We start from the raw sequence: 72089 nt of genomic DNA, 5'->3' as shown, positions 1-72089 counted from the left end.
GTCCACTAGAGAATAGAAAAGGTACAAAAGGCAAAGGACTCAGGAAAACAAGGAAATTAGTCGAAGAGCCAGAAACAAGTATGCACAGATACGGATGGAGGCCCAGCGACAGTACGAAAAGGACATATCATCAAAACTGCTGTATAGCCACATTAGGAGAAAGACAACAGTCAAAGACCAGGTGAACAGGCTGAGGAAAGAAGGTGGGGGAACTCACAAGACACCATCAAGAGGTATGTGAGGAGCTCAACACGAGATTTAAGGAAGCATTTACAGTGGAGATAGGAATGAATCTGGGAAGACAGGAAAGAGGGGGACACCAACAAGGAATACACCAGCAAGTGTTGGATGAGATAAACACAACTGAGGAGGAGGAGAAGCTGCCAAGTGACTTTGATACCTCAAAGGCAATGGGACTGGACAACATCTCCCCGTGGGTCCTTAGGGAGGGAGCAGAAATGCTGTGTGTGCCACTAACCACTATCTTCAACACATCTCTTGAAACTGGACAACTACCTGAAGTATGGAAGACGGCAAATGTAGTTCCCATTTTTAAAAAAGGAGACAGAAAAGAGGTACTAAACTATAGACCAGTGTCACTGAAGTGTAATACATGGAGAAAATTATCAAGAGAGTGGTGGAGCAGTTGGAACGGAACAAGAGTATAAATGACAACCAGCACGGATTCATGAAAGACAAATCCCGTGTCACAAACCTTCTGGAGTTTTATCATAAAGTAACAGAAGTAAGACACGAGAGAGAGGGGTGGGTTGATTGCATTTTCTTGGACTGCAAGAAGACCTTTAACACAGTTCCTCACAAGAGAAACTGTGCAGAAACGAGAGGATCAGGTGTATATAACAGGAAGGGCACTTCAATGGATCAGAGAATATCTGACAGGGAGGCAACAACGAGTCATGGGTACATGATGAGGTATCACAGTGGGTACCTGTGACGAGCGGGGTCCCACAGGGGTCGGTCCTAGGACCAGTTATATTTTTGGTATATGTGAATGACATGATGGAAGGGATAGACTCAGAAATGTCCCTGCTCGCAGATGATGTGAAGTTAATGAGGAGAATTAAATCAGATGAGATTTCAGGAAGTATTTCCAGTGGATGCAGAAGGGGCACTGGGAAGACAAAACAGAGGGGTACATCAACAAGAGATATACGAACAAGTGTTGGATAAAATACACACAACCGAGGAGGAGGTGAAGAAGCTCCTAAGTGACTTTGATACCTCAAAGGAGGTGGGACCGGACAACATCTCTCCATGGGTTCTTAGAGAGGGAGCAGAGACACTCTGTGTGCCACTGACCACAATCTTCAACACATCCCTCGAAACTGGGCAACTACCTGAGGTATGGAAGACGGCAAATGTAGTCCCCATCTTTAAGAAAGAAGACAGAAACGAAGCACTAAACTATAGACCAGTGTCATTGACGTGTATAATATGCAAAGTCATGGAGAAGTTTATCAAGAGAGTGGTGGAGCACCTGGAACGGAACAAGGTTATAAACGAAAGCCAGCACAGATTCATGGAAGGCAAATCCTGTGTCACAAACCTACTGGAGTTTTATGACAAGGTAACTGAAGTAAGACATGAGGGAGAGGGGTGGGTTGATTGCTTTTCTTGGACTGCAAGAAGGCCTTCGACATAGTTCCTCACAGGAGATTAGTACAGAAGCTAGAGGATGTGGCACGTATAACAGGTAGGGCACTGCAATGGATCAGAGAATACCTAACAGGGAGGCAACAGCGAGTCATGGTACATGATGAGGTATCACAGTGTGTGCCTTTGACGAGCGGGGTCCCACAGGGGTCAGCCCTGGGACGAGTGCTATTCTTGGTATATGTGAATGACATGACTTAGAAGTGTCCCTTTTTGCAGATGATGTTAAGTTAATGAGGAGAATTAAATCAGATGCAGATCAGGCAGGACTTCAAAGAGACCTGGACAGGCTGGATGTGTGATCCAGCAACTGGCTCCTAGAATTTAACCCTGTCAAATGCAAAGTCATTAAGATCGGGGAAGGGCAAAGAAAACCGCAGACAGAGTATGGGCTAGGTGGCCAAAGAGTGCAAACCTCGCTCAAAGAGAAAGATCTTGGGGTGAGTATAACACCGAGCATGTCTCCGGAAGCACACATCAACCAGATAACTGTTGCAGCATATGGGCGCCTGGCAAACCTGAGAATAGCGTTCCGATGCCTAAGTAAGGAATCTTTCAAGACACTGTACACCGTGTACGTCAGGCTCATACTGGAGTTTGCAGCACCAGTTTGGAACCAACATGGGGTCAAGGACGTTAAAGAATTAAAGTAAGTGCAAAGGATTGCGACAAGGTTAGTTCCAGAGCTAAGGGGAATGCCCTACTAAGGAAGGTTAAGGGAAATCGGCCTGACGACACTGGAGGACAGGAGGGTTAGGGTGGAAATGATAACCACATACAAAATATTGCGTGGAATAGACAAGGTGGACAGAGACAGGATGTTTCAGAGATGGGGCACAGAAACAAGAGGTCACACTTGGAAGTTGAAGACTCAGATGAGTCAAAGGGATGTTAGGAAGTTTTTCTTCAGTCATAGAGTTGTCAGGCAGTGGAATAGCCTAGAAAGTGATGTAGTGGAGACGGGAGCCATGCATAGTTTCAAGACGAGGCTTGATAAAGCTCATGGAGCGGGGAGAGAGAGGACCCAGTAGCAATCAGTGAAGAGGCGGGGCTAGGAGCTTTGACTGGACCCCTGCAACCACAAATAGGTGAGTACACACGCGCACACGCACACACACACACACACACACACACACACACACACACACACACACACACACACACACACACACACACACACACACACACACACACACACACACACAAAGACTCACAAGAAACTCTTAGTAACAGGTATTTCAGGCAGTGAACATCACCCGGTACTTTTTACTGACCCCCTGCTGCCTAAAGTAATTCCCCTCCCCCTGCTGCCTAGAGTAATTCCCCTCCCTCTGCTGCCTAGAGTAATTCCCCTCCCCCTGCTGCCAAGAGTCATTCCCCTCCCACTGCTGCCTAGAGTAATTCCCCTCCCCCCGCTGCCTAGAGTCATTCCCCTCCCCTGCTGCCTAGAGTCATTCTCCTCCCTCTGCTGCCTAGAGTCATTCCCCTCCCCCTGCTGCCTAGAGTCATTCCCTTCCCCCAGCTGCCTAGAGTCATTCACCTCCCCTGCTGCTTAGAGTCATTCCCCTCCCCTGCTGACTAGAGTCATTCCCCTCCCCTGCTGCCTAGAGTCATTCCCCTCCCCTGCTTCCTAGAGTTATTCCCCTCCCCCTGCTGCCTAGAATCATTCCCCTCCTCCTGCTGCCTAGAGTCATTCCCCTCCCCCTGCTGCCAAAGTCACTCCCCTCCCACTGCTGCCTAGAGTCATTCCCCTCCCCTGTTGCCTAGAGTCATTCCCCTCCCCTGCTGCCTAGAGTCATTCCCCTCCCCCTGCTGCCTAGAGTCATTCCCCTCCTGCTGCTGCCTAGAGTCATTCCCCTCCCCATGCTGTCTAGAATCATTCCCCTCCCCCTGCTGCCTAGAGTCATTCCCCTCCCCTGCTGCCTAGAGTCATTCCCCTCCCCTGCTTCCTAGAGTCATTCGCCTCCCCCTGCTGCCTAGAGTCATTCCCCTCCCCGGCTGCCGAGTGTCATTCCCCTCCCCTGCTTCTTAGAGTCATTCCCCTCCCCCTGCTGCCTAGAGTCATTCCCCTCCTCCTGCTGCCGAGAGTCATTCCCCTCCCCCTGCTGCCTAGAGTCATTCCCCTCCCCCTGCTGCCTAGAGTCATTCCCCTCCCCTGCTGCCTAGAGTCATTCCCCTCCCCTGCTGCCTAGAGTCATTCCCCTCCCCCTGCTGCCTAGAGTCATTCCCCTCCTCCTGCTGCCTAGAGTCATTCCCCTCCCCCTGCTGCCTAGAATCATTCCCCTCCCCCTGCTGCCTAGAGTCATTCCCCTCCCCTGCTGCCTAGAGTCATTCCCCTCCCCTGCTGCCTAGAGTCATTCGCCTCCCCCTGCTGCCTAGAGTCATTCCCCTCCTCCTGCTGCCTAGAGTCATTCCCCTCCCCCTGCTGCCTAGAGTCATTCCCCTCCCCCTGGTGCCTAGAGTCATTCCCCTCCCCTGCTGCCTAGAGTCATTCCCCTCCCCTGCTGCCTAGAGTCATTTCCCTCCCTCTGTTGCCTAGAGTCATTCCCCTCCCCCTGCTGCCTAGAGTCCTTCCCCTACCCCTGCTGTCTAGAGTCATTTCCCTCCCCCTGGTGCCTAGAGTCATTCCCCTCCCCCTGGTGCCTAGAGTCATTCCACTCCCCTGCTGCCTAGAGTCATTCCCCTCCCCCTGCTGCCTAAGTCATTCCCCTCCCTCTGCTGCCTAGAGTCATTCCCCTCCCTGCTGCCTAGGGTCATTCCCCTCCCCCTGCTGCCTAGGGCCATTCTCCTCCCCCTGCTGCCTAGAGTCATTCCCCTCCCTCTGCTGCCTATAGTCATTCCCCTCTCCCTGCTGCCTAGAGTCATTCCCCTCCCCCTGCTGCCTAGGGACATTCCCCTCTCCCTGCTGCCTAGAGTCATTCCCCTCCCTCTGCTGCCTAAGTCATTCCCCTCCCCCTGCTGCCTAGAGTCATTCCCTTATCCTGCTGCCTAGAGTCACTCCCCTCCCCCTGTTGCCTAGAGTCATTCCCCTCCCCCTGCTGCCTAGAGTCATTCCCCTCCCCCTGCTGCCTAGAGTCATTCCCCTCCCCCTGCTGCCTAGAGTCATTCCCCTCCCCTGTTGCCTAGAGTTATTCCCCTCCCCCTGCTGCCTAGTCATTCCCCTCCCCCTGCTTCCTAGAGTCATTCCTCTCCCTTGCTGCCTAGAGCCATTCCCCTCCCCCTGCTGCCTAGAGTCATTCCCCTCCCCCTGCTGCCTAGAGTCATTCCCCTCCCCCTGCTGCCTAGAGTCATTCCCCTCCCCTGTTGCCTAGAGTTATTCCCCTCCCCTGTTGCCTAGAGTCATTCCCCTCCCCCTGCTTCCTAGAGTCATTCCCCTCCCTCTGCTGCCTAGAGTCATTCCCCTCCCCCTGCTTCCTAGAGTCATTCCCCTCCCTCTGCTGCCTAGAGTCATTCCCCTCCCCCTGCTGCCTAGAGTCATTCCCCTCCCCCTGCTGCCTAGAGTCATTCCCCTTCCCTGTTGCCTAGAGTTATTCCCCTCCCCCTGCTGCCTAGAGTCATTCCCCTCCCCATGCTTCCTTGAGTCATTCCCCTCCCCCTGCTGCCTAGAGACATTCCCTTCCCCCTGCTTCCTAGAGTCATTCCCCTCCCTCTGCTGCCTAGAGTGATTCCCCTCCCCCTGCTGCCTGGAGTCATTTCCCTCCCCCTGCTGCCTAGAGTCATTCCCCTCCCCTGTTGCCGAGAGTTATTCCCCTCCCCCTGCTACATAGAGTCATTCCCCTCCCCCTGCTTCCTAGAGTCATTCCCCTCCCTTGCTGCCTAGAGTCATTCCCCTCCCCCTGCTGCCTAGAGTCATTCTCCTCCCCCTGCTGCCTTGAGTCATTCCCCTCCCCCTGTTGCCTAGAGTTATTCCCCCCTACTGCCTAAAGTCATTCCCCTCCCCCTGCTGCTTAGAATCATTCCCCTCCCCATCTGCCTCGAGTCATCCCCCTCTCCTGCTGCCTAGAGTCATTCCCCTCCCCCTGCTGCCTAGAGTCATTCCCCTCACCCTGCTGCCTAGAGTCATTCCCCTCACCCTGCTGCCTAGAGTCATTCCTCTTCCCCTGCTGCCTAGAGTCATTCCCCTCACCCTGGCGCCTAGAGTCATTCCCCTCACCCTGCTGCCTAGAGTCATTTCCCTCACCCTGCTGCCTAGAGTCATTCCCTTCACCCTGCTGCCTAGAGTCATACCCCTCCCCCTTCTGCCCAGAGTCATTTCCCTCCCCCTGCTGCCTAGAGTCATTCCCCTCCCCCTGTTACCTAGAGTCTTTCCTCTCCCCTGCTGCCTAGAGTCATTTCCCTGCCCATGCTGCATAGAGTCATTCCCCTCCTCTAAATTCCCCTACTATCTAGAGTCATACCCCTCCCCCTGCTGTTCACTCACCCTGTGTTCACTCACCCTGCGTTCACTCACCCTGCGTTCACTCACCCTGCGTCCACTCACCCTACGTCCACTCACCCCGCGTTCACTCACCGTGCGTTCACTCACCCTGCGTCCACTCACCCTGCGTCCACTCACCCTGCGTTTACTCACCCTGCGTCCACTCATCCTGCGTTCACTCACTTTGCGTTCACTCACTCTGCGTCCACTCACCCTGCATCCACTCACCCTGCGTTCACTCACCCTGCGTCCACTCTGCGTTCACTCACCCTGCGTCCACTCTGCGTCCAGTCACCCTGTGTTCACTCATCCTGCGTCCACTCACCCTGTGTTCCCTCACCCTGCGCTCACTCACCCTGCATCCACTCACCCTGCGTCCACTCACCCTGTGTTCATTCACCCTGCGTTCACTCACCCTGCGTTCACTCTGCGTTCACTCACGCTGCGTCCACTCACACTGCGTTCACTCACCCTTTGTCCACTCACCCTGCATCCACTCACCTTGCTTCCACTCACCCTCCGTTCACTCACCCTTCGTCCAGTCACCCTGCATTCACTCACCTTGCGTCCATTCACCCTGCGTCCACTCTTCCTATGCGACCTTGTTTCAGTGATACAGTGTAAGGCAGATGTCTCCATGAATTTCATTTCATATTTACACTAACAGTTCTTGTCTAGCTGTGTAATAATGTTCCTCTTATAGCATTCTCCCGTGTGTTGGTTGGGCCATCATGAGAAGTGGTAACCCACAAGTAATAGTAACTCCAGAACTGCCGGAACATAAATTTTATAGCTGCCCCGGTTGAACCTATAATATTTGACGATATACTGACTGTCATACTGAAGTCTGGCAGCTCAGGTTGACACATGTCAACACTGTGTATGTGGCCCATCCTGTGTGATGGAATGTGACAGTGAAGCACCATCCTGTGTGATGGAATGTGACAGTGAAGCACCATCCTGTGTGATGGAATGTGAAAGTGAAGCAAGCACCATCCTGTGTGATGGAATGTGACAGTGAAGCACCATCCTGTGTGATGGACTATGACAGTGAAGCACCATCCTGTGTGATGGAGTATGACAGTGAAACACCATCCTGTGACAGTGAAGCACAGTGAAACACCATCCTGTGTGATGGAATATGACAGTGAAGCACCGTCCTGTGTGATGGAATATGACAGTGAAACACCATCCTGTGTGATGGAATATGACAGTGAAGCACCATCCTGTGTGATGGAATGTGACAGTGAAGTACCCTCCTGTGTGATGGACTATGACAGTGAAGCACCATCCTGTGTGATGGAGTATGACAGTGAAACACCATCCTGTGTGATGGAATATGACAGTGAAACACCATCCTGTGTGATGGAATATGACAGTGAAGCACCATCCTGTGTGATGGAATATGACAGTGAAGCACCATCCTGTGTGATGGAATATGACAGTGAAGCACCATCCTGTGTGATGGAATATGACAGTGAAACACCATCCTGTGTGATGGAATATGACAGTGAAGCACCATCCTGTGTGATGGAATATGACAGTGAAGCACCATCCTGTGTGATGGAATATGACAGTGAAACACCATCCTGTGTGATGGAATATGACAGTGAAGCACCATCCTGTGTGATGGAATATGACAGTGAAACACCATCCTGTGTGATGGAATATGACAGTGAAGCACCATCCTGTGTGATGGAATATGACAGTGAAACACCATCCTGTGTGATGGAATATGACAGTGAAACACCATCCTGTGTGATGGAATATGACAGTGAAGCACCATCCTGTGTGATGGAATATGACAGTGAAGCACCATCCTGTGTGATGGAATATGACAGTGAAGCACCATCCTGTGTGATGGAATATGACAGTGAAGCACCATCCTGTGTGATGGAATATGACAGTGAAGCACCATCCTGTGTGATGGAATGATGAAGCAGTGAAGACAGTGAATCACCATCCTGTGTGATGGAATATGACAGTGAAACACCATCCTGTGTGATGGAATATGACAGTGAAGCACCGTCCTGTGTGATGGAATATGACAGTGAAACACCATCCTGCGTGATGGAATGTGACAGTGAAACACCATCCTGTGTGATGGAATATGACAGTGAAGAACCGTCCTGTGTGATGGAATATGACAGTGAAGCACCATCCTGCGTGATGGAATGTGACAGTGAATACCATCCTGTGTGATGGAATATGACAGTGAATACCATCCTGTGTGATGGAATGTGACAGTGAAGCACCATCCTGTGTGATGGAATGTGACAGTGAAGCACCATCCTGTGTGATGGAATATGACAGTGAAGCACCGTCCTGTGTGATGGAATATGGCAGTGAATACCATCCTGTGTGATGGAATGTGACAGTGAAGCACCATCCTGTGTGATGGAATGTGACAGTGAAGCACCATCCTGTGTGATGGAATATGACAGTGAAGCACCATCCTGTGTGATGGAATGTGACAGTGAAGCACCATCCTGTGTGATGGAATGTGACAGTGAAGCACCATCCTGTGTGATGGAATATGACAGTGAAGCACCATCCTGTGTGATGGAATATGACAGTGAAGCACCATCCTGTGTGATGGAATGTGACAGTGAAGCACCATCCTGTGTGATGGAATGTGACAGTGAAGCACCATCCTGTGTGATGGAATATGACAGTGAAGCACCATCCTGTGTGATGGAATATGACAGTGAAGCACCATCCTGTGTGATGGAATATGTGACAGTGAAGCACCATCAGTGAAGCACCATCCTGTGTGATGGAATATGACAGTGAAGCACCGTCCTGTGTGATGGAATATGACAGTGAATACCATCCTGTGTGATGGAATGTGACAGTGAAGCACCATCCTGTGTGATGGAATGTGACAGTGAAGCACCATCCTGTGTGATGGAATATGACAGTGAAGCACCATCCTGTGTGATGGAATATGACAGTGAAGCACCATCCTGTGTGATGGAATATGACAGTGAAGCACCATCCTGTGTGATGGAATATGACAGTGAAGCACCATCCTGTGTGATGGAATGTGACAGTGAAGCACCATCCTGTGTGATGGAATATGACAGTTAAACACCATCCTGTGTGATGGAATATGACAGTGAAGCACCATCCTGTGTGATGGAATATGACAGTGAAACACCATCCTGTGTGATGGAATATGACAGTGAAGCACCATCCTGTGTGATGGAATATGACAGTGAAACACCATCCTGTGTGATGGAATATGACAGTGAAGCACCATCCTGTGTGATGGAATATGACAGTGAAGCACCATCCTGTGTGATGGAATATGACAATGAAGCACCATCCTGTGTGATGGAATATGACAGTAAAGCACCATCCTGTGTGATGGAATATGACAGTGAATACCATCCTACGTGATGGAATGTGACAGTGAAGCACCATCCTGTGTGATGGAATGTGACAGTGAAGCACCATCCTGTGTGATGGAATATGACAGTGAAGCACCATCCTGTGTGATGGAATATGACAGTGAAACACCATCCTGTGTGATGGAATATGACAGTGAAGCACCATCCTGTGTGATGGAATATGACAGTGAAGCACCATCCTGCGTGATGGAATGTGACAGTGAAGCACCATCCTGTGTGATGGAATATGACAGTGAAGCACCATCCTGTGTGATGGAATATGACAATGAAGCACCATCCTGTGTGATGGAATATGACAGTAAAGCACCATCCTGTGTGATGGAATGTGACAGTGAAGCACCATTCTGTGTGATGGAATACGACAGTTAAACACCATCCTGTGTAATGGAATATGACAGTGAAGCACCATCCTGTGTAATGGAATATGACAGTGAAGCACCATCCTGTGTGATGGAATATGACAATGAAGCACCATCCTGTGTGATGGAATATGACAGTAAAGCACCATCCTGTGTGATGGAATGTGACAGTGAAGCACCATTCTGTGTGATGGAATATGACAGTGAAACACCATCCTGTGTGATGGAATATGACAGTGAAGCACCATCCTGTGTGATGGAATATGACAGTGAAGCACCATCCTGTGTGATGGAATATGACAATGAAGCACTATCCTGTGTGATGGAATATGACAGTGAAGCACCATCCTGTGTGATGGAATATGACAGTGAATACCATCCTACGTGATGGAATGTGACAGTGAAGCACCATCCTTTGTGATGGAATGTGACAGTGAAGCACCATCCTGTGTGATGGAATGTGACAGTGAAGCACAATACTGTGTGATGGAATGTGACAGTGAAGCACCATCCTGTGTGATGGAATATGACAGTGAATACCGTCCATCCTACGTGATGGAATGTGACAGTGAAGCACCATCCTGTGTGATGGAATGTGACAGTGAAGCACCATCCTGTGTGATGGAATATGACAGTGAAACACCATCCTGTGTGATGGAATGTGACAGTGAAGCACCATCCTGTGTGATGGAATGTGCCAGTGAATCACCATCATGTGTGATGGAATATGACAGTGAAGCACCATCATGTGTGATGGAATGTGACAGTGAACCACCATCCTGTGTGATGGAATGTGACAGTGAAGCACCATCATGTGTGATGGAATGTGATAATGAAGCATCATCCTGTGTGATGCAGTGTGACAGTGAAGCACCATCCTGTGTGATGCAGTGTGACAGTGAAGCACCATCTTGTGTGATGCAGTGTGACAGTGAAGCACCATCTTGTGTGATGCAGTGTGACAGTGAAGCACCATCTTGTGTGATGCAGTGTGACAGTGAAGCACCATCTTGTGTGATGCAGTGTGACAGTGAAGCACCATCTTGTGTGATGCAGTGTGATAGTGAAGCACCATCCTGTGTGATGCAGTGTGACAGTGAAGCACCATCCTGTGTGATGCAGTGTGACAGTGAAGCACCATCTTGTGTGATGCAGTGTGACAGTGAAGCACCATCTTGTGTGATGCAGTGTGACAGTGAAGCACCATCTTGTGTGATGCAGTGTGACAGTGAAGCACCATCCTGTGTGATGCAGTGTGACAGTGAAGCACCATCCTGTGTGATGCAGTGTGACAGTGAAGCACCATCTTGTGTGATACAGTGTGACAGTGAAGCACCATCCTGTGTGATGCAGTGTGACAATGAAGCACTATCTTGTGTGATGCAGTGTGACTGTGAAGCACCATCCTGTGTGATGCAGTGTGACAGTGAAGCACCATGTTGTGTGGTGCAGTGTGACAGTGAAGCACCATCCTGTGTGATGGAATGTGCCAGTGAAGCACCATCATGTGTGATGGAATGTGACAGTGAAGCACCATCATGTGTGATGGAATGTGACAGTGAACCACCATCCTGTGTGATGGAATGTGACAGTGAAGCACTATCATGTGTGATGGAATGTGATAATGAAGCACCATCCTGTGTGATGCAATGTGACAGTGAAGCACCATCCTGTGTGATGCAGTGTGACAGTAAAGCACCATCTTGTGTGATGCAGTGTGACAGTGAAGCACCATCTTGTGTGATGCAGTGTGACAGTGAAGCACCATCTTGTGTGATGCAGTGTGATAGTGAAGCACCATCCTGTGTGATGCAGTGTGACAGTGAAGCACCATCCTGTGTGATACAGTGTGACAGTGAAGCACCATCCTGTGTGATGCAGTGTGACAATGAAGCACTATCTTGTGTGATGCAGTGTGACAGTGAAGCACCATCTTGTGTGATGCAGTGTGACAGTGAAGCACCATCTTGTGTGATGCAGTGTGACAGTGAAGCACCGTCTTGTGTGATGCAGTGTGACAGTGAAGCACCATCCTGTGTGATGCAGTGTGACAGTGAAGCACCATCTTGTGTGATGCAGTGTGACAGTGAAGCACCATCCTGTGTGATGCAGTGTGACAGTGAAGCACCATCCTGTGTGATGCAGTGTGACAGTGAAGCACCATCTTGTGTGATGCAGTGTGACAGTGAAGCACCGTCTTGTGTGATGCAGTGTGACAGTGAAGCACCGTCTTGTGTGATGCAGTGCGACAGTGAAGCACCATCCTGTGTGATGCAGTGTGACAGTGAAGCACCATGTTGTGTGATGCAGTGTGACAGTGAAGCACCATCCTGTGTGATGCAGTGTGACAGTGAAGCACCATCTTGTGTGATGCAGTGTGACAGTGAAGCACCGTCTTGTGTGATGCAGTGTGACAGTGAAGCACCATCCTGTGTGATGCAGTGTGACAGTGAAGCACCATCTTGTGTGATACAGTGTGACAGTGAAGCACCATCTTGTGTGATGCAGTGTGACAGTGAAGCACCATCCTGTGTGATGCAGTGTGACAGTGAAGCACCATCCTGTGTGATGCAGTGTGACAGTGAAGCACCATCTTGTGTGATGCAGTGTGACAGTGAAGCACCGTCTTGTGTAATGCAGTGTGACAGTGAAGCACCATCCTGTGTGATGCAGTGTGACAGTGAAGCACAATCTTGTGTGATACAGTGTGACAGTGAAGCACCATCCTGTGTGATGCAGTGTGACAATGAAGCACTATCTTGTGTGATGCAGTGTGACAGTGAAGCACCATCCTGTGTGATGCAGTGTGACAGTGAAGCACCATGTTGTGTGATGCAGTCTGACAGTGAAGCACCATCTTGTGTGATGCAGTCTGACAGTGAAGCACCATCTTGTGTGATGCAGTGTGACAGTGAAGCACCGTCTTGTGTGATGCAGTGTGACAGTGAAGCACCATCCTGTGTGATGCAGTGTGACAGTGAAGCACCATCTTGTGTGATGCAGTGTGACAGTGAAGCACCATCCTGTGTGATGCAGTGTGACAGTGAAGCACCATCCTGTGTGATGCAGTGTGACAGTGAAGCACCATCCTGTGTGATGCAGTGTGACAGTGAAGCACCATCCTGTGTGATGCAGTGTGACAGTGAAGCACCATCCTGTGTGATGCAGTGTGACAGTGAAGCACCATCCTGTGTGATGCAGTGTGACAGTGTAACAGTCTGGAAGAATGGCAGTGCACTGCTGATGTACCAAAAATATATTTGTAAATCAATTTCTCTCCGTATCTCGCTTTCTATCATTTCCTCTTCTTATCGATTCCCCTCTTTTAATTTTCACCTCCTCTTCCTCCTCCTCCTCCTCCTCCTCACCATCCCTCCCACTTTCCCTTCACCAACCTCCCTCCCTTCCCCATTCCTCCCCGACCACTTACCTCCCCTACCTTCAGATGAAAATGAGCACTGGTTACATTCTCTCCCCTCACCCCTCTCTCACCCCTCCCTCACCCCTCCCTCACCACTCCCCTCACCCCTCTCTGAGCAGTTTAGGCGAAGTAATCGTTAATTTTGGACGAGGTGGACCTTACATCCGCCTCAGATATTAAAAAAGACGTGTACTTACTTAGATATAATTATGGTGGGTCGAATCACGGCTCCTGGCCGGTTTTCAACTGCAACCAGTGAGATATTCTTTGAATGCTGCAACAACGATTGCCATTATTATTATTATTATTGTTAGTGTTTGGTCCGAGGGAAAGGAGAGCAGCTTCAATTCATTGGATCAAAAGTCCTTCACCGGGATTAGGGAACTATCTTGAAGTAGTTCAACGTGTGTTACAACGCTTCTGATTGTGTTACAACGCTTCTGATTGTGTTACAACGCTTCTGATTGTGTTACAACGCTTCTGATTGTGTCACAACGCTTCTGATTGTGTCACAACGCTTCTGATTGTGTTACAACGCTTCTGATTGTGTTACAACGCTTCTGATTGTGTCACAACGCTTCTGATTGTGTCACAACGCTTCTGATTGTGTTACAACGCTTCTGATTGTGTCACAACGCTTCTGATTGTGTTACAACGCTTCTGATTGTGTCACAACGCTTCTGATTGTGTTACAACGCTTCTGATTGTGTTACAACGCTTCTGATTGTGTTACAACTCTTCTGATTGTGTTACAACGCTTCTTAATGTGTTACAACGCTTCTGATTGTTTTACAACGCTTCTGATTGTGTTACAACGCTTCTGATTGTGTTACAATGCTTCTGATTGTGTTACAACGCCTTTAATTGTTTTAAAACGCTTCCGATCGTGTTACAACAACTCTTCTGATTGTGTTACAACGCATCTGATTGTGTTACAACACTTCTGATTGTGTTACAATGCTTCTGATTGTGTTACAACGCTTCTAATTGTGTTACAACGCTTCTGACTGTGTTACTACACTTTTGATTGTGTTACAACGCTTCTGATTATATTACAACGCTTCCGATCGTGTTACAACAACTCTTCTGATGGTTTACAACGCTTCTGATTGTGTTACAACGCTTCTGATTGTGTTACAACGCTTCTAATTGCGTTACAACGCTTCTGATTGTGTTACAAAGCTTCTGACTGTGTTACTACGCTTTTGATTGTGTTACAACGCTTCTGATTGTATTACAACGCTTCCGATCGTGTTACAACAACTCTTCTGATTGTGTTACAACGCTTCTGATTGTCTTACAATGCTTTTGATTGTGTTGCAATGCTTCTGATTGTGTTACAACGCTTCTGATTGTGTTACAACGCTTCTGATTGTGTTACAACAGTTCTGATTGTGTTAAAACGCTTCTTGATTGTGTTACAACGCTCCTGATTGTGTTACAACAGTTCTGATTGTGTTAAAACGCTTCTTGATTGTGTTACAACGCTCCTGATTGTGTTACAACAGTTCTGATTGTGTTAAAACGCTTCTTGATTGTGTTACAACGCTCCTGATTGTGTTACAACGCTACTGATTGTGTTACAACGCTTCTGATGGTGTTACAATGGTTCTGATTGTGGTACAACGCTCCTGATTGTGTTACACTGTTTCTGATTATGTTACAACGCTTCTGATTGTGGTGCAACGTTCCTGATTGTGTTATAACGCTTCTGATTGTGGTACAACGCTCCTTATTGTGTTACAGTGTTTCTGATTGTGTTACAACGCTTCAGATTGTTTTGCAACGCTTCTGATTGTGATACAACGCTTCTGATTGTGTTACACCTCTTCTGATTATGTTACAACGCTTTTGATTGTGTTACAACGCTTCTGTTTGTGGTACAAGACTTCTGACTGTGTTACAACGCTTCTGATTGTGTCACAACGCTTTTGATTGTGATGCAAGACGTCTGATTATGTTACAAAACCTCTGATTGTCCTACAAGATTTCTGATTGTGTTGCAGCGCATCTGGTTGTGTTACATGACTTATGATTGTGTTACAGTGCTTCGGATTGTGTTACAAAGCTTCTGATTGTGTCACAAAACTTCTGATTGTGTTACAAGACTTCTGATTGTTTCAAGACTTCTGATTTTTTACAAGGCTTCTGAATGTTACAATACTTCTGATTGTGTTACAATGCTTCTGATTGTGTTACAAAACTTCTGATTGTGTTACAGAGCTTCTGATTGTGTTACAAAACTTCTGATTGTGTTACAAAACTTCTGATTGTTATAAGACTTCTGATTGTGTTACAAAACTTCTGAATGTGTTATAAGACTTCTGATTGTGTTACAAGACCTGCAACTTTGTTAGAACGCTTCTGATTATGTTACAACGCTTCTGATTGTGTTACAACGCTTCTGATTGTGTTACAATGCTTCTGCTTGCATTTAAAATAAGCCTGGTCTGAATATTCTGTATGGAGGACACTCAGACATGTTCAGTGTGACACACAGAGATGTTCAGCGTGACAGACATGTTCTGTGTGACACACAGACATGTTCAGTTTGACACACAGACATGTTCAGTGTGGCACACAGACATGTTCAGTGTGACACACAGACATGTTCAGTGTGACACACAGACATGTTCAGTGTGACACACAGACATGTTCAGTTTGACACACAGACATGTTCAGTGTGGCACACAGACATGTTCAGTGTGACACACCGACATGTTCAGTGTGACTCAGATATGTTCAGTGTGACACACAGATATGTTCAGCGTGACAAACAAACATGTTCAGTGTGACAGACATGTTCAGTGAGACACACAGACATGTTCAGCGTGACATACAGACATGTTCAGTGTGACAGACATATTCAGTGCGACACACAGACATGTTCAGTGTGACAGACATGTTCAGCATGACACACAGATATGTTCAGCGTGACACACAGACATGTTCAGCGTGACACACAGACATGTTCAGTGTGACACACAGACATGTTCAGTGTGACAGACATGTTCAGCATGACACACAGATATGTTCAGCGTGACACACAGACATGTTCAGTGTGACAGACATGTTCAGTGTGACACACAGACATGTTTAGCGTGACACACAGACATGTTCAGTGTGACAGACATGTTCAGCATGACACACAGATATGTTCAGCGTGACACACAGACATGTTCAGCGTGACACACAGACATGTTCAGTGTGACATACAGACATGTTCAGTGTGACAGACATATTCAGTGCGACACACAGACATGTTCAGTGTGACAGACATGTTCAGCGTGACACACAGACATGTTCAGTGTGACACAGACATGTTCAGTGTGACACACAGACATGTTCACTGACATATTCAGTGTGACTCAGACATATTCAGTGTGACACACAGACATGTTCAGTGTGACACACAGACATGTTCAGCGTGACATACAGACATGTTCAGTGTGACAGACATATTCAGTGCGACACACAGACATGTTCAGTGTGACACACAGATATGTTCAGTGTGACACACAGACATGTTCAGTGTGACACACAGACATGTTCAGCGTGACACACAGATATGTTTAGCGTGACACACAGACATGTTCAGTGTGACAGACATGTTCAGTGTGACACACAGACATGTTCAGTGTGACACACAGACATGTTCAGTGTGACACACAGACATGTTCAGTGTGACACTCAGACATGTTCAGTGTGACACTCAGACATGTTCAGTGTGACACACAGACATGTTCAGTGTGACAGACATGTTCAGTGTGACACACAGACATGTTCAGTGTGACACTCAGACATGTTCAGTGTGACACTCAGACATGTTCAGTGTGACACTCAGACATGTTCAGTGTGACACTCAGACATGTTCAGTGTGACACTCAGACATGTTCAGTGTGACACACAGACATGTTCAGTGTGACACACAGACATGTTCAGTGTGACACTCAGACATGTTCAGCGTGACAAACCGACATGTTCAGTGTGACACTCAGACATGTTCAGTGTGACACTCAGACATGTTCAGTGTGACTCTCAGACATGTTCAGTGTGACACTCGGACATGTTCAGTGTGACACACAGACATGTTCAGTGTGACACTCAGACATGTTCAGTGTGACACTCAGACATGTTCAGTGTGACACTCAGACATGTTCAGTGTGACACACAGACATGTTCAGTGTGACACACAGACATGTTCAGTGTGACACTCAGACATGTTCAGTGTGACTCACTGACATGTTCAGTGTGACACACAGACATGTTCAGTGTGACACTCAGACATGTTCAGCGTGACACACCGACATGTTCAGTGTGACACTCAGACATGTTCAGTGTGACACACCGACATGTTCAGTGTGACACTCAGACATGTTCAGTGTGACACTCAGACATGTTCAGCGTGACACACCGACATGTTCAGTGTGACACTCAAACATGTTCAGTGTGACTCACTGACATGTTCAGTGTGACACACAGACATGTTCAGTGTGACACACAGACATGTTCAGCGTGACACACAGACATGTTCAGTGTGACTCACTGACATGTTCAGCGTGACTCAGACATGTTCAGCGTGACACTCAGACATGTTCAATGTGTCGTCATTAAATATCTGTGCCCATAGAGTCAAATATTTTCGTACAAGCAGAGCCTAAAAAACGGGAAATGTATGAAATTAGAGTTGAGATGTATGTAACATGAGGGGAAATGTATGAAATATGAGATGTGTAAGAGGACATGTAAGTAGAGGAAATGTGTGACATATGAGGGGAAATGTATGAAATACCAAGTAAAATGTGGGAATTTTGAGTGTAAATGTATGTAGAGGCGTAGCTTGTAGATCAGTAATAACAAGATGACACAGTTTACCTGGAGAGAGTTCCGGGGGTCAACGCCCCCGCGGCCCGGTCTGTGACCAGGCCTGATACACTGATTATAGCAAATGATGTTTAGAGAAGTCTTGCTTTCTACCCCTTACTAAACCATCCTTCACCCGCTATGATAAACAGTTCCTGCTGCTCAGGACCTCGTGCAGCAGCCAGCGACACCTGTCCGTCACAGATGGTGGTAAGCGCGTTCTTTGCGGTAATCGCGTTATTCGTGGTAATCGCGTTCTTTGTGGTAAGTAGGTTCTTTGCGGAAAGCGGGTTCTTTGACGTAATCGTTTTTTTTTTTGCGGTAAGCAACGTGTACTAGGCAGTACAATAGGTCACAGATTTACGGTTACCAAATCATGAATATAGGCATTTACGATCGAAGCACTTGGAATTAATTAATGAGTTACGGACGTCGACCTGCAGATACGAACACGGTGAACTTTAAGCAGATTTTTCGTCAAGAATCTCTCGCCACCAAATACATTCGTATTTCGGATATAAGCATTCTACACGCCTATGAAATTAATACGATTTTGTTTAAGCTGAGTAAAAAAAAGTTTTTTGCCTCTCGATTATGTTTATTTTTTTTTTTTTACTAAGCCCGAAAACCTGATCTCCGTTGATCCTTTTTTTTCGACTTGTGGAAAGTTTTTGTTTGGTAGAGAACTGTCGAGTTTCCCCATCGTTTTTTTTTCATGACTTGCATTGATTTTCTGTGTATATGTTGATGTTAGAGTTGAGTTAGAGTTGATGTTGATGTTAGAGTTGAGTTAGAGCAAAGGAAGGGGTAGCAGTAATGTTGAATGATCAGTTATGGAAGGAGAAAAGAGAATATGAATGTGTAAATTCAAGAATTATGTGCATTAAAGTAAAGGTTGGATGTGAGAAGTGGGTCATAATAAGCGTGTATGCACCTGGAGAAGAGAGGAATGCAGAGGAGAGAGAGAGATTTTGGGAGATGTTAAGTGAATGTATAGGAACCTTTGAACCAAGTGAGAGAGTAATTGTGGTAGGGGACCTGAATGCTAAAGTAGGAGAAACTTTTAGAGAGGGTGTGGTAGGTAAGTTTGGGGTGCCAGGTGTAAATGATAATGGGAACCCTTTGGTTGAACTTTGTATAGAAAGGGGTTTAGTTATAGGTAATACATATTTTAAGAAAAAGAGGATAAATAAGTATACAAGATATGATGTAGGGCGAAATGACAGTAGTTTGTTGGATTATGTATTGGTAGATAAAAGACTGCTGAGTAGACTTCAGGATGTACATGTTTATAGAGGGGCCACAGATATATCAGATCACTTTCTAGTTGTAGCTACACTGAGAGTAAAAGGTAGATGGGATACAAGGAGAATAGAAGCATTAGGGAAGAGAGAGGTGAAGGTTTATAAACTAAAAGAGGAGGCAGTTAGGGTAAGATATAAACAGCTATTGGAGGATAGATGGGCTAATGAGAGCATAGGCAATGGGGTCGAGGAGGTATGGGGTAGGTTTAAAAATGTAGTGTTAGAGTGTTCAGCAGAAGTTTGTGGTTACAGGAAAGTGGGTGCAGGAGGGAAGAGGAGCGATTGGTGGAATGATGATGTGAAGAGAGTAGTAAGGGAGAAAAAGTTAGCTTATGAGAAGTTTTTACAAAGTAGAAGTGATGCAAGGAGGGAAGTGTATATGGAGAAAAAGAGAGAGGTTAAGAGAGTGGTGAAGCAGTGTAAAAAGAGAGCAAATGAGAGAGTGGGTGAGATGTTATCAACAAATTTTGTTGAAAATAAGAAAAAGTTTTGGAGTGAGATTAACAAGTTAAGAAAGACTAGAGAACAAATGGATTTGTCAGTTAAAAATAGGAGAGGAGAGTTATTAAATGGAGAGTTAGAGGTATTGGGAAGATGGAGGGAATATTTTGAGGAATTGTTAAATGTTGATGAAGATAGGGAAGCTGTGATTTCGTGTATAGGGCAAGGAGGAACAACATCTTGTAGGAGTGAGGAAGAGCCAGTTGTGAGTGTGGGGGAGTAGGTAAAATGAAAGGGGGTAAGGCAGCCGGGATTGATGGGATAAAGATAGAAATGTTAAAAGCAGGTGGGGATGTAGTTTTGGAGTGGTTGGTGCAATTATTTAATAAATGTATGGAAGAGGGTAAGGTACCTAGGGATTGGCAGAGAGCATGCATAGTTCCTTTGTATAAAGGCAAAGGGGATAAAAGAGAGTGCAAAAATTATAGGGGGATAAGTCTGTTGAGTATACCTGGTAAAGTGTATGGTAGAGCTATTATTGAAAGAATTAAGAGTAAGACGGAGAATAGGATAGCAGATGAACAAGGAGGCTTTAGGAAAGGTAGGGGGTGTGTGGACCAGGTGTTTACAGTGAAATATATAAGTGAACAGTATTTAGATAAGGCTAAAGAGGTCTTTGTGGCATTTATGGATTTGGAAAAGGCGTATGACAGGGTGGATAGGGGGGCAATGTGGCAGATGTTGCAGGTGTATGGTGTAGGAGGTAGGTTACTGAAAGCAGTGAAGAGTTTTTACGAGGATAGTGAGGCTCAAGTTAGAGTATGTAGGAAAGAGGGAAATTATTTCCCAGTAAAAGTAGGCCTTAGACAAGGATGTGTGATGTCACCGTGGTTGTTTAATATATTTATAGATGGGGTTGTAAGAGAAGTAAATGTGAGGGTCTTGGCAAGAGGCGTGGAGTTAAAAGATAAAGAATCACACATAAAGTGGGAGTTGTCACAGTTGCTCTTTGCTGATGACACTGTGCTCTTGGGAGATTCTGAAGAGAAGTTGCAGAGATTGGTGGATGAATTTGGTAGGGTGTGCAAAAGAAGAAAATTGAAAGTGAATACAGGAAAGAGTAAGGTTATGAGGATAACAAAAAGATTAGGTGATGAAAGATTGGATATCAGATTGGAGGGAGAGAGTATGGAGGAGGTGAATGTATTCAGATATCTGGGAGTGGACGTGTCAGCGGATGGGTCTATGAAAGATGAGGTGAATCATAGAATTGATGAGGGGAAAAGGGTGAGTGGTGCACTTAGGAGTCTGTGGAGACAAAGAACTTTGTCCTTGGAGGCAAAGAGAGGAATGTATGAGAGTATAGTTTTACCAACGCTCTTATATGGGTGTGAAGCATGGGTGATGAATGTTGCAGCGAGGAGAAGGCTGGAGGCAGTGGAGATGTCATGTCTGAGAGCAATGTGTGGTGTGAATATAATGCAGAGAATTCGTAGTTTGGAAGTTAGGAGGAGGTGCGGGATTACCAAAACTGTTGTCCAGAGGGCTGAGGAAGGGTTGTTGAGGTGGTTCGGACATGTGGAGAGAATGGAGCGAAACAGAATAACTTCAAGAGTGTATCAGTCTGTAGTGGAAGGAAGGCGGGGTAGGGGGCGGCCTAGGAAAGTTTGGAGGGAGGGCTAAAGGAGGTTTTGTGTGCGAGGGGCTTGGACTTCCAGCAGGCATGCGTGAGCATGTTTGATAGGAGTGAATGGAGACAAATGGTTTTTAATACTTGACGTGCTGTTGGAGTGTGAGCAAAGTAACATTTATGAAGGGGTTCAGGGAAACCGGCAGGCCGGACTTGGAGATGGGAAGTACAGTGTCTCTACTTCCCATCGGCAGGAGGGGTGCTAATGTTGCAGTTTAAAAACTGTAGTGTAAAGCACCCTTCTGGCAAGACAGTGATGGAGTGAATGATGGTGAAAGTTTTTCTTTTTCGGGCCACCCTGCCTTGGTGGGAATCGGCCAGTGTGATAAAAAAAAAAAAATGTTGATGTTATGTTGGAAACACACGCAGGTTTGGTAGCAGTAGTTGTGATGTTGATATTTGTGGTTGCAGGGGTCGAGTCATAGCTCCTGGTCCCACCTCTTCACTGGTCGCTACTAGGTCCTCTCTCTCTCTGCTCCATGAGCATTCTTCTTATGTGTATGGTTCATACGTGTGTGTACTTCTAGTTGAAGTCCGAGCTGTGATATGGTCACTCTCTGCCGTCCACTACGTATGGATCCTGCCTCCACTACATCGCTTCCCAAAGTATTCCACTTACTGACTACTCTGTGGCTGAAGAAATACTTCCTAACATCCCTGTGATTCATCTGTGTCTTCAGCTTCCAACTGTGTCCCCTTGTTACTGTGTCCAATCTCTGGAACATCCTGTCTTTGTCCACCTTGTCAATTCCTCTCAGTATTTTGTATGTCGTTATCATGTCCCCCCTATCTCTCCTGTCCTCCAGTGTGTGTGTGTGTGTGTGTGTGTGTGTGAGTGTTTGGTAGCAGTAGTTGTGAAATACCAATGAATTATAAATATACAGTCAACTCTCTTATAAAACTCCTCTGGAGTTACCTGGAGTTTACCTGGAGAGAGTTCCGGGGGTCAACGCCCCCGCGGCCCGGTCTGTGACCAGGCCTCCTGGTGGATCAGAGCCTGAGCAACCAGGCTGTTACTGCTGGCTGCACGCAAACCAACGTACGAGCCACAGCCCGGCTGGTCAGGAACCGACTTTAGGTGCTTGTCAAGTGCCAGCTTGAAGACTGCCAGGGGTCTGTTGGTAATCCCCTTTATGTGTGCTGGGAGGCAGTTGAACAGTCTCGGGCCCATGACACTTATTGTATGGTCTCTTAACGTGCTAGTGACACCTCTATAGAGTGTGTTTTTGTAAATGCAATTGTGAAAAAGTACATCTAGAATTAAATAGCGAGTATTGTGAAGGCTTTTACACACACTATTCAACCTAATTTACAACAACAAAATATGCACTATATAGCAGAGATTTATGAGAGGTGACTACACCATACAACACACAATAAAAACGAAGGTACAGTTAAGAAACAAAAGCAACGAACATAAACACTTAATACAAACAAATACTCTCCTACCAAGTTAAAACACCAACATCAACTCAACTTGGGAAGAGATCAACCGTACATTTAATAGTTACTTTTATCTCTTGGGTAGCAGCTCAGCCACGTCCAGTGTGAGGTCAGTGGTTGACGTGCGGGAGCTCAGCTTACACTGTAACCTCCTCTACCACACTACTGCCTGGGCACTTATTACCCTGACTGCTGCTTCCCACACCACATGCCCAGACACCCAACACTCTCACTGTAACAGTTAAGGTGCGGAGCATGTGTTAGCAGTGTTGTCTCAAACATGATGGGAGAGGCAGTGTGGGAGGGAGGTAATGTGAGAGAGGGAGTCTGGGAGGGAGGTAATGTGAGAGAGGGAGTCTGGGAGGGAGGTAATGTGAGAGAGGGAGTCTGGGAGGGAGGTAATGTGAGAGAGGGAGTCTGGGAGGGAGGTAATGTGAGAAAGGGAGTCTGAGAGGGAGGTAATGTGAGAGAGGGAGTCTGGGAGGGAGGTAATGTGAGAGAGGGAGTCTGGGAGGGAGGTAATGTGAGAAAGGGAGTCTGGGAGGGAGGTAATGTGAGAGAGGGAGTGTGGGAGGGAGGTAATGTGAGAGAGGGAGTCTGGGAGGGAGGTAATGTGAGAGAGGGAGTCTGGGAGGGAGGTAATGTGAGAGAGGGAGTCTGGGAGGGAGGTAATGTGAGAGAGGGAGTAGAGGGAGTCTGGGAGGGAGGTAATGTGAGAGAGGGAGTGTGAGAGAGGGAGGCTGGGAGGGAGGTAATGTGAGAGAGGGAGTCTGGGAGGGAGGTAATGTGAGAGAGGGAGTCTGGGAGGGAGGTAATGTGAGAGAGGGAGTCTGGGAGGGAGGTAATGTGAGAGAGGGAGTCTGGGAGGGAGGTAATGTGAGAGAGGGAGTCTGGGAGGGAGGTAATGTGAGAGAGGGAGTCTGGGAGGGAGGTAATGTGAGAGAGGGAGTCTGGGAGGGAGGTAATGTGAGAGAGGGAGTCTGGGAGGGAGGTAATGTGAGAGAGGGAGTCTGGGAGGGAGGTAATGTGAGAGAGGGAGTCTGGGAGGGAGGTAATGTGAGAGAGGGAGTCTGGGAGGGAGGTAATGTGAGAGAGGGAGTCTGGGAGGGAGGTAATGTGAGAGAGGGAGTCTGGGAGGGAGGTAATGTGAGAGAGGGAGTCTGGGAGGGAGGTAATGTGAGAGAGGGAGTCTGGGAGGGAGGTAATGTGAGAGAGGGAGTCTGGGAGGGAGGTAATGTGAGAGAGGGAGTCTGGGAGGGAGGTAATGTGAGAGAGGGAGTCTGGGAGGGAGGTAATGTGAGAGAGGGAGTCTGGGAGGGAGGTAATGTGAGAGAGGGAGTCTGGGAGGGAGGTAATGTGAGAGAGGGAGTCTGGGAGGGAGGTAATGTGAGAGAGGGAGTCTGGGAGGGAGGTAATGTGAGAGAGGGAGTCTGGGAGGGAGGTAATGTGAGAGAGGGAGTCTGGGAGGGAGGTAATGTGAGAGAGGGAGTCTGGGAGGGAGGTAATGTGAGAGAGGGAGTCTGGGAGGGAGGTAATGTGAGAGAGGGAGTCTGGGAGGGAGGTAATGTGAGAGAGGGAGTCTGGGAGGGAGGTAATGTGAGAGAGGGAGTCTGGGAGGGAGGTAATGTGAGAGAGGGAGTCTGGGAGGGAGGTAATGTGAGAGAGGGAGTCTGGGAGGGAGGTAATGTGAGAGAGGGAGTCTGGGAGGGAGGTAATGTGAGAGAGGGAGTCTGGGAGGGAGGTAATGTGAGAGAGGGAGTCTGGGAGGGAGGTAATGTGAGAGAGGGAGTCTGGGAGGGAGGTAATGTGAGAGAGGGAGTCTGGGAGGGAGGTAATGTGAGAGAGGGAGTCTGGGAGGGAGGTAATGTGAGAGAGGGAGTCTGGGAGGGAGGTAATGTGAGAGAGTCAGTCTTGGAGGGAGGTAATGTGAGAGAGGGAGTCTGGGAGGGAGGTAATGTGAGAGAGGGAGTCTGGGAGGGAGGTAATGTGAGAGAGGGAGTCTGGGAGGGAGGTAATGTGAGAGAGGGAGTCTGGGAGGGAGGTAATGTGAGAGAGGGAGTCTGGGAGGGAGGTAATGTGAGAGAGGGAGTCTGGGAGGGAGGTAATGTGAGAGAGGGAGTCTGGGAGGGAGGTAATGTGAGAGAGGGAGTCTGGGAGGGAGGTAATGTGAGAGAGGGAGTCTGGGAGGGAGGTAATGTGAGAGAGGGAGTCTGGGAGGGAGGTAATGTGAGAGAGGGAGTCTGGGAGGGAGGTAATGTGAGAGAGGGAGTCTGGGAGGGAGGTAATGTGAGAGAGGGAGTCTGGGAGGGAGGTAATGTGAGAGAGGGAGTCTGGGAGGGAGGTAATGTGAGAGAGGGAGTCTGGGAGGGAGGTAATGTGAGAGAGGGAGTCTGGGAGGGAGGTAATGTGAGAGAGGGAGTCTGGGAGGGAGGTAATGTGAGAGAGGGAGTCTGGGAGGGAGGTAATGTGAGAGAGGGAGTCTGGGAGGGAGGTAATGTGAGAGAGGGAGTCTGGGAGGGAGGTAATGTGAGAGAGGGAGTCTGGGAGGGAGGTAATGTGAGAGAGGGAGTCTGGGAGGGAGGTAATGTGAGAGAGGGAGTCTGGGAGGGAGGTAATGTGAGAGAGGGAGTCTGGGAGGGAGGTAATGTGAGAGAGGGAGTCTGGGAGGGAGGTAATGTGAGAGAGGGAGTCTGGGAGGGAGGTAATGTGAGAGAGGGAGTCTGGGAGGGAGGTAATGTGAGAGAGGGAGTCTGGGAGGGAGGTAATGTGAGAGAGGGAGTCTGGGAGGGAGGTAATGTGAGAGAGGGAGTCTGGGAGGGAGGTAATGTGAGAGAGGGAGTCTGGGAGGGAGGTAATGTGAGAGAGGGAGTGTGGGAGGGAGGTAATGTGAGAGAGGGAGTCTGGGAGGGAGGTAATGTGAGAGAGGGAGTCTGGGAGGGAGGTAATGTGAGAGAGGGAGTCTGGGAGGGAGGTAATGTGAGAGAGGGAGTCTGGGAGGGAGGTAATGTGAGAGAGGGAGTCTGGGAGGGAGGTAATGTGAGAGAGGGAGTCTGGGAGGGAGGTAATGTGAGAGAGGGAGTCTGGGAGGGAGGTAATGTGAGAGAGGGAGTCTGGGAGGGAGGTAATGTGAGAGAGGGAGTCTGGGAGGGAGGTAATGTGAGAGAGGGAGTCTGGGATGGAGGTAATGTGAGAGAGGGAGTCTGGGAGGGAGGTAATGTGAGAGAGGGAGTCTGGGAGGGAGGTAATGTGAGAGAGGGAGTCTGGGAGGGAGGTAATGTGAGAGAGGGAGTCTGGGAGGGAGGTAATGTGAGAGAGGGAGTCTGGGAGGGAGGTAATGTGAGAGAGGGAGTCTGGGAGGGAGGTAATGTGAGAGAGGGAGTCTGGGAGGGAGGTAATGTGAGAGAGGGAGTCTGGGAGGGAGGTAATGTGAGAGAGGGAGTCTGGGAGGGAGGTAATGTGAGAGAGGGAGTCTGGGAGGGAGGTAATGTGAGAGAGGGAGTCTGGGAGGGAGGTAATGTGAGAGAGGGAGTCTGGGAGGGAGGTAATGTGAGAGAGGGAGTCTGGGAGGGAGGTAATGTGAGAGAGGGAGTCTGGGAGGGAGGTAATGTGAGAGAGGGAGTCTGGGAGGGAGGTAATGTGAGAGAGGGAGTCTGGGAGGGAGGTAATGTGAGAGAGGGAGTCTGGGAGGGAGGTAATGTGAGAGAGGGAGTCTGGGAGGGAGGTAATGTGAGAGAGGGAGTCTGGGAGGGAGGTAATGTGAGAGAGGGAGTCTGGGAGGGAGGTAATGTGAGAGAGGGAGTCTGGGAGGGAGGTAATGTGAGAGAGGGAGTCTGGGAGGGAGGTAATGTGAGAGAGGGAGTCTGGGAGGGAGGTAATGTGAGAGAGGGAGTCTGGGAGGGAGGTAATGTGAGAGAGGGAGTCTGGGAGGGAGGTAATGTGAGAGAGGGAGTCTGGGAGGGAGGTAATGTGAGAGAGGGAGTCTGGGAGGGAGGTAATGTGAGAGAGGGAGTCTGGGAGGGAGGTAATGTGAGAGAGGGAGTCTGGGAGGGAGGTAATGTGAGAGAGGGAGTCTGGGAGGGAGGTAATGTGAGAGAGGGAGTCTGGGAGGGAGGTAATGTGAGAGAGGGAGTCTGGGAGGGAGGTAATGTGAGAGAGGGAGTCTGGGAGGGAGGTAATGTGAGAGAGGGAGTCTGGGAGGGAGGTAATGTGAGAGAGGGAGTCTGGGAGGGAGGTAATGTGAGAGAGGGAGTCTGGGAGGGAGGTAATGTGAGAGAGGGAGTCTGGGAGGGAGGTAATGTGAGAGAGGGAGTCTGGGAGGGAGGTAATGTGAGAGAGGGAGTCTGGGAGGGAGGTAATGTGAGAGAGGGAGTCTGGGAGGGAGGTAATGTGAGAGAGGGAGTCTGGGAGGGAGGTAATGTGAGAGAGGGAGTCTGGGAGGGAGGTAATGTGAGAGAGGGAGTCTGGGAGGGAGGTAATGTGAGAGAGGGAGTCTGGGAGGGAGGTAATGTGAGAAAGGGAGTCTGGGAGAGAGGTAATGTGAGAGAGGGAGTAGGGAGTTAATGTGAGATAGGGAGTCTGGGAGGGAGGTAATGTGAGAGAGGGAGTCTGGGAGGGAGGTAATGTGAGAGAGGGAGTCTGGGAGGGAGGTAATGTGAGAGAGGGAGTCTGGGAGGGAGGTAATGTGAGAGAGGGAGTCTGGGAGGGAGGTAATGTGAGAGAGGGAGTCTGGGAGGGAGGTAATGTGAGAGAGGGAGTCTGGGAGGGAGGTAATGTGAGAGAGGGAGTCTGGGAGGGAGGTAATGTGAGAGAGGGAGTCTGGGAGGGAGGTAATGTGAGAGAGGGAGTCTGGGAGGGAGGTAATGTGAGAGAGGGAGTCTGGGAGGGAGGTAATGTGAGAGAGGGAGTCTGGGAGGGAGGTAATGTGAGAGAGGGAGTCTGGGAGGGAGGTAATGTGAGAGAGGGAGTCTGGGAGGGAGGTAATGTGAGAGAGGGAGTCTGGGAGGGAGGTAATGTGAGAGAGGGAGTCTGGGAGGGAGGTAATGTGAGAGAGGGAGTCTGGGAGGGAGGTAATGTGAGAGAGGGAGTCTGGGAGGGAGGTAATGTGAGAGAGGGAGTCTGGGAGGGAGGTAATGTGAGAGAGGGAGTCTGGGAGGGAGGTAATGTGAGAGAGGGAGTCTGGGAGGGAGGTAATGTGAGGGAAGAAAGTTAGACTGAGAGAGAGAAGGAAAGGGACTCAGCTGTACCCTCCACATTGGTTTTAGTGTCATTGTTGCAAAAGAATGATAATAGAAACAGAATATTATAGGTGAGGAACCCATCTCTGATTATAACATATAAGTCTATGGGAAAATTTATATGAAGTTGTCAGAACTTGAGTTATCAGTGATTTTAAGGAAACAGTGAAGTTTTAAGTGGAGGAGCTACTAGGCACGTATGGTGGAATTTATTCCACTGAGTTAACGATTCCATCATGCGTTCCACCTTTCTTAGGTGGAGGAGGATGGGGGGTGTAACGGTCTCACTCCATGCCTCCACCATTCTTAGGTGGAGGGCATGGTGGAATCGTTAATTCGGTGGAATAAATTCTACCACAACGAATTCGTGGAGGCAAGTGAATTCGTGACAGTAAAGAAAGGTTGGTAGACGGTTCGTGTCAGTAATTAGGACTGTTGCGGTAAATACGTCTATGGTGCCAAACATGCCCCTACTTTTGTGTATGCTCATGATACTATGCATGACCATGACACTATGCATGCCCATGACACTATGCATGCCCATGACTATGCATGCCCATGGTACTAAGAAGGCATATGGCAGTAAGCGATTCCGAAAGGGTAAGCAAATTCTTGAAGGTAAAGAATTACGAGAACAGAACCAAGGTGTAGAGAAATGATAGTGTGAAGGGTGGGGGTAGATGAGAGGAACTTTTCTACCCTGATAAGGTCATACTACGGAATCCACGACCCTCACCCAGGGCTCAAGATAACAGAGCATCTCTTGGACGGTGTACTGAAGTTTAAACAAATTACAAGTTATCATACATAGTTATTAAGAATTAATTATAATATAAATAAATTTTTTTAGTAATGACATCATGTGTTAGTAGAGATATTAGTTCTTAATCAAGTGTGCCAATGCAACATGCTGGCATTTCTAGCAATAAAAAGCTGCAAAGTCAGCGGTTTCAGTACCTGAGGACAGCGAAGGATAACCAGGGCGTTGGTTCACTATATGTAGCGTCAAGACAGCGTCCAGTACAGGTGCGGTACGTGCCTATGGTGCAGAAGGGCTTACTTAGCTAACTGGTAAATGTGTCTCAGAAGGATATTAATTTACCACGACATAACGTCTATAGGACAATGTAAATATTTCGAGGATTAAAACAAATAGTAAGGAACAACATGGATAATAGCCGGAAGTGATCCTAGAAGTAGATTACCCAGTGAGTGTGGTGCAGTGTCGTCGTGTTAGCCATGAAGGGGTTCAGGGAAACCGGCAGGCCGGACTTGAGTCCTGGAGATGGGAAGTACAGTGCCTGCACTCTGAAGGAGGGGTGTTAATGTTGCAGTTTAAAAACTGTAGTGTAAAGCACCCTTCTGGCAAGACAGTGATGGAGTGAATGATGGTGAAAGTTTTTCTTTTTCGGGCCACCCTGCCTTGGTGGGAATCGGCCAGTGTGATAATAATAATAATAATAATAATAATAATAATAATATCTTTATTTACTACAAGTACATGTACGTACAATGTATACAGGTCACAGTTGACGTCAGTGACATACTGCTACAGAGAAAGCCATTGTTATGCTGAGCATTTCGGGCAAATTAGGTAAATTTTGTTCCAGGATGCGACCCACACCAGTCCACCATCCCCCAGGTAACCATTTTATACTGATGGGTGAACAGGGACAGCAGGTGTCTTATGGAAACACGTCCCTAATGTTGTCCAGCCGTACCATAGGAGATTCAAACTCCGGACCTAAGTGTGTGACCTGAGTGCGCTAGTGGTCGAGCTGCGGGACGAGATTCAAATAATTAACTTGGTGTAGAGTGTACAAGGTGTTCCAAGGTTGTCATATTGTAATCGACAAAGGAAATTTGAATTATGTTTGAAGTCAGAGTAAAGTACCTGTTGAAGCTGTTATGAGAGGACTCAGGCCTAAGGTAAGATTTCGTTTGGATTTTTAGCCCCGGAGGGTTAGCCACCCAGTATAATCCAAGAAAGTCAGTGTGTCATCGAGGACTGTCTAACTTATTTCCATTGTGGTCCTCTATCTTGTCCCCCAGGATGCGACCCACACCAGTCTACTAACACCCAGGTACCTATTTGTTGTAGGTGAACAGGACAACAGGTGCAAGGAAACGCGTCGAATGTTTGCTCCCCGCCTGGAATCGAACCCGGACATTCAGCGTGTGAGGCAAGAGCTTTGCTAGCCAGGCCACGGGGCCCCCGAACACCAGGCAGGTTCAAGCTCGGGGCCCCCGAACACCAGGTAGGTTCAAGCTCGGGGCCCCCGAACACCAGATAGGTTCAAGCTCGGGGCCCCCGAACACCAGATAGGTTCAAGCTCGGAGCCCCCGAACACCAGATAGGTTCAAGCTCGGGGCTGCCGAACACCAGATAGGTTCAAGCTCGGGGCCCCCGAACACCAGCAAGGTTCAAGCTCGGGGCCCCCGAACACCAGGTAGGTTCAAGCTCGGGGCCCCCGAACACCAGATAGGTTCAAGCTCGGTGCCCCCGAACACCAGGCAGGTTCAAGCTCGGGGCCCCCGAACACCAGGTAGGTTCAAGCTCGGGGCCCCCGAACACCAGATAGGTTAAAGCTCGGGGCCCCCGAACACCAGATAGGTTCAAGCTCGGGGCCCCCGAACACCAGATAGGTTCAAGCTCGGGGCCCCCGAACACCAGATAGGTTCAAGCTCGGAGCCCCCGAACACCAGATAGGTTCAAGCTCGGAGCCCCCGAACACCAGATAGGTTCAAGCTCGGAGCCCCCGAACACCAGATAGGTTCAAGCTCGGGGCCCCCGAACACCAGATAGGTTCAAGCTCGGGGCCCCCGAACACCAGATAGGTTCAAGCTCGGGGCCCCCGAACACCAGATAGGTTCAAGCTCGGGGCCCCCGAACACCAGATAGGTTCAAGCTCGGGGCCCCCGAACACCAGATAGGTTCAAGCTCGGGGCCCCCGAACACCAGATAGGTTCAAGCTCGGGGCTCCCGAACACCAGATAGGTTCAAGCTCGGGGCCCCCGAACACCAGATAGGTTCAAGCTCGGAGCCCCCGAACACCAGATAGGTTCAAGCTCGGAGCCCCCGAACACCAGATAGGTTCAAGCTCGGAGCCCCCGAACACCAGATAGGTTCAAGCTCGGGGCTCCCGAACACCAGATAGGTTCAAGCTCGGGGCTCCCGAACACCAGATAGGTTCAAGCTCGGGGCCCCCGAACACCAGATAGGTTCAAGCTCGGGGCCCCCGAACACCAGATAGGTTCAAGCTCGGGGCTCCCGAACACCAGATAGGTTCAAGCTCGGGGCTCCCGAACACCAGATAGGTTCAAGCTCGGGGCTCCCGAACACCAGATAGGTTCAAGCTCGGGGCTCCCGAACACCAGATAGTTTCAAGCTCGGGGCCCCCGAACACCAGATAGGTTCAAGCTCGGGGCCCCCGAACACCAGATAGGTTCAAGCTCGGGGCCCCCGAACACCAGATAGGTTCAAGCTCGGAGCCCCCGAACACCAGATAGGTTCAAGCTCGGGGCCCCCGAACACCAGATAGGTTCAAGCTCGGGGCTCCCGAACACCAGATAGGTTCAAGCTCGGGACCCCCGAACACCAGATAGGTTCAAGCTCGGGGCCCCCGAACACCAGATAGGTTCAAGCTCGGGGCTCCCGAACACCAGATAGGTTCAAACTCGGGGCTCCCGAACACCAGATAGGTTCAAGCTCGGGGCTCCCGAACACCAGGTAGGTTCAAGCTCGGGGCCCCCGAACACCAGATAGGTTCAAGCTCGGGGCTCCCGAACACCAGATAGGTTCAAGCTCGGGGCCCCCGAACACCAGATAGGTTCAAGCTCGGGGCCCCCGAACACCAGATAGGTTCAAGCTCGGGGCCCCCGAACACCAGATAGGTTCAAGCTCGGAGCTCCCGAACACCAGATAGGTTCAAGCTCGGGGCCCCCGAACACCAGATAGGTTCAAGCTCGGGGCCCCCGAACACCAGATAGGTTCAAGCTCGGGGCTGCATAGTGAAATACGAGCTATTTAAAAAAAAAAAAAAGACTATCTGCACAAAAAAATTCTAACTCCTTAACAGCTCTTCCAGAGGATCAAGGTTGTGGCTTGTGTAATAATCTACCAGAGAGAAGTATAAGAGGGGTGTATATACCTTGATCATCACCATATCAAGGACAAGCACGTCACTGACTACTAGGTAAAAATTACCCACAAACCTTTATATAAACTAGATTCATTTTGGACTTTGCAAACTGAGAGAGAAATTCCCGTTACTTCATTACATGCTAAAGGAATAGTACAGAGTGCAGCATAAATATCTATTATAGTTAAATATCTCAGTATAATATACCAATATTTAAGGTTTGAAGCCTATCAAAAGGGCATTCCTCAGTTATTACTGGAAATCCAACGATTTCAAGTTAAAGGACACAAATGCAATTAATGTGACTTTATTGTGGCAACGTTTTGCTCTCCAGGAGCGAAACATTGCCACTATAAAATGTCACATTAGTTGTACTTGTGTCCTTTTACTTTACATATTGTAGGTAATTCTACCAACATATTTACGATTCAAGTTTATTAATAATATTACGAAATGTAACTAATTTGTGTCTATATTATTATTATTATTATAATCACGGGGGAAGCGCTAAACCCGGAGGATTATACAGCGCCTGGGGGGGGGGATGTGGAAGGCATTCAGGCTTAATTCGGGGAACTGGAGCACAGATCCAATTCCCTAAATCAAGAGCCCCTCACCAACATCAAAGAACCTACCTTGAGGGGTGTCATTCTGTAAGAAACATTTCTGGTGTTGAAGCTATTCACAAGAAACATACTCAAGTTATTCAGTTATTCAGTCTCGACACCGTTTATAAAAATGGAAAACTCATGTCTATATATTTCATTAATAAAGCCGACCATCTTTAAAGTAGGATAAACAAGCCGTGTAAACTTGAACAATCGCACGATAACGAAATCCGGGAATGATGAGTGGCTGTCTTCAGGAAGGCACTGGACAGGCACCTAAAGTCAGTACATGACCAACCAGGCTGTGGTTCGTACGTCAGTTTGCGTGCGGCCAGCAGTTACAGCCTGGTTGATAAGACCCTGATCCACCATGAGGCCTGGTCTCAGACCGAGCCGCGGGGGCGTTGACCCCCGAAACCCTCTAGTTACAGCACACCAGAAAGTTGCAAACCGATTGGACGAGGCTTTTCCCAGCTTATAAACCAGAAAAGTGGCCTGAAGGAGAGTCAGGCTACCACTTAAGTTACACCTACACGTGCTTATATTTACAGTTGTTTACATGGTCATAAACAAGTACTTACATGAACTGACACATGTTTATATGATCATGATTATTAATTATTTCATCATAAAATGTGTTTAATGTGTGGCGTAAATTCAATCTTTCCTTGGAGAAGTTTTTTTCCGGAAATAAAGCGACGGCGGCAAGTACAATACTAAAATAAAATTTGGTATATGGTGGTCTCAGTTTGTTGTTGAACGAAGGTTTTCTCCGTTAGTGATGGTGGTGGAGGTGTTAATTATGGTGTTAACGGCGTTGATGTTAATGGTCGTTGTGGTGTTAACCATGAGGGTACTAGTGGTGATGGTGACTGCAGTCATACTGGCTGGTATTTCCTGGCGAGGTCAGAATGAGAGTATTCACTACCCACCACCCACCACCCACCACCTACCCTGTAAGCCAGAAATCCGAGAAGACAAACATTCTTCAAGCAGACAAATACCTCAGAATAACACACACACACAAAGCTAGACATCTAGAAAACTAAATAGTTTCTCAGAGAGCAAGTTCCTCTGAGCGGCAGACATGTACTTGCAGACCAGGAAAAATGGTATATATCGAGAGGCTTGTATCTGAGTTTACTTTAGTCCCTGTTTATGAGAGTAAAATGTCCTTGACTGGTGTTGTACAAGTGACATGAAGCCTGGATAACCTAAGTGTGGTCGACAGGCTTTAAACTTAATAGACCAATCAACTAATCATGACTTAAACAAGAGACTAGCACTTTTCCATCCAAGAAATCACTCATTAAAACAATCTGACACTAAGCTTGCTAGTAGAGCAATGAGACATGCAGACTAAGCCGGACATACAAGACATGAATGAAGATTATTATATACACCTTCTGTTATATGTCTTTCATTATAGTATACGTGCTAACAATTTACTTTCATTCTTGTATTATGGATTAGTATTTTTGACTGGATGCAGTCATAAATAATCCTTTGTGCAGTCGATAGGATATAAAGACGATTAACCAAGACAAAACAACGGTGAGTCAGACATATCAAACAACAAACAAACCAGGGAAGGAAAAAAAAAAGTCAGACTACCATGCAGACTTGCCAGAGTAATGTGATCATCACCAACAACCTTCACAGTTAAGATCATGCAGCAATATCACAGTTACGATTCATAACACAGTACACTAACTTTCCACTGACATTATTATTATTATTAAATTCATGGAGCAGCGGTAATCCCTTATGGGTTATATCTTAGTCCATCAGTTTTCTGCTTGCTCTGCAAAAGCTTCTGTTGCCTTTATACATTATTACATACATCAAAATTTTAACACCTTATAATTGGTTAAATTATGGTGAGACGGCAATCTACTTTAGCCTAGATAACATAAACCATAAAATTACTTAAAATCGTATGCGAGAAATCTACGTTTCATTTTAGGGAGTTCGACATAAAAAAGGGCGATAACATCCCTAGTTCCTTAAATAAGGAGTCTTTCACCAGGTTCAGGAACTTCCTCCTCCCCATACCTGAACAATGAAGGGTTTAGAAAGATCTTGATGTGTTAGAATACAAGAATATAGAATCAACACCTCTAATATTTATTAATAATATATCCACGTCACCAAGGTTCACAGTAGTTGATAAAAGTACACAGTATTAGATGTGAAGGAAGTAATGCTTTTGTTGTAAGAGCCACGATAAACTTGATAATATCAACGGTGTGTCAGCTGTTGATTTTCAAATGTAATAACGCTGTGGTGGTGTGCTCATTTACAGGATGAGTGGCACTGCCCAGAAGTTGCCCTGTTATGGTGGTATGCTCACTCACAGGATGGTTGGGTAGTTGGGCTTTAAAACCTATCGACATACTAGGGTTATTAAAGTTGTATATCACCTGTTTACCACTAGTCAAGATACTTAGGGATAAAACTAAACTCTAAGTGTGTATGAAGTGTGATATATATCTCTCTTCGTGTATATGCACTTTTGCTCTCAGTGCTCACACACTGAGAGGGATATACCCATCAAAACATTTACCAAATGTCACAGGATGAGAAGCGCTGTTCAGGGGTTACTGTAGTTATGGTGGTATGATCACTCACCAAGTGAATGGCTCTGCAATAAACTCTCCCTTCGAAGCAAAATTCACATTTAAATTCTCTGGGGATCCATGAACTCTTAGCACCCCTTGACAAACACCACCTACTTCCCACTTCAAATAACATAAACACTTTTACCCCTCCAGCCAAAGGCAACATGGCTGTCGAGACGTGGCACCTTCAAGTGATACTCTGTATCTCTTTATGGCACTCAAGACGCCTCGATTCATGCAAAGTGTCACCTAAAAAAGCATTTGGATGATGTTGATCTTAGCAAAACTATCCAAGTCTCTTTATAGCACAAGTATGAATATGAAAGTTAAGACACTTTTGCAACATCTGGTTGCCTTTATAGTAGACGTTTCGCCATCCAGTGGCTTTATCAATACAGATTCTAGGACATAATTAGAAGACAGTAGAACTATATACAAAAGATGAGGTAATCAGTCCATCTGCCTTGGAGTTAGTGTTCACAGCATCGTGGTGGAGGAGATTCTGGAGCAAAGGCAAGAAGACTGGCGGTTATATAGGCGACAGTGGATAGGGATGTGTAGCAGACGAGGACATAGTCACTGGTAGGTGGGATTCCCCAGTGGAAGTAGGTCCTACCCAAAGGGATGTTGCACATGTGTCTTAACTTTCACCTTGTCGGCATTTTATACCTTTCTTGCACAACTTGCCAGACACTGCAACATCATGGAATCTTGGTTCAGAGGACATCTACAAGACCTTCTCCACGGTTTCTACAACTAACCCATCCCTTTGGGTAGGACCTACTTCCACTGGGGAATCCCGCCTACCAGTGACTATGCCCTCGTCTGCTACACGTCCCTATCCACTGACGCCTATATAAACGCCAGTCTCTTTGCCTTTGCACCAGAATATCTACCACCACGATGCTCTCAACACCAACTCCAAGGCTGAGGGACTACCTCATCTTTTGTATATAGTTATACTCTTCTACTGTCTTCTAATTATGTCCTAGAATCTGTATTGATAAAGCCACTGGATGGCGAAACGTCTACAATAAAGATAACCAGATATTGCACATGTGTCTTAACTTTCATCTTGTCCGTATTTTATACCTTTCTTTCACAAGTATAAATATCTCACAGTAGTTTAGCGTCTCGTGGATTTCAAGACAAACATGACAACAGTTAGCTACTTCCTCCTCCTCTTAGCATCTACACTAGGATAATGCCCACGTCTATCTCCAACTCTTCTGCTATATTTTATTTAATGCATCTGAAAGAGCACACAGCTTTCCTTATACATAATTGTGGTAAGTTTGTGGGCTCTCAGGAACTAACATGTTAAGTAATCATGTTCTGTGTCAGAGGAGCCTTCTATCAGGGGTTCTATGTTAGAAGACTAGAACCTATCAGAGGTTCCATGTTAGATGACCAGAACCTATCAGGGGCTCTGTGTTAGAAGTTCAGAGGAACCTACTATCAAGGGTTCGTCAAACACTTCAGCAAAGGTTGATCACAGGTGAAGGGATCATGCATCTAGAAGCTACAAGTTTAAGCCTCATCCACACAATGTCAACAATAAGTCTCAGAGAACTAAGATAACGGACGTGGAATGGACAAAGGAACGACGGTACTCGAATACTTTCACGGTTTCAAAAGCAGGTATGACAAAGATACAGCTTGGTTGGTAGGGCACTTAGATCACACACTGAGTGTCCGTGGTTCGATCTCCGGCACGGGTGGAAACATTGGGTGTGTTTCCTTACACCAGTTGTCCCTGTTAACCTAGCAGTAAGTAGGTACCCTGGTCTTAACCGACTGGTGTGGGTCGCATCATGGGGGATTAACCTAAGTTTCCCGAAATGCTCTGCATAACCAGAGGCTTTCTATACAGTATGTCGTTGATGTCAACTATGGTCTGTATGTTGTATCATGTACTTGTAATAATAAATAATATTATTGCCATTTTTATTCTAATTATTATTATTATAAGTCAAGAGGTAGGCCCAAGAGCTACGTAAACACCCTGGCCAATTAGTAGTTAAGAAATGAGGTCCAGGAGTTGGAACTCGATTCTCAGAAACATTCTCAAACTTGTACTTGGCAGCAGACATCCCCTCCCTCACACAGCCTAGTGTAAATATAGAAAAAAAAAAGCTTTGTTGGGTGATCAAGAGTTTGTCAGTGAGGGACGAGGAGAGGGCGGGACCCCTCACCTCTACAATTTTACCTACTCACCTATCCCACTCCCTCACCCCCTCCTCTCACTCTTCTCTCCCTCACCCACTAGCCTCTCCTGGACACCCATTGCCTTGGCGTCCCCAGTTGAGTGATGGCGGGTGTTGTTCCATATTTGTCATCCTCTATTGCTTTCTTGTTAGAGGAGGCGGAGGTGGGAGATGAGCGGATATGGTTGTGTTAGGTTATATTCAGCAGGTCTGGAGGGTTCTTAAGCTGCATTTAGTTGGTTTAAAGTGGATGAGGCGGGTTTAATAGCTGCCTGTGGCCAATGTTTTTTATGTTTTATTTTGTGTGTACTCATCTTTTTGTACTCACCTATTTGTGGTTGTAGGGGTCGATTCACAGCTCCTGGCCCCGCCTCTTCTCTGGTCGCTATTAGGTCCACTCTGTCCTTGCTCCATGAGCATTATAGTATCTCTTCTTAAAGCTATGTATGGATCCTGCCTCCACTACATAACTCTACAGATTGTTCCACTTCTTGACAACTCTATGACTGAATAAATACTTCCTAACATCCCTGTGATTCAACTTCCAGTTGTGACCCCTAGTTGCTGTGTCCCATCTCTGAAACATTCTGGCCCTGTCCACGTTATCAGTTTCTCTCAGTATTTTATATATCATTATCATGTCCCTTCCCCTATCCCTCCTGTCCTCCAGTGTCGTCAGGTTGATTTCTCTTAACCTCTTCTTGTACGATATACCCCTTAGTGCATGCGCGCGCGCGCGCGCGTGTGTGTGTGTGTGTACTCACCTAGTTGCACTCACCTAGTTGAGGTTGCAGGGGTCGAGTCCAAGCTCCTGGCCCCGCCTCTTCACTGGTCGCTACTAGGTCACTCTCCCTGAACCGTGAGCTTTATCATACCTTTGCTTAAAGCTATGTATGGATCCTGCCTCCACTACATCACTTCCAAACTATTCCACTTCCTGACTACTCTGTGGCAGAAGAAGTACTTCCTAACATCCCTGTGATTCATCTTTGTCTTTAACTTCCAACTGTGTCCCCTTGTTGCTGTATCTCATCTCTGGAACATCCTGTCTTTGCCCACCTTCTCAATTCCTCTCAGTATTTTGTATGTCGTTATCATGTCCCCCCTATCTCTCCTGTCCTCCAGTGTCGTCAGGTATGTGTGTGTACTCACCTAGTTGAGGTTGCGGGGGTCGAGTCCGAGCTCCTGGCCCCGCCTCTTCACTGATCGCTACTAGGTCACTCTCCCTGAGCCGTGAGCTTTATCATACCTCTGCTTAAAGCTATGTATGGATCCTGCCTCCACTACATCACTTCCCAAACTATTCCACTTACTGACTACTCTGTGGCTGAAGAAATACTTCCTAACATCCCTGTGATTCATCTGTGTCTTCAGCTTCCAACTGTGTCCCCTTGTTACTGTGTCCAATCTCTGGAACATCCTGTGTGTGTGTGTGTGTGTGTGTGTGTGTGTGTGTGTGTGTGTGTGTGTGTGTGTGTGTGTGTGTGTGTGTGTGTGTGTGTGTGTGTACCCACTAAGTTGTGTTTACGGGTGTCGAGACTCCTCTCTGGGCCACATCTGCACTACTGTGGGTGACATCACTGATTTCTGGCCTTTTGGGCCTTATTATATATACTCCTGAAACATTGTATCGAGTTTGCCTCAACCACTGTCTTATCCAAGTCATTCCTCTATTTAACTACCCTGAGACTAAAGAAATTTTTTCTTACATTCATGTGGTTTATCTGTGTCTTCAGTACCACCTGTGTCCCCCATCATCCTGGTCCTTTTCAAACAGGTTATTCCTATCTGACCTATCAGTTCCTCTTAAGATTTTGTATGTTATAATCATGTCTCCCTTGTCTTCTCTGTCTTAGTTGTTAGGCTCGGGTCTTTATCCTCTCCATAGTAAATTCTTCCAGTTCTGGTAGTAGTCTGGTTGCAAACATCTCTATCTTTTTGAGCTTCTGTACGTGCTTGACCAGGTGTAAACTCCATGTCCGGGCCGCGTACTTAATTTGACGTCTAACACGTTATGTATAGAGGTCTGAAGAATTATTTGTTCACGTTCCTGAATGATATTTTTGAGGTTTGCTAATCTCTCATATGCCGCTGACGTTATGTGATTTATGTGTATTTCAGGGGATATGTTGAGTGCTGTATTTACCCCCAGCTCTTTTTCTCACCCTGATACTTCCAGGATTTCTTTGCCTTGACCTACAAGTTACATGACCTTGCATTTGTCTGGCTTAAACCCGAGAAGATATTTGATGGACGAGGTATGTGGGGGGTGGGGGGGTTATTGTTATGACTTACGTGTTAAGAGGCACGTAATTTCCTCCGTTATCTTACAACGTGTTCATTTTTCCACTATAATCTACCTTGTCCATAATTACTATCGTATTTACTTACTGACAATTGTGTTGCTCAGACTTCTGCAACACAATTGTCCTCAAAGACTTGTTAAGTTATGTCATGAATTAAGGAAAGATCGTAGACTTCACCTTACGAAACAGACAAAGCAAATGCGAAATACAGCCACAATATGAAAATTCGCCCTTATTGTGTGGAAGGAGTCATGCAGCGAAGTCTACTTATAGTTGATTTCGGGGGTCTCGGTTGCTGGTTTGATCTACCAGGCTGTTGGTGCCAAATACATTCAGTCCACTGTATGCTCCACAGCCTGGCTGATCAGAAACTGACCTGAGCTTATCAATTTCCCTCTTGAAGGCCATCAGAGGTTTGTTGCAAATTTCCTTTACACACAAACGGAGCGGTGTGATGTAGTTCAGCTGGGCTTGTGAGGTCTCTGTAGGGAGACCTAATTTAACCAATTATATAGTTACACCTTGGCTTGGCAAATGGCTGCCAACCACACCTTTTCGGCTTAAGTCTGAGGTCTTTTGTTCGTGACGGCGTCAGACCTCGGCGTCAGGTCGTAACACGTGGTCTACGCCTTATGGGGAAGGGAGTGCTTAGAGGAATATAAGCCAGGGAACAGCTGAGCAAGAGTTGTTGGAGACAGGTCCGGGGAGCGAGAGTTCTGGACAGCCACGTGTGTAGTGGACCACGCATTGGGAATCTCAGGTCAGCTGGTCAGTGAATTAAGAGTGAGTACTAGTCCGTGTTACTGATAACATCTACCCTTCCCCCTGGTAATAAGTCTCATAGGTCATTTGTTATATTATGTCAGTCTCCATCAGGATATGTCGTATTCTACCCCTTTTATGTTATTAAGTAAACTATAGCCATAGTTCCCATTTTATTTGTACCTTCATATGCTATTCCATATTCTGTTAAGCACCGGGATAACACAGGAGACGTGTTCACTTGCTGGGATACCTCAGGCAGAGTGGGTAAAGATTTCACAGCATGTTGAAGAGTCTTAGACCCCTTACACTTAACGGGTTCCCTATTTTTCACTGGAGGTATTTTGCCAAGCCTTTCGGTATCATCTGAAGTGATTTTAGTGCAAAGGTTAGGGATTGGTACCACTAGAATTTTCCAGGTGTAGATTATGATTGTTCTTTAGTAGTTTTGATGTTCCCAGTAGTTTTGATGCTTGCTTGAATTTATATGAGCAGTGAAGATTCTCTGTACTTTTTTCAGTTCTGCAGTTATTCATGGCTTGGCTGGAGCCAGAGTAATACAACACTATTCCAGCCTATAGAGAACAATGTTTTAAAGAGCATCATTGTCTTGGCATCCCTTGTTTTAAATGTTCTAGTTATCCAGCTTACCATTTTCCTTGCTCTTGAAATAATGTTATTCTTGAATGGGAGATCTGACATTGTCACTCCAAGGTTCCACTGGATAATTTGAGTTTGTCTTTTCCTACACGTCAGTCATCAGTTTTTCTATTTTTCCACAGCAGAGTAATGTGATAAATGGTTTAAAACCGACAAGTTGAGTAGTAGAGTAACTGAAATTTGTCCTCGCTGAACATATGATGTTATTAGTGCACTGGAAGACGGTTTTTATCAGTTTGGAGTCTGCTGTGTCCTCAACTGATGCCACTCAGACGGATCTAGTATCTTCTGCTAATTAAGAAACGGTGTTATGATTTATCTCCTTGATTATGTCAGTTATAAGAATAAGAAAGTAGGGGGAATACTGTACCTTGAGTAACATTATTATTATTATTATTATTACTATAATCAAAACTAAGCGCTGAACCTACAAGGGTCATACAGCGCTACAGGGCTGTGCTGAGATTTTGCTTCTGTGTCTCACACCTAACCCTCTCCTTGAGTAACAGAGATTTTCACTCAGACAAACTCCTATTTAGCTATTATTATTACTCTTTCGGTTCCGTTAGCTTCGAACTTAAATATTCATCCTATTGTTTTTCCAGTTATTCCTTTTAAACGCATTTTGTGCGCTGTCACACCATTGTTGCATCAGTTACAGGCTTTTGCAGAATCAGCGTATACTGCATCTGCATTTTGTTTGTCTTTCCATTAATCCAAGCCATTGCAACCCACAGGAGACGACCGGTTCTAAACCCCTGCTGGTAAAACTTTTGTGGTTCTATGTATCTGGCAGCCTTGCCTATTAAGACCCCTTCAGAGATTTTGATAATGCATGAAGTCAGTGCTATGGGTCTACATTTTTTTTAACTGATTAACTGCCAGCTTTTTATGGAGTGGGATTCCTCTGTCCGAGGTTTATAATGAGTGTGGGATGACACCTGTTTCCAGGCTCCTTCTTCATCCAGTATTTAAAGTATTGGGCAGTGGTTTCCTGCAATTCCTGGTGATCATGAAGTTCCAGGAGTCTGGGCCCGGGGAGGAGTGCAGGGACATGAGCTATCAATGGTTTGTAGTCAAGTTGGGTTAGAGTTAAGTAGTAAGTTGTGATGTCTCATTCATAAAAAAACTCAATTGTTTCGTTAATCTCTAGACTGGTTAATAATTCACTGAACGCTGCCATTTTATAACTTCGATGTTTCACTCATTTCTTTGTTATTCTCAGCGTATGTTCCATCTACTTTAAGTAATTACTTCATACAAGATGTAGTTTTTACTCTGCATTTTGCGTACGAGAAGTACAGTAATTTGGGTTTCTTCTAATTTCATTTACGTCTCTTGTTACCTTTGTCTCTCCTGGACTCTATGTGACGCATTCAGTTTGAGTTTGACGCTTTCCATTTTCTCTAACCACTGTTGCCTTAATAATAATAATAATAATAATAATAATAATAATAATAATAATAATAATAATAATAATAATAATAATAATTATAATAATTATAATAATAATATAATGAAAATATCTTTATTTGTACGAGTATTTCGAGCAAATTAGGTCAATTTTGTCCCAGGATGCGATCCAAGCCAGTCGACTAACACGCAGGTACCCATTTTACCGCTAGATGAACATATACAGCAGGTGTCTTGTGGAAACTCGTCCTAATGTTCTCCAGCCGTACCGGGGATCGGCCCCGGACCTCAATGTGGGAGCTGAGTGTGTGTGTGTGTGGAGTATAGAGTTACAATGAGCTCATCCTTGCAAGATACTGACTCAGATCCATGTTTATCATGTTGTGTTTTTCCAACATATCTCAATAAGGCCACAATTGTTTTGATTCCATTTGATATTCTTATACTTGAAGTTTAAGTTGTTGAACTGCCTCTCATGACTGATCGTGTTTCTCTGACTCAAGTCAGCGTATATGAAGGACTGAAACTACTACGTAGGACAGGAATCAGTTATCTTAGTAAACTAGTAAGTAGTGATCCTGTGATGTTAAATGGGGCGTACAAGCCAGCGAAAGTTTAACCAGTTATGGGTCAACAGTTAACAAAGATTTGTATCAAGAAATACTTGTCTTGTTTCTTGACTAATAAATTACCATCATCAGTTCCCTCTTCCCTAGCCAGCCATGATCTTAATTACCTATTAGTTATGGTACCGTCAAGATGAATAAGACAAAGTAGCCGAAACGTTTCTCCTGTTGTGCTGGCGAAACGTTTCGGTAATAAAGATACCCAAATGTTGCTAATTTGACATATTCATACCAGTCTCTGTCCCGTAAATCCTTTGCTTCCCCTTCCACCTCCTATCCCACCGGTTCCTCTCACGCCTTCTCTGCAATACCAGTAGCACTCACTCTTCCACCCACACCCGCAGAACGCACGCATGTGGTTATGACATGCGGTGTGCGGTCAGAGTGCGTGCGGTGTGCGGTTAGTGGTGAGTCTGTAATTACTAACGTCTTGTTTTAAAACAAACTTGGATACATCCGCAGTGTGCAACTGCTATATTCTACGAGAATATTACTCGAAGGCAGCAACGGATACCTGTGACTACCTAGCATAGATTAATTTTACGGGTTAAATGGAATGATGTGGTCTAGCTCTTGGCCCTGCTACTTACAATTAGATTTGGAAGTAGACACGGCAGCCACGGCTTTTGCTATATACTTTAAGAAGACTAAAATGGATGCAACGTTGCACAAATAAAGACGTTTTACTGCAGTCGTATTTTTTCTTACAAACTCTCGACATCTTGCTATTATCTCCACTACATTTAGATTTACTTGTGTGAATTACTATTATCATATTCTGTTGTTCGTCATCTAGCCGGTTCCGCCTCTCCATTGCTCCGGAGCTGAAGAAATGTTTCCTGACATCTGTGTCTCAGTTGGGATGGCGCAGTAATGAGTCTCTTTTAAACCTCGTGTGAGCACTTACTACACATTATTACCTATTTGCGGTTACCGGAGCAGAGTTACGCTCGTGCTCTCCCAGCTTTTGTCAATTCATCATTTTTTTAAACTTTACGCTGGTTGTTAAACAATCAACTTCCTTCTTAAGATCATTTTTTCTCGTCATCTTCACTTGTTTTTAAGAAATACTTTCTCCAATAATTTTTGAAAACCTTTTTCTCTGTTTTTTATTCTCTGTTCCTATATTTTTGTTGCTGGTCTCAAAATAATCCTCCTTTTGATTGTTTTCTCGGGGACTTAGAAGAAATGATAAACACTTGTGTCTACCAAAAACAAGGTAAACTTGTACGTGTTTTGTGTTCACTCGTTTTTTGCGTTTTTTTTTTTTTGGTGTGTGTGTGTGTGTGTGTGTGTGTGTGTGTGTGTACTCACCTATTTGTACTCACCTATTTGTGGTTGCCGGGGTCGAGTCTTAGCTCCTGGCCCCGCCTCTTCACCGGTTGCTACTGGGTCCTCTCTCTCCCCGCTCCATGAGCTTTATCAAACCTCGTCTTAAAACTGTGTATGGTTCCTGCCTCCACTACGTCATTTTCTAGGCTATTCCACTGCATGACAACTCTATGACTGAAGAAATACTTCCTAATATCTCTCTGACTCATTTGTGTCTTCAACTTCCAATTGTGGCCTCTTGTTTCTGTGTCCCCTCCCTGGAACATCCTGTCTTTGTCCACCTTGTCTATTCCGCGCAGTATTTTATATGTCGTTATCATGTCTCCCCTGACCCTCCTGTCCTCCAGTGTCGTCAGGCCGATTTCCCTTAACCTTTCTTCATAGGACATTCCCCTTAGCTCTGGAACTAACCTTGTCGGAAACCTTTGTACTTTCTGTAGTTTCTTGACGTGCTTTATCAAGTGCGGGTTCCAAACAGGTGCTGCATACTCCAGTATGAGCCTGACGTACACGGTGTACAGTGTCTTGAACGATTCCTTACTAAGGTATCGGAACGCTGTTCTCAGGTTTGCCAGGCGCCCGTATGCTGCAGCAGTTATCTGGTTGATGTGTGCTTCCGGAGACATGTTCGGTGTTATATTCACCCCAAGATCTTTCTCCTTGAGTGAGGTTTGCAGTGTTTGGCCACCTAGCCTATACTCTGTCTGCGGTCTTCTGTGCCCTTCCCCTATCTTCATGACTTTGCATTTGGCAGGATTAAATTCGAGAAGCCATTTGCTGGACCAGGTGTCAAGTCTGTCCAGGTGTGTGTGTGTGTGTGTGTGTGTGTGTGTGTGTGTGTGTGTGTGTGTGTGTGTGTGTGTGTGTGTGTGTGTGTGTGTGTGTGTGTGTGTGTGTGTTTTCAGGGATTAAGAACTCTTTGTCTCGTTTCTTAACTTTTATCTATCGGCTTTACGTTTTCCTCTTCTCGCTTGCCAGATATAATTTCCTCATCCGATAGTGATACATCTTTAATATGCTGAGAAGGATCTTCAGTTCTAGTGCCATGATCTGTGTGTAAAAATGCGACAACTGGGTAATGGTGGGACTTTCAATGATCAGTCCTTCAGTATAGTTAGGGCATCTTATGTGGTTACACACAAAATAGCAAAGCAAAAGAGAGCACTCAAAATTAAACTTTAATTGAGCAGTGTGCTTTACTCCTGGTGAGGCAAGTTCTCTTAGAGGCAAGTTGAAAGAAGAGGCCCAGGTGTTGCTTGGACCTATCCACTTTAACTATTCTAAATTAGTGAGACAATATACATTTATACTCCACATCAAGACTTGTCCTCAACTCTTGTCATGAACACTTTTAGAAACATTAAAAACTTTAGTTGGGAACTCCTGTTTTGGACGTTTTCCTCATGAGCACCTCACTTCACCAGTCACCCACGCACCATCTACCATCATAGGAAGCTCAGTGTCACTTTACTCACTGGAAAGATGACAATCTTAGTTCCATTCTACCCTAATAATAATTTACATGGCATAACCAAATAATTGTTTAATACATCACAGAAGTTATGATTTATATGTCAAGGATATTTACAAAAGGTACGAGTGAAGGGTATACCTGGGGATACTTCCCGAAGATGCAAGCATTAGGGTATACAAGGGGATACTTCCTGGAGAAGTTGGCTGAAGGGAGTAGCTGGGAATGGTTGCAGGTGCGGGATGAAGTTTACAACTGGGACTGGAACTCTGGTATTAATAGTATTAATGTTTACCTTGCAGGTGAGTGAGAGTCAACAGCTCATGGAGGAACAGTTGACACGCCGAGAGTGAGATAAGGTTATGTTTTATTCGTGTTGTTATTGACTCTGTTTTCCAGTGTTTAACTCGTTTACGAGTATTTGTAGTAAGGATTAGGGAACAGTTGTCAGTCTTGAAATTTAAACAACAGTATGATAAATACCTTCTATCGTGACAGTGCACTTAAATCACCACCTATCCAAGAGGTCATCAAAATTCCTTACTTCTTTCTCAATGGACGTGAATTTCGAAGGCCCTGTGTGCTTGTCTTGACCGTAGAGAGGATCATACCTCAGTTTTATTTTTCCCATCCCTAGTTAAAGACTATATACTCGTTTCCTCCTGTAAGTCAAGGAGCGCATCAAAATCCGCCATCTGTGAATTAAGATAGAAGTAGCGTCCTTCGTAAGCAATTGATCACATAAAGCCATTCTTAAAACAAGATCACTAGAACTCGTCCTTCTGTTTAGAACAGTGTTTGCAGTAACTTTTCTGTGGCAGTTCTCTAGCTCGTCAATAAATGCACCTAGGCGATGTATGAAGTACAAGTGTTGCGGCCATGTCTTGCAGCTTGGCACTCAGTTTATTCAACGATTGGAAAATCTCTGCTAACCATGCAAGACATGGCTCCCACAATATATTAGTGAAGTAATTCACGAGATCATCATTACTTTACATTGTCAGTAACAACTTAAACTGTGATTGAAGTTTACAAACACGAATCGCACTATTAACAGTGTTAAGTTACCTTATTGTGGGTTAAAAAATCAGGAGTTTCACTTTTTGAATCCGTCTTTGTTGAGTTGCTTCAAAACGCGAGAGTTCTGAGTCCCTTCACGAAGTTGGCACATCTGACCACTACTTCCAGGATCAGGCAGAGAGCTTAGGAAGCCTCGTCACGGAAAATACAGGAAAACAATTGTCAGCATTACTGTAGTCTAATTTATTTCAAGAATACAACTGTTTGACGTGGAGGGCATGTCTAACTTTCTAAGAGTTGTGCACAGCTCTTAGAAAGTACTGCTTCTAAGTTTAATCCTTGGTCATGAATGAATTTAACTGTTAGATGAGAGAAATATCCTTTATGGCACTGTCGTTCACAGCTTTCATTGATACGACTAAGTCCATGAAACTGTGAGGACTATGACTGTACCAACTGTGAATACTGTGACTGTACCAACTGTGACTACTGTGACTGTACCAACTGTGAAGACTGACTGTGTGAACTGATTGTACCAACTGTGAGGACTGACTGTGCCAACTGTGAGGACAAACAACTCTTTCTTCTTTCAACTTTCTCCTTCCGCTATTTCATCAGATCTCTTAGTTTTCTTTTATTTCTGCGCTGACTTTCATGTGTATAAAGTCGATCCTGACCTCACAGGATGATGTTAGATCTTCCCTCTACCTCAACAGGACGACCTTATCCTTCTAACTCGATCGTCATCCTCGAGTCTCATCGATCACATCATCTATCTGGTAATGAACATTGCCTCTTGACTACCACAGATTTCATGGTCTTGATAGTTTTCCATGAACATCTCATATTCATGGACCATCTTCAGAAGTCTGCCTTGGGTTTGAGGTAGTTCATGGACCATCTTCCGAAGTCTGCCTTGGGTTTGAGGTAGTTCATGGACCATCTTCAGAAGTCTGCCTTGGGTTTGAGGTAGTTCATGGACCATCTTCAGAAGTCTGCCTTGGGTTTGAGGTAGTTCATGGACCATCTTCAGAAGTCTGCCTTGGGTTTGAGGTAGTTCATGGACCATCTTCAGAAGTCTGCCTTGGGTTTGAGGTAGTTCATGGACCATCTTCAGAAGTCTGCCTTGGGTTTGAGGTAGTTCATGGACCATCTTCAGAAGTCTGCCTTGGGTTTGAGGTAGTTCATGGACCATCTTCAGAAGTCTGCCTTGGGTTTGAGGTAGTTCATGGACCATCTTCAGAAGTCTGCCTTGGGTTTGAGGTAGTTCATGGACCATCTTCAGAAGTCTGCCTTGGGTTTGAGGTAGTTCATGGACCATCTTCAGAAGTCTGCCTTGGGTTTGAGGTAGGGCTGACGCTAAGAGTTTAAGCACCTCTTATATCTCTCTAGCACTGCTTCAAGAGTTAATTTTGCTGCATTTGTTTCCGTTTTGTTATTATTATTATAATCAAAAAGAAGCGCTAAGCCACAAGGGCTATACAGCGCTGCAGGGTAGGGAAGGAAGCGAGGGTATTGGATGGCAGAAGGGAGGAGGGATGATCAGTAGGTTACAGAAAACAGCGGGGCAGGGGATAGTACGGGGGAAGAGGGTAGCAAGAGATTGAAGTAGAAAGGGCTGAAGGTATCAGAATTTGTGAAGTAAGTCAGTCGTTGTCAAAAAGTCAATGAGAGAGTCTGGATGAAAGGTGGGTCCATCAGCGAGAAGGGGAGGTAAAGAGAGAGCAGCAGAGCGAAGACGACGACGGAGGTAAATTCTGCGTGCTCGTTGATAAAGTGGGCAGTCCAACAGAATGTGGCTGACTGATAATGGAACTTGGCAATTCTCACAGAGAGGAGCAGGGCGCCTCTCCATGAGATATCCATGAGTAAGACGAGTATGGCCAATGCGAAGATGGGAGAGAGTAGTCTCCCAGCCTAGACACTGGTGATAAGAAGACGGCCAGTAACCTATACTCGGTTTAATAGATTGAAGTTTGTTGCCGAGCATAGTAGACCAACGTTGTTGCCAACGGGTGTGAAGTTGGGAAGATATTGCAGCAAAATAGTCCGTAAATGGAATACCTCTACATGAAACTGGTAGGTCATGTACTGCTGACCGTGCAGCAGTGTCTGCCTGTTCATTGTCCTGTACGTCAACATGACCAGGGACCCAACAAAAAACAATATCTTTATGCTTGGTAAAGATGCGGTGTAGCCAAAGTTGGATACGGAGGACTAAGGGGTGAGGTGTATCAAATTTCTGTATAGCCTGTAAAGCACTAAGGGAGTCTGAGACAACCACAAATGATGACACAGGCATAGATGCAATACGGATAAGTGCTGTAAGGATGGCATACAATTCAGCAGTAAAAATACTAGCCGAAGATAGTAAATGCCCTTGTACGATGCTGTCCGGAAACATTGCTGCGAATCCTATGCCGTCAGAAGACTTAGAGCCATCTGTATACACAGCAATGGCATGAGAATGAGAGTGAAAGTGGTCAAGAAAAAGAGAGCGGGAAGCGGCCATAGACAGTTGGGCTTTCGAGCAAGGGAGAGAGAAAGAACAGACTCGAACAGCTGGAACTTCCCAGGGGGGTAGGGAAAAGTGAGATGCTACATGTATATAGAAAGGTGGTAATTGAAGAGAAGACAAGAGCGAATGAAGGCGAAGAGAGAAGGGACGGAGTGAACATGGGCAGCGAACAAATAAAGAATGTCTACTAATATCAGTGACCATTCTATAAATGGAAGGATTGCGGAGATCATGAGAGCGTACATAGTAGCGAAGGCAATGGGCATCACGGCGATCGGATAAGGATGGAACGTTCGCTTCTGCATAGAGGCTCTCGACAGGGGAAGAGCGAAAAGCACCAAGGCATAAACGTAATCCTTGGTGATGAATGGGGTTAAGGCTAGAGAAAGTAGCAGGAGATGCCGCTGAATAGATCTGGTCACCATAATCAAGTTTCGATAAGATAAGGGTGGAATGTAGGCGAAGGAGGGTTCGACGATCAGCTCCCCATGAAAGATGAGCAAGGGTTTTAAGAAGGTTCAGCCGGCTGTGACAAGTTGCCTTCAGAGAGGTAATGTGAGGTTTCCAGGATAACCTACGATCAAAGAGGAGGCCCAGAAACTTGACTGTATTACGTTCAGGGATACGGGAGCCATAGAGGTACAAAGGATGATCAGAGATGACAGAGCGTCTAGTGAAAGTAATTTGGTGGGTTTTAGTGCTAGAAAATTTAAACCCACGTGTGGTGGCCCAATTGGAAACACGGTCGACTGCATGCTGGAGAGAAACTGTAATAAGGTGACAGTCAGCGCCTGCACAGGCAATAGCAAAGTCATCAACATAGAGTGATGACCAAATATTTGATGGAAGACTAGAGGCCAAATCATTAATAGCAAGGAGAAAAAGTGTTGTGCTCAGAACACATCCCTGGGGGACACCTTCAGCTTGGATAAAGTCTGGGGAGAGCACATTATTAACCCGAACACGGAAATGCCTGTCAGTTAAAAAGTTCTTAAGGAAGGATGGTAGATTGCCTCGAAGGCCTAAGGAGTGGGCTTGGGCTAAAATATTATACCTCCAAGTTGTGTCATATGCCTTCTCAAGGTCAAAAAATATGGCAATAACTGAGTGGTTATTCGGAAAGGCATTACGAACATACGTATCCAAGCGTAGTATGGGGTCTATGGTAGAATGTCCCTTATGAAAGCCATATTGATGAGTGGAGAGACTGTTGTGTGTCTCTAAATACCACACTAAACGTCTATTTACTAGGCGTTCCATCACTTTGCAAACTGCACTGGTAAGAGCAATGGGACGATAGTGGGAGGTTTCACGTCCCGTAGTGCCTGGTTTGCGGAAAGGGAGAACAATGGCGGATTTCCACAGCTGTGGAAGAACTCCTTGTGACCAAATAAGATTGTAAAGGCGTAATAGGACTGCAAGGGCTCACTGATGTAAATGTTGTAGCATACGAATATGAATGTCGTCGGGCCCAGCTGCCGATGATCGGCAAGCTGAGAGTGTTGCCTCCAGTTCTTGAAGTGTAAAAGGCACTTTATACTGTTCTTCTCTGAGAGAAGAAAAGTCCAAGGGTGCTAACTCTGGCAGACTTTAAGGAAAGAAATGAGGGGCATAGATGGAGTCCCTGAGAAATATGGACCAGATGATTGCCAATTTCATTGGCAACATCTAGTGGGTTTGCTATATCAACACCGGCAACCCACAAAACAGGAGCCGGGTCAGGAGAATATTTACCACTCACTTTTCGCACTTTTTTCCAGACTGCACTCATAGAGGAAGCAGAGGTGATGGTGGAGACATAATCTCGCCAGCAAGTGTGTTTAGCATTACGGATGACACGGCGAGCGATCGCACGCTTCTGCTTAAAATCAAGAAGTCTCTCTGTGGTTCTATTGCACCGGTACCTGCCCCATGCAGCGCGTTTCAAACGTACTGCACGAGCACAAGCAGGAGACCACCAAGGAATGCATTTCTGAGAATGCCTGCCCGAAGTTTGGGGTATAGAATGAGAAGCTGCGGTTAAAACGGAGGACGAGAAGATGTGTAAAAGCTCATCGATGGAGGACGAAGAAGGAACCTCTCTAAAAACAGTTAGGTGTAAGTAAAGGTTCCAATTTGCCTGATCAAATTGCCAGCGTGGGATGCGAAGAGGTGGTGAATATGAAGGGGAAGTAAGAATGATTGGGAAATGATCGCTGTCATGGAAGTCCGGAAGAGCAGACCAAGTGAAGTCTAATGAGCGGAGGAAGAGCAGACTGAGAGATCGATGCAAGAGAGAGTGTGAGTCCGAGGATCAAAATGGGTATGAGTACCTGTATTTAAAACATGGAGGGGGTGGGTGGCAAGAAAAGCCTCTAACTGAATGCCACGGGAATCACAGTGAGACCCTCCCCCAGAGGAAATGGTGGGCATTAAAATCACCAAGTAACAGAATCGGTGGTGGTAATGATGAAACAAGAAAGGCAATATCTGGAATAGATAATGCCTGAGAAGGAGAGAGATATAAAGAACAGAGCGTATACCATCTATGCAAGTGGATACGGGCTGCTGTGTAATGCAGCGAAGTACGAACAAATAGCTGATGGTACGGAATATCAGTGCATAGAAGAAGGGCACTTTCATTAAAGGTCCCATCAGGAAAAGAATCTGAAGAATACAATAAATTATAGCCTGAGATGGGAGAGATAACAGCAGAGTGTAATTTTGGTTCCTGTAAACAAACACCAACAGGGGAAAACTGGGAGAGTAACATCTGAAGCTCACCCCGATTACCCCTGAGGCCGCGTATATTCCACTGTAAATAGGCCATGATTGGCAATGATAAAGATACCTGAAATCCGCAGGTAAGGGTTCCTATAGACTAGAGGGGGTAGAAAAGTCCACATGCGGAGGCAGTGGAAAACGTTCAAGCAGCGAAGGAACGGTGCGCTGTGAAGAAAGGAGTTGCGCAGATGGAGTAGAGGAGAGAGAAGGAGCGGAGGGTGGATCAGTGTCCATTGATGGTTTGGTCTCTGCAATATAATCAGAGATTGCTTCAAGTGTTTCAGAATTCAGAGACGTCGTATGGGAGACAATATTGGAAATGGTAGGGGGAGGATGAGTAAAGATTGGAACTGTAATGGACTGTACCAAGGTAGGGGGGGCAAAAGGGTGGAGGGAACTGGAGAAGCGTGGAAGGGGACAGAAGAGGCAGAAACCTGGGAGGTGGCAGAAGAGGAAGAAACTTGGGAGGGAACAGGGGAGGAAGGTACAGTACGAGGAGGAGGGTGAACCTCTACACTTGTAACAGAGCCAGTGAGAGGGAAAGAACCAGGTACAGAGACAGGGAAGGGAAAATGAGGAGGTGGAAGATGGGTAGGAGGTGTTAACGGACCTTTTTTTGACTTTTGAGAAGTAGAGGGACGATTGAGAGGAGGTGTCATACGAGATCTCGTCGCTACTGAAGCTTGTGAGAGAGAACACGAAGAAGCAAGATCAGACTGAGACGTTGAAGTAGGGATGTCTGAGCCGAGGACAGCAAAAGAATTAGCTACAGGAGTGACTATGGGAGAGGTAACTACAGAGGTGGGTGCAGAAGATGGGATACCAGAAGTGGGGGGACGTTTTGAAACACGGGAATAAGAAACACGAGGCAGTCTCCCTTGGAGGCGGAGATGAGAAACTGCCATGGCATAAGGGAGACCTTCTGCCTCTTTGAGGTAATGGATTTCCCGCTCGTTTAAGTAGACTTGACAACGGCGAGAGTACGAAGGGTGAGCCTCATGACAATTAAGGCAAGAGGGAGGTCGATTGCAAGACGTATTAGAATGGTCATCGGCACCACAGACTGGGCATTCGGCAATAGATCTGCAATATTTCGCTGGATGGCCAAATCGCCAGCAATTTCTACACTGTTGCGGTGTAGGGATCACCTTTCGAACTTGTAACCGATGTCCTGCAACATAAACTGAGGATGGGAGTTCACGGCTGTCAAAAGTTAAACGAGCCACATTGCTAGGGTATCGTCTCCGCCCGCGGGCAGGAAGAACGTAAGTGTCTACCTTGAGGATTGGGAGATCTTGGAGTTCCAGCTGTTCAAGAATGTCAGTGCCACATGTCTGGAAATTTTGTTGAACTATGGTATGGGGCAGAATGACGGTACCACTACAAGAATTGAGGGAATGATGCTTTTCAATAGTTACAGGAACAGTATTGATATGGGAAAGACGAGAAAGCTCATGAGCCTGGGTAGCATTCTGTACAGTGACGATGCACGTACCGCTCTTAAGAGCATGAAAAGAAATATCTGTACCAACATGGCATAGGAGTGCCTTGCCAATACTGTGGTCACAAAGATAGGCAGTAGAGGAAGTCTGTCGTAAAGTGAAGAATTTAGTCCATTGTGCCGTCTGAAACTGAGGGTGGAAAGGTAGTGAAGGACGTGTCGATCTTTTCTGAGAAGAACGAGAAGGTGGAGAAGTATCATCAGCAGGTAATTGTCGTTGTCATTTAGGCGTGGGACCAGAGTTGGTCCAACGTGGAATGGGCCGGCGATTCGAAAATTGCCGCACCATAGAGGGAGAGGCCGAAAGCATAGTCGGAGGAGAGCGAAGGTCAGATAAATAGAAGGAGTCAGTCAAGGCCTCAGTACCTGAAGCGGGTGAGGAAACAGCACCGGCAAGAGGTACAGAGGCATGAGGAGTGTCCGAAGAGTGGTCCAAAGACGAGGCGGGGTCAGAACAGGGTGCGGTATCAAGAAGGGGCCCGGGGGTAGCAGGTTCATGGACTAGGGCTGCCATGGTTAGGTTACTACTTTCTTTTTGTTTTTAAGAAAAAAAAGAAAGAAGAAAAGAAAATAAAAATAAAAAAAGAATAAAAAAAGGGGGGACCAGGGAGGGATAGTTCCTAGGAGGAATGAAAGGGCCAGAAATCTCCCTCCGCGCCCAAGAGGACCTCAGCACCGCAAGTAGCGCAGATGCAGCATGGAACCCGTGCCATACCCTACCCATCATGCCAGTAAACCAGCAATCTGGGATAGCAACCTCACATCTGCCGAGCTACCTCGGTGGACAAAAGAGAGGGCGGCCGGAAATCCGCCACAAAGCATACTTCCTTCGGCCACCACCCCCGGAATCCGAAAGGTGGCTTCCAGAGATACACCCGTCGCCTGAGAGACACCCAAAGCCACCCTCCGGGATACCGGAGAGGGATCAGGACATCCCCAGGCAATCCAGATTCCACGGCAAACTACGCCACCGCCAAGAACCTCAACGGAAAGGGATGGACCCCAGAACCCTTTCCTCTACCTAGGAACTAGCGTGCCTGTGGGAAAAAAAAAAAAAAAAAAAGGCCAAAAAGGAAGGGCAAAAGGGCGGGGTGGGGAGGAGGAGGAGGAAAGGAAAAAGGGGAGGATGGGTGGGGAGGATGGGATAGGGAACGGGGGATTGGGGGGTAATAAGGTTCGGTCTGAGGAAGTAGACCGACAGGTCTAATTCCTCAGACCAAGAGCCTCTTCACCACGCCAAGGAGCCCCCCTTGAAGAGGTTCCGTTTTGTTAATGATGAAAGTAATGATTGTTAAGCATTCTGCCCCTGGAAAGCAATCGAGCACCAGTGATGTCTGGGTCAGGGTGACCAGCAACCCAGAAATATAGGCGACTTAGTGTCACCATATTCAGATTATTCAAAGGAAAAATATGGACGATAAATTAAGTCACGTTAACATAATTATACATACAAATGCATGCATCCAGTAATGAAAAATAAAATAAAAAGAATCATTTGTTTTGCTGAAAGGACTAAAAAAAAAATTCTATGTTCCGTGCTAATCTCTAACATTAAATTCTCTTCAGTTTAGCTACAGAGATACTGTACATGTAGTGCTTCCAGGACACCAAGTGCTTCCAGGACACCAAGTGCTTCCAGGACACCAAGTGCTTCCAGGACACCAAGTGCTTCCAGGACACCAAGTGTATGTTTACTTCCAGCAACTTGATTATAATACTTGATACATACGGACCGCTTGTTGCCGGCTCACCCACCAACTTAGGAAAACCTATGTAGGTTACCATCCACATTTCGCGTTTTTTTTTTTTCTAGATTTATAGCGCCTATTTGCAAGTCTATCGCGCTCTATTATTTTTTAAATGTATATTTTATATCGCATTTATAGAAATTATACTATATAGTGTCACTATGATAGAGGATTTACTTCTGTTTGTTTCAGTTGACAGCCAGACTCTGCCTGCTGAGTCAGGGGTCAGTCACTTGTGAGGTGACATCTCTCATATATTCTGCTCTACTGTTATTTTTGGAATAAACCTTGGTAATAAATACCGACAAGTTGGTTTAGAAAGACACGTAAGCAAACACTATAACATATTTATTAGAAAACGTTTCGGTCCTGGGACCTTGATCACTTCTAACATACAGAGGTAGAAAGACCGCCTATATATAATGTCTTCCTACCTCTGTATGTTAGAAGTGATGAAGGTCCCAGGACCGAAACGTTTTCTAATAAATATGTTATAGTGTTTGCTTACGTGTCTTTCTAAACCAACTGTTATTTTTACACATTCTTGATAATCTTAGGAATCAAGAAAACCCTTATAAATTCACTGTTTTTTTTTTTTTCCAAAAGTGGTTATTTTTCATATTGTGATTTCACCTGTTTACTCTGATTACATATATATATATATATATATATATATATATATATATATATATATATATATATATATATATATATATATATATATATATATATATATATATATATATATATATATATATATATATGTCGTGCCGAATAGGCAGAACTTGCGATCTTGGCTTAAATAGCAACGGTGATCTTGCTATATATGACAAGTGAAAATCTGTGTATGCAATAATATCGCCAAAATCATTCTGAACCTAACGAAAAAAAAATATTGCACTGTGTTTGTTTAGTATTAAATTATTGTAAACAAATCTAAAATATATTTAGTTTGGTTAGGCTAAAATAAATTGTTCTTGTTGTAATAAGGTTAGGTAAGTTTTCTAAGTTCCTTTTGGTGCAAAATTATAAATTTTTACATCAACATTAATGAAAAAAATGTATCTTTAAACGTGCAAGAGAAAATTTTAGAAAGGACTTAATTTTAAATGAGTTCTTGCTAATTGACCAGTTTTACATATTCGGCACGACATATATATATATATATATATATATATATATATATATATATATATATATATATATATATATATATATATATATATATGTCGTGCCGAATAGGCAGAACTTGCAATCTTGGCTTAAATAGCAACGCTCATCTTGCCATATAGGACAAGTGAAAATTTATGTATGTAATAATTTCGCCAAAATCATTCTGAACCTAACGAAAAAATATATTTCACTGTGTTTATTTAGTATTAAATTATTGTAAACAAATCTAAAATATATATAGTTAGGTTAGGCTAAAATAAATAGTTCTTGTTATAATAAGGTTAGGTAAGTTTTCTAAGATTATTTTGGTGCAAAATTAAAAAAATTTACATTAACGTTAATGAAAAAAATATATCTTTAAACGTATGAGAAAATTTTAGAAAGGACTTAATTTTAAATGAGTTCTTGCTAATTGACCAGTTTTACATATTCGGCACGACATATCTATATATATATATATATATATATATATATATATATATATATATATATATATATATATATATATATATATATATATATATATATATATATATATATATATATATATATATATATATAATCAAAACGTTAAAATTTCACCTTCAGAAAATATAACTTTACCTATAATTACATAAAATGAAATAAATAATTTAGGTACTGAACCCAAACTCAAAATACTTCCTTCAGTCTTCATAGGAAACAAACACAGCCTCCACCTTTAAATTTTAGTGAAAGACTAGTATTTAATGTAAGAAAACTTTATTATTATTATAATCAAGGGGGAAGCGCTAAACCCGGAGGATTATACAGCGCCTGGGGGGGGGATGTGGAAGGCATTCAGGCTTAATTCGGGGAACTGGAGCACAGATCCAATTCCCTAAATCAAGAGCCCCTCACCAACATCAAGGAACCTTCCTTGAGGGGAATGTAGGAAAACAGCCTATCAAAATAAATTTGATAATGAAGACAATTCTACCTACCATCTAAAATAAATAAATGTATTTTTTGAGAAGTACATGAGAATGGCGAAAGAATAAACTAAACTAAACTCAATCTTTTCTTTTTAGTAGAAATAACCGTTCAGGAACCAGTGTGTTGTCACCCAGGACTCCAGTGTGCTGTCACCCAGGACTCCAGTGTGCTGTCACCCAGGACTCCAGTGTGCTGTCACCCAGGACTCCAGTGTGCTGTCACCCAGGACTCCAGTGTGCTGTCACCCAGGACTCCAGTGTGTTGTCACCCAGGACTCCAGTGTGCTGTCACCCAGGACTCCAGTGTGCTGTCACCCAGGACTCCAGTGTGCTGTCACCCAGGACTCCAGTGTGCTGTCACCCAGGACTCCAGTGTGCTGTCACCCAGGACTCCAGTGTGCTGTCACCCAGGACTCCAGTGTGCTGTCACCCAGGACTCCAGTGTGCTGTCACCCAGGACTCCAGTGTGCTGTCACCCAGGACTCCAGTGTGCTGTCACCCAGGACTCCAGTGTGCTGTCACCCAGGACTCCAGTGTGTTGTCACCCAGGACTCCAGTGTGCTGTCACCCAGGACTCCAGTGTGCTGTCACCCAGGACTCCAGTGTGCTGTCACCCAGGACTCCAGTGTGCTGTCACCCAGGACTCCAGTGTGCTGTCACCCAGGACTCCAGTGTGTTGTCACCCAGGACTCCAGTGTGCTGTCACCCAGGACTCCAGTGTGTTGTCACCCAGGACTCCAGTGTGCTGTCACCCAGGACTCCAGTGTGCTGTCACCCAGGACTCCAGTGTGCTGTCACCCAGGACTCCAGTGTGCTGTCACCCAGGACTCCAGTGTGCTGTCACCCAGGACTCCAGTGTGCTGTCACCCAGGACTCCAGTGTGCTGTCACCCAGGACTCCAGTGTGCTGTCACCCAGGACTCCAGTGTGCTGTCACCCAGGACTCCAGTGTGCTGTCACCCAGGACTCCAGTGTGCTGTCACCCAGGACTCCAGTGTGCTGTCACCCAGGACTCCAGTGTGCTGTCACCCAGGACTCCAGTGTGCTGTCACCCAGGACTCCAGTGTGCTGTCACCCAGGACTCCAGTGTGCTGTCACCCAGGACTCCAGTGTGCTGTCACCCAGGACTCCAGTGTGCTGTCACCCAGGACTCCAGTGTGCTGTCACCCAGGACTCCAGTGTGCTGTCACCCAGGACTCCAGTGTGCTGTCACCCAGGACTCCAGTGTGCTGTCACCCAGGACTCCAGTGTGTTGTCACCCAGGACTCCAGTGTGTTGTCACCCAGGACTCCAGTGTGCTGTCACCCAGGACTCCAGTGTGCTGTCACCCAGGACTCCAGTGTGCTGTCACCCAGGACTCCAGTGTGCTGTCACCCAGGACTCCAGTGTGCTGTCACCCAGGACTCCAGTGTGTTGTCACCCAGGACTCCAGTGTGCTGTCACCCAGGACTCCAGTGTGCTGTCACCCAGGACTCCAGTGTGCTGTCACCCAGGACTCCAGTGTGTTGTCACCCAGGACTCCAGTGTGCTGTCACCCAGGACTCCAGTGTGCTGTCACCCAGGACTCCAGTGTGCTGTCACCCAGGACTCCAGTGTGCTGTCACCCAGGACTCCAGTGTGCTGTCACCCAGGACTCCAGTGTGTTGTCACCCAGGACTCCAGTGTGCTGTCACCCAGGACTCCAGTGTGCTGTCACCCAGGACTCCAGTGTGCTGTCACCCAGGACTCCAGTGTGCTGTCACCCAGGACTCCAGTGTGCTGTCACCCAGGACTCCAGTGTGCTGTCACCCAGGACTCCAGTGTGCTGTCACCCAGGACTCCAGTGTGCTGTCACCCAGGACTCCAGTGTGCTGTCACCCAGGACTCCAGTGTGCTGTCACCCAGGACTCCAGTGTGCTGTCACCCAGGACTCCAGTGTGCTGTCACCCAGGACTCCAGTGTGCTGTCACCCAGGACTCCAGTGTGCTGTCACCCAGGACTCCAGTGTGCTGTCACCCAGGACTCCAGTGTGCTGTCACCCAGGACTCCAGTGTGCTGTCACCCAGGACTCCAGTGTGCTGTCACCCAGGACTCCAGTGTGCTGTCACCCAGGACTCCAGTGTGCTGTCACCCAGGACTCCAGTGTGCTGTCACCCAGGACTCCAGTGTGCTGTCACCCAGGACTCCAGTGTGCTGTCACCCAGGACTCCAGTGTGCTGTCACCCAGGACTCCAGTGTGCTGTCACCCAGGACTCCAGTGTGCTGTCACCCAGGACTCCAGTGTGCTGTCACCCAGGACTCCAGTGTGCTGTCACCCAGGACTCCAGTGTGCTGTCACCCAGGACTCCAGTGTGCTGTCACCCAGGACTCCAGTGTGCTGTCACCCAGGACTCCAGTGTGCTGTCACCCAGGACTCCAGTGTGCTGTCACCCAGGACTCCAGTGTGCTGTCACCCAGGACTCCAGTGTGCTGTCACCCAGGACTCCAGTGTGCTGTCACCCAGGACTCCAGTGTGCTGTCACCCAGGACTCCAGTGTGCTGTCACCCAGGACTCCAGTGTGCTGTCACCCAGGACTCCAGTGTGCTGTCACCCAGGACTCCAGTGTGCTGTCACCCAGGACTCCAGTGTGCTGTCACCCAGGACTCCAGTGTGCTGTCACCCAGGACTCCAGTGTGCTGTCACCCAGGACTCCAGTGTGCTGTCACCCAGGACTCCAGTGTGCTGTCACCCAGGACTCCAGTGTGCTGTCACCCAGGACTCCAGTGTGCTGTCACCCAGGACTCCAGTGTGCTGTCACCCAGGACTCCAGTGTGCTGTCACCCAGGACTCCAGTGTGCTGTCACCCAGGACTCCAGTGTGCTGTCACCCAGGACTCCAGTGTGCTGTCACCCAGGACTCCAGTGTGCTGTCACCCAGGACTCCAGTGTGCTGTCACCCAGGACTCCAGTGTGCTGTCACCCAGGACTCCAGTGTGCTGTCACCCAGGACTCCAGTGTGCTGTCACCCAGGACTCCAGTGTGCTGTCACCCAGGACTCCAGTGTGCTGTCACCCAGGACTCCAGTGTGCTGTCACCCAGGACTCCAGTGTGCTGTCACCCAGGACTCCAGTGTGCTGTCACCCAGGACTCCAGTGTGCTGTCACCCAGGACTCCAGTGTGCTGTCACCCAGGACTCCAGTGTGCTGTCACCCAGGACTCCAGTGTGCTGTCACCCAGGACTCCAGTGTGCTGTCACCCAGGACTCCAGTGTGCTGTCACCCAGGACTCCAGTGTGCTGTCACCCAGGACTCCAGTGTGCTGTCACCCAGGACTCCAGTGTGCTGTCACCCAGGACTCCAGTGTGCTGTCACCCAGGACTCCAGTGTGCTGTCACCCAGGACTCCAGTGTGCTGTCACCCAGGACTCCAGTGTGCTGTCACCCAGGACTCCAGTGTGCTGTCACCCAGGACTCCAGTGTGCTGTCACCCAGGACTCCAGTGTGCTGTCACCCAGGACTCCAGTGTGCTGTCACCCAGGACTCCAGTGTGCTGTCACCCAGGACTCCAGTGTGCTGTCACCCAGGACTCCAGTGTGCTGTCACCCAGGACTCCAGTGTGCTGTCACCCAGGACTCCAGTGTGCTGTCACCCAGGACTCCAGTGTGCTGTCACCCAGGACTCCAGTGTGCTGTCACCCAGGACTCCAGTGTGCTGTCACCCAGGACTCCAGTGTGCTGTCACCCAGGACTCCAGTGTGCTGTCACCCAGGACTCCAGTGTGCTGTCACCCAGGACTCCAGTGTGTTGTCACCCAGGACTCCAGTGTGCTGTCACCCAGGACTCCAGTGTGCTGTCACCCAGGACTCCAGTGTGCTGTCACCCAGGACTCCAGTGTGCTGTCACCCAGGACTCCAGTGTGCTGTCACCCAGGACTCCAGTGTGCTGTCACCCAGGACTCCAGTGTGCTGTCACCCAGGACTCCAGTGTGCTGTCACCCAGGACTCCAGTGTGCTGTCACCCAGGACTCCAGTGTGCTGTCACCCAGGACTCCAGTGTGCTGTCACCCAGGACTCCAGTGTGCTGTCACCCAGGACTCCAGTGTGCTGTCACCCAGGACTCCAGTGTGCTGTCACCCAGGACTCCAGTGTGCTGTCACCCAGGACTCCAGTGAACCAACGATCGTCACTGTCTCTCAGCAACAGCGTCGTTGCTTCCGTCTCACCCTGACTAAGATACATAAAACATGCATCTAATTTTCTGTCATCTTTACGTTGCTCATCTCCAATTCATGTTTTAATTACTTTTAAACTCTCGGATTTTCATACAACTTTGTTATAAATTTTTATAGGTCGTTGTGGACGCACAAAAATCTTGCCGTGATACGTAGTGATCCAGGAACCTCACTTGAAGACAGACAAGCGCAGTTTTACGATATTTTAATGAGGAAAAGAAGAAATTTTAAACGGTGTGAGGAGATATTGGTCCTGTCTCCTGATACGTATTATTGCAACAACTGAAGAAGCCAGCCATTCGTGACGAAATGTTTCTTCAGTTAAAATATCCTAATTCATCGCTTGTCTTGTTTCACATTCGTGAGTATTTATTTCACATTTTTTGTATGTAGATAAATGGTTCAGAGAACCGACAGGATGATGAATTAGAGATTTGTGCAATCATTCTTCTCTGTATTGGACTCAGGGAGCCACTGGTTGGCGAAGAGTTTCCAAAGTAAAGATACCCAGGGGCTACACAAGTGATAAATATCTTAGTTTGAGAAGTACTGTGCTAAGTAAAACGAACAGAATTCTGTGGTAGCCATCGCAGGTGGCCAGAGATCAAATACTTTCTTGTACACGACTCTGTCTAGTGAATAAAACTGCAGAAGCGATGGATCTTAACGTTCTGTATTAAGTGAAATGTGCATAATTTTTTTATCTAATATATCTAATATCAAATTTTGGGTTTTGTTCATGAACACTTGTGTTTTTTTTCAAGAAATTCCCAAGCTCTATCTCTACCCGTACCGTGGTTAAGATATCTATATATGTCTATATACAAATACGAAGTGTGTAAGGGCTACTTAGATCAATTTAGATTTAGAGTTTAAATGATGGTTGTGTTATGCTCTGAACGGGACACGCAGATCCGCGTGTTGGAATTACATAAAATTGTAATCTGTATCGTGACGCGCAAAACCCGTATGGGTCATTCCATAATTCATTCCCCGATCTCCGACCAGTCAGATTGTTGGTGTTAGCAATAACAAAGAGAAACAATATCAAGACGCTACCTCTTGAAATTTGCTCCTTTAAATCCTAAAATCTTGCCAGGTTTTAGCGAGACATTGATTAACTTCGCTAACCTAACTTAAGCTGACAACGCGGCCTTGGTAAGACCCAGTCATTGTTAGTTTGTTAGATTTAAGGTCTACGTGGTACTGGTAGGTCAGTAAGACCGTCATCCACCTTCACCAAACGTCAAGAATGTCAAACTTTGCTAGATAACTTTAAAATATACTCAAAGTGTAAATAAACTGAGATACGCAGTTTTATAAACTGAAAAATAAACACTCAATTTATATGCCATAAGGTACACAACCAATATACACACCTCTGTATATACGTTGAGAAATACCTCTCGGTGTATATGTCTACACAGAGATATACACCACTCGATGGATATACACTTAAGATATACCGCTCTTGGTGTATATACCCTGTGAAATGCACACTTCTCGGCTCCTATACATAACCTTTCGACAAAGTGTGTATTGATGCTGATATAGGCCTCTTGATCCAGAGAGTTCTCTTCCCTTCTTTGGATCAAGTCTGTTTCTCATTTCTCAGGCGTTGCATAGACGCCTGGGAAGTGAGAAAAACGTTTACAAGCTTAGCGTTTCCCGTGACTATAATCCGAGTGTAATGGTGGCAACCTATCCTGTAAGAAACAGGTCAAGAATAATAATAATTAATAATATTTATTTTTTTTCATTGACTAGGCACCATCTAATCAAGATTTAATGTAAACAGCGATGACATACTGAGAGGTATGCCATCGCTGTCTGTGAATATCAATAAATATGACAGCGGATATGTAGCTTAATATGATTGCATTGCAAGTGAAACAGCCTGATCTCGAACGATGGCAATTTGTTAAATCAAGACGGAGTGGTCAAGGGTCTTTACACTGTAGTGGTCAAGGCTGGACGCAACAGCTTACAGGGACCAAAACTTAAAATACAGTACGTTATTTGTAAGTTTACAGTATCAGGAAGCTGATGTAAAAACACGAAGACAGGTATCAGCTTGGCACTCAGAGGCGGCATTACAGTAAGCCTACCGATGACACCCACACATTCCACAACAGACTAAGTCTAAAGAAACGTTTCCTCGTCGTGGAAGGAGGCAGTGTGACTCTAAACAAATCTACATTCAATTTTTGGGGGGAAGATTTCAGGAAAACTTGCAAGTGGGGTGAGTGAAGAGGCACGAGAGGTGAACTGAAGGGCAGTGAAGGGCTGAGGAGGGAAGGAAGGGAAAGAAAGGCCGGAGTGAAGACAATGCTAGCAGATAATCTTTTTAATAAAACTGCTGCATATTATCAAATGCTTCCACTTGTCGAATTTTGCTATTGTCTACCTAAAGGAATGCATGGGAGTGAAACTAGGGGGAAGGGGGATGAAAGTCTACACTCTTCACAGTCTCTTAATACAGACTGTGTAGAACCCGACCCTCGGGTAACCACGTTGGACGTGTTGTCAATACTATGAATGGAATATTACAGTAGCTTCACCAGTCAGGAAGGCAGGTAATGGCAGACAACTGCCCAGGACTGGAATAAACATCTTCCCACTCAGTTCCCACTCACAACACTCATACTACCTATAATAATAGCAGCAGTAGTAATAATAATAATAATAATAATAAAATGATAATATCTTTATTTACAAGTACATGTACAAGGTATACAGTCCTAGCTGACATCAGTGACATACTACCATATAGAAAGCCGCTTGTTATGCCGAGCATTTCGGGCAAATTAGTTCCTTGTCCCAGGATGCGACCCACACCAGTCGACTAGCACCCAGGTACCCATTTTACTGACGGGGAACACAGACAACCGCAGTGTGAAGCGAGAGCTGTAGCCTGTGAAGGATTACTCAGCTCTGTAACAACTTCAGACAGTATTACCAAGGCTGGCTCCTCCTCAGGAAAATTAATGAATAGAAAAAGAAATAATTCACAAAGATAAACACTTTATTATTTAGTAATGCAAAGATAAAACATTGAAATATGAAGGTGTATCCTACTTGAAAGAAAAATGAAAAATGAAATGGAAAAATGACATTTTAATTCAACGCTAATATGTACAGTTATACTGGAGCGTCTGGTTGAGGTTGACACTGTCTTGTGGAAATTGTAGCCGTTGATGATGATGTGGGGGGGTCACAGGTGTTTAGTGACAACCCAACGACTAGTTCTTCACAGAGTCTATAACCTTGAATAGTCAGTCCAGATGACAGGAACGCAGGTTCTTTACCACTACAAAGATGAGGGGTAGTGTCCTGTACAATTAATCAGGTAGGTAGATTATAAAGTGACGTCCCAAGACCGGTTTCAGTCCGTCTCCTTCAACACTTCTCGTTGGTTGGCAGGTGACCCGATCTGTCATTCCAAGCTGGAAAGAGAGACAGGTTACCCACTGCTTAAGAAATCACTCTCCATGATAAGTGTAAGATACTTAAAAAAGGTGGTGATTATCGAAAAGTCTCATGTGGAGCTTAAAACTGAAAGGACTAAGTTTATTATTGGTCAAAAGTGAAGCTTTCAACCAGTATCCACTAGAATAGGAGCAGAGGCTTTTACTTACAGTTGTGCTGGGAGCTGTGAGTCCAGTGATTACTGTTTGGCCGGAGCCCCACACGTCACCTTTCGGGGTGGAGAGAAAGGGGGAGGGGAAAGCGGGAGCTAGACTGACCCTACCTTAACAAGCAGCCGGCAATCAAACTATCGTTACCATGTACTCGCTCACTACTGCTATCTGTTGAACTTTTCCCTCACAAGCCACCAGGCCACAGGGCACCTTACCTGGAGTATACCTGGAGAAAGTTCCGGGGGTCAACGCCTCCGCGGCCAGTTCTGTGACCAGGCTTCATGGTGAATCAGAGAATGATCAACCAGGCTGTTACTGTTGGCCGCACACAAACCGACGTATGAACCACAGCCCGGCTGGTCAAGTACTGACTTCAAGTGCCTGTCCAGTGGCTGCTTGAAGACAGCCAGGGGTCTATTGAAAAATCCTCCTTATGTATGCTGGGAGGCAGTTGAACAGTCTTGGGCCCCTGACACCTATTGTGTTGTCTCTTATCGTGTTAGTGGTACCCCTGCTTTTCATTGGGGGGATGTTGCATCGTCTGCCGAGTCTATTGTTCTCATAGGGAGTGATTTTCGTGTGCAAGTTTGGTACGAATCCCTCTAAAATTTTCCAAGTGTATATGATCATGTATCTCTCCCGCTGCGTTCCAGGGAGTACAGGTTCAGGAACTTCAAGCGCTCCCAGTGATTGAGGTGTTTTATCGCAGTTATGTGTGCTGTGAAGGTTCTCTGTACATTTTCTAGGTCAGCAATTTCACCTGCCTTGAAAGGCGCTGTTAGTGTGCAGCAATATTCCAGCCTAGAGAGAACAAGCGACCTGAAGAGTGTCATCATGGGCTTGGTATCCCTAGTTTTGAAAGTTCTCATTATCCATCCTGTCATTTTTCTAGCAGATGTGATTGATACAATGTTATGGTCTTTGAAGGCAAGATCTTCCGACATGATCACTCCCAGGTCTTTTACATTAGTTTTTCGCTCTACGGTGTGGTTGGAATTTGTTTATACTCCGATATAGTTTAATTTCCTCATGTTTTCCATGTTGGAGCAATTGAAATTTCTTATCATTGAATTTCATATTGTTTTCTGCGGTGTCTTCAGTGGAGGATACTGTCATGCAAATTCGGGTGTCATCTGCAAAAGAAGACACGGCGTTGTGGCTAATATCCCTGTCTATCTCAGATATAAGGATGAGGAACAAGATGGGAGCGAGTACTGTGCCTTGTGGAGCAGAGCTTTGCCCCGTAGCCGCCTCAGACTTAACTTAACTCTGTTTACTACTACTCTTTGTGTTCTATTTGTTAGGAAATTATGGATCCATCTACCAACTTTTCCTGTTATTCCTTTAGCACGGATTTTGTGCGCTATTACACCATGGTCACACTTGTCAAAGGCTTTTGCAAAGTCTGTGTATATTACATCTACTCTTCGTTTGTCTCCTAGAGCATCCAGAGTGGCCTACTAGCTAGGACAGACAAGAGCGACCTGCTCTAAACCCATGTTGCCCTGGGTTGTGTAACTGATGAGCATCTAGATGGGTGGCGATCTTGCTTCTTAGGACCCTTTCAAGGATTTTTATGATCTGGGACGTTAGCGCTATCGGTCTGTAGATCTTTGCTATTGCTTTAGTCCCATCTTTGTGGAGTGGGGCTATGTCTGTTGTTTTTCACAGCTGTAGGACGACCCCTGTATCTATACTCCGTCTCCATAGGATGTTAAGGGCACGTGATAGGGGCTTCTTGCAATTCTTGATGAACACAGAGTTCCATGTGTCTGGGCCTGGGGCAGAGTGCATGGGCATGTCATTTATCGCCTTTTCGAAGTCATTTGGCGTCAGGATAACATCGGATAGGCTTGTGTTAACCAAATTCTGTGGCTCTCTCATAAAAAATTCATTTCGATCTTCGACTCTCAGTCTGGTTAGCGGCTTGCTAAAAACTGAGTCATATTGGGACTTGAGTAGCTCACTCATTTCCTTGCTGTCATCTGTGTAGGACCCATCTTGTTTAAGTAGGGGCCCAATACTGGACGTTGTTCTCGACTTTGATTTGGCGTAAGAAAAGAAATACTTTGGGTTTCTTTCTATTTCATTTATGGCTTTTAGTTCTTCCCGCATTTCTTGACTCCTATAAGAGTCCTTTAGCTTTAGTTCGATATTTGCTATTTCTCTGAGCAGATATATTGGCCGCTCTGTTATTCTTTGCCTCTGCCTGTATAAGGAGCGCCTTTCTCTTTCTAGTTTACATCTTCTCCTTTTCTTAAAGGAATATGCTTTGAGCATACCTCCAGTGCCACAGAGTTAATCTGTTCTAGACATAGTTTGGAATCTGTGTTGCTTAGTATATCTTCCCAGCTTATATCATTTAGGACTTGGTTTACTTGGTCCCACTTTATGTTCTTGTTATTGAAGCTGAATTTGGTGAATTATTATTATTATTATTATTATAATCAAGGGGAAGAGCTAAACCCGTAGGATTATACAGCGCCTGGGGGGGGATGTGGAAGGCATTCAGGCTTAATTCGGGGAACTGGAGCACAGATCCAATTCCCTAAATCAAGAGCCCCTCACCAACATCAAGGAACTTTCCCTGAGGGGTGAATTTGGTGAAGGCTCCCTCGTGACTAATCTCATTTTGTCGGTCTGGGGCTCCGCACATACATGTCTGATCCTCGATTATGTTGTGATCTGAGTATATTGTTTTTGATATGATGACATTTCGTATCAGGTCATCATTGTTAGTGAAGATGAGGTCTAGTGTATTCTTCAATCTTGTAGGCTCTATTATTTGTTGGTTTAAGGTGAGAGATGCAGAGAGAGGTGCAGAGATTTAAAAGCTCGTGTGCGTGTGTGCTTTCATCGGAGCTGCCTCCTGGTGTTATCTCTGCTACAGCATCATTTGCTATGTTCCTCCATTTTAGGTGCCTCAGGTTGAAATCCCCCAGGAGCAAGATGTTGGGGGCAGGAGCTGGCAGATTTTCCAGACAGTGGTCAATTTTCAAGAGCTGTTCCTGGAATTGTTGGGACGTTGCATCCGGAGGCTTGTAGACTACCACAATGACCAGATTTTGACTTAAAGCCATAAAAGAGTTATTTCTAAATCTGTTGTGGAGGGACGTTAAGCTCTCATATGCACCGGCTATTAACATACTTCTTCAAAAGAGGTGTTTTCATGCTGGTGAAAGGCTCTTGATCCAAAGAATTGGAGCTACCCTCCCCTTGGATCAAACACGAATATAATCTTAATATACACAAGTCCTCGAGAGAGCGACTGCTATTCAAATTAATAATAATAATAATAATATTAATAATAATAATAATAATAATAATAATAATAATAGTATATGGGGAAGCGCTAAACTCGTAGGAGTTACACAGAACCAGCGGAATGGGTGAGAGTCAACTTTGATCTGTAATAGGGAAGAGTAGCTTAAGATTGCTGGATCAAAAGCTCGTTACCGGTGTGTGGGCACCTTCCTTTAAGGTTATTGTAAAACTCTGCAGGAGGATATGAAAATGTTTTTGTGGACTTGATAGTGATGATCCAGTTAATGGATCTTCACGGAGGAAGGCTGAGTACTTACCTCTGTGTAAACACATTTGTACACACAGGAAGGGATTTGCCCCACGCTTGGGGTGGCCCTGATGTAGCCATGGTGTGGCGCTAGTAAGGCCCTGATATGGAACCTGTAGGTTCCAGGTGTGCCCCTAATGAACTCCTGGTGTAACCCCTGGTGTAACCCCTGGTGTAACCCCTGGTGTAACCCCTAACATAGCACACTGACTTTCAAATCATCTTTAGCTAAATCTCCATAAATTATCACGATAGTATGCCTATAACTATTGTGTTTATGGCAACCATTATATGATTTCACAACAACGAGATTACATGTAGTGAGCCTGGATAAATCTCACCTCATTCCTTCGCTACCTGTTGCTGTCAAAGAAGGTCCTTCGTCAGGATATCCGCAGTTCGCTTGGAGGTTTCCTTCCAGTGACTGCACGAATAGTGATGTAGAGTGATTGGTTGTGTTGATTCAGGGATGTCTGTTATCACTGCAGTTGCTTGCAGGAATCAACATCCTAGTGGTCCTCTTGATTCTACTAGGTGAAAATACTTTGTTATTGATGGTATTTGTATATGGCCTGTCATCGCAAGAGAGAAGATGTCACCCTCCATCCGGAGGGACTATAGCAAGACATCCGCACAGGGCAGAAGAAAGAAGATAAGCGACACCCCCCACCCTGGGGCCAACGCCGGGAAATGACTCGGGCCGGGACAAGACCGGCGAACCTACTACGGTACAATATACGGCCTGGTTTGTTGCTGGTGAGGTTAATGCTATAGTTATATTCTGCTTTATGTGTGAGGGGGAGATCGCTCTTAACTACTGAGCCGCTGCAGTATGAAATTCAGCATAAAAATAAAAACCCGTATTGTACAGCTAGACATTCCTGTGTCAACATTTCCCTCTGTGTAGTACTTTGTCAAGCACTCACGATCCTCTTCCTATTACGTTACTATTGCTTGCCACGATTACGTCAGCTATTGTTTTACTATTACGTTATCTGTTATTTTCCACATTTACGTCAGCTATTGTGTTCCTCTCTGTTACGTTATCTTCGAACATTGCAACGTAAGTCTTTTATCATAACAACGTTCGTTTCATGTGGAATTCGTTATCGTAATAAAAGTTTCCCTTGAGCGAGACGTCGTTGCAATAATCATAGACTGTTTTGATGTGACTTTTCGCCCACGTGGCGGCTTCCTGTCTCCTTCACCTATTGTGTTATCTGTGTGTTTAATGTAATTACAGTATCAGAAAACGCCTCAAACCGCCCTGAAACAATACATAAATAACCTGGACCTAGGAGACTGAAACTTGTGACGACGTTCCGTTCCTCCTCGTACCATTAACTAGTCACACAGAAGCGCGAAGGGAAGAGAACAAGTAACATTGAATTATGAAGAAAAAAGCATGGATCTAAGTAGACTATAACCCACTATGATAACATGAACGTAGATAAAAACGTTTATGGAGCAACTTGCAATGAGCACAGACTGACTGATGAAGTGTCCAGGCTTAAGCTTGGTTACAAGTACGTCTGGCAGTTTGGCAGACACAGATGATGATCAAACTAAATGCAGTGTAACTAGCTCTGTGGTCACTATCTTGATGAACACGTGTGCTTAATTGTCCAGTTATTGAGGAATATAGAGATAGTATAATAACCTATGTGACATGTCAAAATATCTTTTTAATGAAAATAAGATACTAGATATATTAAGCAAATTTCCTAAATTTGTTTGTAACAGATAAATGAATTCCAGATACAAGTCTAGATGTACTCCTGCTAAACCTTTTGGGGCCTAGTTCCAAGGCTTTTTATATCCATTAGCTCTTTGTCCCCAAGATGGATATGGGATGCACAAAATACTAGCCACTTCGGTGGCAAAATCTGATCTAATCTACCAATTCTTCACGTGACTAATTTTCTTTACGGAAAGTATTATCACTGTCCAACCTCAGGTTTCTTTGAATAACTTCTAGTTTTTGGTATAAGCTCTTCGTTCCCTGGGCTTATATTCTCCATGGTGGTAATTACGTGTCCTTGCAGAGGTACCTGTTAGTTTTTTCTTCCTTTAAAGCTTTCATTTATAACCTGAGAACACTTCATCCTGCAACATATCAGCGTTGGCATACTGCAACTAGAGATTCGTGCAACTGTTATTATGTACAAGCACCTCTGATCATTTTTTTATTGATTGTTCCTGATTTCGATTTCCGTGCAATAGCTTGAGAAAGCCTCTTCTGATAGGCTTGAAATTTTCAATATTGGTGAATCCTACTTATAAAAAACGTCGAGATTCTTACTGAAGTGTTTAGAGGACAATTTTCAAATTTATTTTTATAATACTGGGTATGTTCCATTAAATGTTTTGAGTGTGCCTCTCTAAACGACTTCAATTATTAATCAATGTTAATACACTTAAAATATAACACTCACTATACTACTGTTAATACACTTTAAATGTCACACTTTCAGTATACTACTGTTAACACACTTAAAATGTCACTTTCAATATACCACTATAAGCACACTTAAAATGTAACACTGTCACTATACCACTAATATTAACACACTTAAAATGTAACACTGTCACTATACCACTAATATTAA

Source organism: Cherax quadricarinatus, chromosome 4 (genome assembly GCF_038502225.1).
Source record: "Cherax quadricarinatus isolate ZL_2023a chromosome 4, ASM3850222v1, whole genome shotgun sequence".
Lineage (NCBI taxonomy): Eukaryota > Metazoa > Arthropoda > Malacostraca > Decapoda > Parastacidae > Cherax > Cherax quadricarinatus.
The sequence above is the reverse complement of the archived record's forward strand: the minus strand, read 5'-3'. Positions refer to the sequence as shown.